Source organism: Chelon labrosus (genome assembly GCF_963514085.1).
Source record: "Chelon labrosus genome assembly, chromosome: 3".
NCBI lineage: Eukaryota > Metazoa > Chordata > Actinopteri > Mugiliformes > Mugilidae > Chelon > Chelon labrosus.
Window position 1 is genome coordinate 9,488,208 of NC_140339.1, and position 72,089 is coordinate 9,560,296.

General features: G+C 42.0%; 1 protein-coding gene across 6 annotated transcripts; it reads left to right on the plus strand.

Annotated features, from left to right (window-relative positions):
- The first annotated feature begins 10,108 nt into the window (after positions 1 to 10,108).
- Positions 10,109 to 39,861, plus strand: tle3b (TLE family member 3, transcriptional corepressor b). 6 transcript variants are annotated; one of them, XM_084541638.1, is made up of 22 exons: positions 10,109 to 10,955; positions 11,411 to 11,646; positions 12,175 to 12,275; positions 12,463 to 12,526; positions 14,622 to 14,666; positions 20,566 to 20,628; positions 21,166 to 21,270; positions 24,790 to 24,825; positions 27,625 to 27,829; positions 28,356 to 28,372; positions 31,071 to 31,193; positions 32,253 to 32,303; positions 32,720 to 32,875; positions 33,691 to 33,826; positions 34,193 to 34,365; positions 34,944 to 35,020; positions 35,108 to 35,357; positions 36,195 to 36,442; positions 36,557 to 36,704; positions 36,819 to 36,969; positions 37,897 to 37,973; positions 38,374 to 39,861. In XM_084541638.1, exons 2-22 carry the CDS (start codon positions 11,623 to 11,625, stop codon positions 38,479 to 38,481), a joined length of 2,358 nt encoding a protein of 785 aa, XP_084397764.1. In that variant the 5' UTR covers positions 10,109 to 10,955; positions 11,411 to 11,622; the 3' UTR covers positions 38,482 to 39,861. The 6 variants fall into 6 exon arrangements, with proteins under 6 accessions (XP_084397764.1, XP_084397760.1, XP_084397761.1 ...); XM_084541634.1 differs by having other exon boundaries at positions 27,625 to 27,828; positions 28,313 to 28,372; XM_084541635.1 differs by having other exon boundaries at positions 21,166 to 21,240; positions 27,625 to 27,828; positions 28,313 to 28,372.
- The last annotated feature ends 32,228 nt before the right edge of the window (positions 39,862 to 72,089 follow it).

Genomic DNA, 72,089 nt, shown 5'->3' on the forward strand with positions numbered 1-72,089 from the left:
AAACATGTTTGCATTTTATGTTGATGATTGTTGACACATTAAAGTCTGAGACTTTACCAAGATCTCCGCAACAAACTCAAATTTATGCCTGTCTGCAACTCACTGAAATCTGAAATCCACACTCTTATGATATATAATAGACATATTTACATTGTTGTAACAACCAATGACAGCATAGGCAATGACCCAGTGAGCTATGTCTGATCTAGCACATAGCAGTAGTTTAGTAACGGACAGCCGAACCAGAATCAGTTTAGTGGGGTTGTTTGACTACAGCTATAACTATAACGGATCAAGAAATAAGTGCCAGCAACTACAGAAATCCCCAAGAATCCCCTAGAATAACTGGGAAACTCATGGGAGTTTCTCCCATGTTAGTGGACACATGTTTCTTTTAAATGAAAAAACATGGGGATGCCATAGGAGTCATACTGATTCAGACAGACAAGATGTTTGTTTATTTTCATATAATTATGTCATAGTTTTCTGAACAGGGGGATTTTAAACCTGCGCTAACAGTTTTGGGCACATGAAGGCAGCCGAAACAAGATCTGCACTCAACATTGGTTTATTGGTTTACAATATAGATAGATAGATAGATAGATAGTTTCTTTATTAATCCCAAACTGGGAAATTTCTCTGTTGCAGCAGCAATGTACAGGCATTCAACCATACATAAATATAACAAAAGCTAAAATCAACAATAAAAATAAAATAAGTATACACAATATTAACAAGATTATAAGATAAGTGAATAAGTGAATATTAAAGGTGAATATTAAAAAGAAATGTTAAATTAGATTGCAATGAGGTGTACTGAATATAGGTAAGATTAAAAATTTACAGCCATTTACCCAAAACAAACATGTGCAAATATTTCTTTAACCAGAGATTCCAACTTAACTGCTTTACTTCAACGTTAAGATAAAATGGTGACGGTTCTCACTCATCCAGGTCAAAGTATATCCAAAAAACTCAAGGGCAACTGGACTTTTGGTGTTTCTTCAAGACTTTTCATCCAGGTAGCTTCTTCAGTTCTTAATGACTGGTTGGAAGTTGTGGTTAAAATAGGAACATCGTTACACACTAGACTGTCTATCTTTGTTTGGGTCTGAGTAAGTATTGTACGTCACTAGTTTAGAGCCCATTATGAGCTGTTGGTTTCTCTCTACAAGCAAACCCTTTCACATTGTGATTAACAATAAGAATGCTTAGCTGCTTTAATTGCATCCTGAAGCTTAGCAGAAATAGTAACTCAATATTGTGATGTATACCAGGACGACGTTTTATGCCATGTTGGCACCTCCAGGAAGATTGACACTTCAGAGCACGTTGCTAACACATGAGCTCTTTTCTTTGGTCGCAGAGAGAGTCTGAAAGAGTGATTGGCAGAGGGCAGCGTGCCAGCCTCAGTGATATGTAGCCCACTGCAGAGCTATGAGTGTGGAGAAACCTGATAGCAGGATGGCAGCACTCAGCATGTTAGAGGTGAGGGACAAAGGGAGGGAGAGCGTAACACTGACAACAGCATTACTTTTAAGTGGATGGCTTGGAGATATTAACACAACGTGCTGTTTGCCTGTGTGTGTGTGTGTGTGTGTGTGCGTTGTGCTTATGACACATTGAGCACAAGTGGCGCTGGGAGGAAATCTAACTAGACCAGTGAGTGAAGGTGAAACTCCATCACAAAGTCCCAGGCTTCCTTTCGCGCTACGTGAGCTTCTTTGTTTCAAATCCGGTGAAGTGTCTGTAAAAACACTAACCGCGTTTGCAACTGAAGCGGTGCATTTATGTCACAGTAATGTTCTGTTCTAAGTCCTAGTCGAGGCTGCATCTTTAAAACCACGCTTTGCTTTGATTGGTAAGACTTTAGAAACATCCTGTGGTGCTTCCTTGATCAGCCTGTTCGGCTGCTAGCTCAAACTGTCACGTTGACAAACACAGCCGGAACAGGCTTATTCCAGATCTCACATTTTATGAATGATTCAGGTGTGTTCCATTTATACATCTATTTGGTTAAATTTACAATACGTTTTCTATTTTTTCTCCTCTCAAGGTTTGCAGAAATGTTGTGTGACACTAACATTGTGGTTGTGTTTTGGTGAAGCAGTTTCTAGAGATTAGTTGAAGCAAAACGACCACAAAATGTCTCACATGGAAATGTCTGACTAAAATGTTGAGCTCAAATAACCTACAGAATTTTCAGTCAGCACAGCTCTGAGTTTCTTGAAGACGGTATGACAGGTTCTGAATTTATTGCGGTGGGTGGAGTGGAGTAATTAGAGCTATTGATCTGGCTAAATGATAGCCTTCGCCTAGTTCTGAAGGGCATGTGCTCAGCAAGCCCCGGCGTTATCTGATGACCCCTGAAATCAATGACCTGGCTGCAATCTCCCAGGTGATTTACCTCACTCCATTTATCTCACAGGGCTGAGTGAGTTCATGAAAGCGGCACACAAGGCTGTGCACAGAACTGTACACTCTACATAAGCATGCATAAATGCTACACAGTTTGCCTCTGAGGTATACACGGGTGTAAACATCTCATCTTGTCTAAAGTCCTGAGGCCCTGCCTGTAGGGGCTTGTTCCCTTGGAAACCACATTTTTCTCCGGTCCATAATGAACTCAGTTTTTCAGAAGACTGCCAAGCGACTGATGAAAAAAAACAGTCATTACATGGAGGAGATATTTGAAATGTCACTAAGATGTCAGGCTGCTCTTATATGCTTTTATTTTATTTTTTTTTTCTAATGGAAAGTTTCCAGTTCTGTAACAACAGAACACAACTTTGTTAAGTTGTTTCCATCCGTTTCATTATACGTAACCATAACGCTTATTTTTAGAAGGTGACCAAAACTGAAACAACAAACATGTTCATGAGATATAATAATGAACGGTTGGAAACACTGATGATAGGTGGGTGATACAGATGAAAACTAATATTGTAATGGATTACCTAAAGCCGGTTATGAGTCTATCTATTCATTTTCTATACTATAAAACTATACCATACTTTATAAAATCTGCAAGTAAACCACTGAAGCCATTGATATGTTGGAGGAACCTTTGAAGTTTGTTCTGTTAAAGTGTTTTCAGTGACACAAATACTCTGATTATGGGTTTTATGGCAAGTTTGATCATATTTTGTGTGTGACATTTAACATGTACATAATTAGTCTCATTCTTAATCTGCCATTCCTCTAAGTGTTAACCCTAAATTAACTTGACTCAGGCTATGACCTGACTTGTCGGGAAACCTGTAATGCTCCTACATTACATGAATCACAGCTAAAGTACCAGACATATTTAACTCATTACCAAAACACAACTCTGTATCTCCAACGCCTTGAAGGTGAAACATTCTCGCTCCTTCCATCATTTATGTTTCTTACAAATTCAGAAACCTGTCTAACATGTTCATGTGTAACAGCACAACTGAGATAAGGTCTTATCAAGGTTTTTGGAGTTGGTCCAGGATGTTCACATGTACAAATACAAAAATGTGATGCTTCAAAAACCCAATTATAACTGTGACACTCATGTTCGTGTAAACACGCTCATTGAGCTGGTAAAGTACCTCGCTGTCATCACTAGGTTCTCTTTCACTCTCCAGCTGAAGGACAGGATAAGGTCGCTGTGTTGACCTGCTTTTTACAGCAGCCACTTGGATGATAATCACAAAAAATAACACCAACCCACTAAAGAGCCTTACGCTGAGCTGGCCTGTAGACCCGGTCACAATGAGTGCCGACTAAATGAGCTTATTAATCACAGGCAGCACCAGAAGCACAGCCATTGTGAATTCATTAATGCTCAACAGAGCAGTCTGGGGAAAAAAAAAAAAAAGACTCAATCATGTTTTCGGTATCAACAACTGTGAACTTCTTTCAAATTGACACTGCATGTAAAGCAAACACTCAAATTGGTTTAACGCTTAATGTTACATTCCAGGGCAATAGGTTTGCAAAATACAACAACACTACAGCCAACCTGCATTTACTAAACTCTACAATTAACAACCCAAAGTCATTAAGGTTATTAAATAATCCTCGGTTTACGCTATTATTATAATACAGTATTATTTCTAGGGCTTTTTAAGTAATTATTGATGATTGTATGCTGCATTTTGTCTGAAAAATATGACTTGTCAACAGTGTTGGAAAGGCCATACTTTGTAAAAGACAAGAACTAAAGGAAAATAATCAAGTCACTTTGATGAGCCTCCTATTTTTTCTTCTTAACAAATTGTCCAGATAGACAGTTGAGTTTTCAAAGGCCAGACCTACTATTTACATATGTCCTTTAATTACCTATGGTCACACCCGGCAGCGTCTGGAACCAGCATTTGAGATACGATTGAAATATATCAAATAAAAACCAACATTATTTGGGGCGTAGTAGAATATAGTAACCACTGTTGTCTCTAATGGATCACTACCACTGTTAAAGAGCCACAGACAACACTGTTTGTTGTGTGTGCGCCCTGACATGGGAGCATGATACCAATTCTTGAACATAATAAGCTTTAAAGTCTCTCTCACTGACTGAAAGCACATGTTGTTTATTCATGTCCTGACGTTAGTTATTTTAGACACCCGCTCCAGTTTTAAGGTAAATAAAGACATCAGTCACTATAGATAAAAATATGTAATTTAACTCCACACGGCCACTAGCATACATAAACAATCGCTAATTAACCACATGCCGACATGTTTTTTTAATGAGCGAATTAAACATAGCCTACTCAAATTTAATTTCAGTTAATTTGTTAATTCTTGTTTGGATTTATTTATTATTTAGTTAGTTAACAGCCACAAGGACAACATATTTTCAAAAGGCTCTCATTACTAACTTACAGAACATTTAGAGGGTTTTTGTCTTTTCTAGCGAGTGCACAAACTAGTGGTTGTGTGTTTTATTCTGAAGGAATGAGGCAAAACGCACGGATCTCACTTGAGCAGGTGTTCCATTAATGTGGCCTGGACACATTGTGTGTCCACACTACTTAAAGGAATGAGGTTATGAAGTGGGACAGACAAAATATGGCCATATATTGAGTGATCTGATCTCAAATGCGTCCTCGATGCATCTTGGGTTTGTTCACACATTTGTTATCCCTCAGGACACATGTAAATACCAAATCTGAACAAGGTCAAAGGGTCACTTGTCAGGTTTTCTTTGCAGAGGATTTATTTGACTTTCGTGTTGGGAATTTTTAAAACCAGAAATTCCTCAAGATCTGCTTAATTAATGTGTCTGAATTTAAGATCTGTATAACTTAGTTTAATAAATGAAACACACTATAATAGTTTTACTCCTGTTTTCTGGCATACCTTTTAGGTTGTAATCTGGCTTTGACAAACACTACAGACCGCATGTGTTTACTTCGTCTATTTCTTGTTATATAATTCACATATACAGTAAACATGCCAACCAAAGGGACAAGCTAATGTGCAGACTTCAGTTAAAAAAAGGTTTTACCTTTGTTGTTGAGACGCTCTTGTCTGTGTTTGTCTCTTTTGATAAGGCCCTTTCATCTTGTTTGCATTGATTACAGGCTGACGAGTCACAGTGATACACTTAGGGGCCCTATTCATGTCTGCAGCCCCCGCGACACACACTGGCTCTTTTGTGGCGAGGAATGTCTCCTTTCAGGGCCTGAACCCGCCTGTGAAAGCATGTCAATAATCCCGAGTCAGTGGGTGCTTCACAATACCGCTGTGACCATCCCACCGACAAGACCACTGTGGAAATAGGCCCCAATTTTGCACCCCTCCAAGGAAAAGTGACTGGGGTGGTTGAAAGAGGGGGGGCGTTGAATGGATGAGATAATTAATCTGATGGTTGCTGATAAATATACAGCTTCACAAATGTGAGACCGCTCTCACAAGAAGACAAACACTCAAATTCACATACCATCAAATATCTTGAGAGCTGCTTTATTGCTCTGCACAGCCCTCCCTTGTTTTCACACTGCAGGCCTCCGAGAGGAGAGTGATCACGGTTTGTCCTCGCAGGAAGTATCAGGATCTTTGTGTACAGCCGAAGCAACAACCAGCATTGGTTCGCAATAGAAACTGTGGTTTTGGTACGGAGTATTTGTTTGAGCAGAGAATGTGATATCATAAGCAGAATAAATGGGATTTGAGTCTTTAGTGGCCACTAAAGCCATTAAAAATATACATCAATTCTATTTATTTTAGGGCTGGTGTGAGTTGTGGGGGTGTGCAAAGGAGGCTGAAGGAATCCATTGGCGAAGCTCTTGCAGAGATGGGAGTAGAAAGGGCCAATCATTGCTCTGTAAAGAATTAAAACCACCTCTGCAAATAGCCTCAATATTTGTGCAGTGCCTCAGAGTGGGAGTTTCGCAGCGTCTGGGTTTCCAGTGCAAATAAACAGTGCAGAGGTCTGCAAGGGTGGATGGGCCCCCCTCCCTTATCCCAGAGGTGAAGCCCGCTCCTTTGTTGCTGTTTAATCTAGGCCACTCTCTACTGAGAGGGATGAAAAGTGAATCTTTGTGTGAGTGTTTGTGTTTGTGTGTGACACATCCACAGTCCTCTGTGTGTCAGATGAAGCTGTACGATAATGTCTGTTTGTATGTGGTTCTTGAATCAGAGTCTCTGGCCTGTGGAGACCACCACTGTGTTTGCCAGTTCCCAGATAACCCACATCCTTACACTGGGCCTACACATACCAATCCCAGGATGCTTGGCGCAGAGCAAACTGACAAATATCAGCACGAATGACCAACAGTTCAACTTAAATCAACAGTACGTGCCCACTTGAGTGCAGATACGATGAATGAAGGGCGATGTTGATATGCTAGCAGTTGGTTTTGGACAGGCCTCAGCTCTGCCTGTCAGAACCACTCAGCTCCTATTCTCCATAATTATATTCAGTCTAATTAGCATCCAGTTGAACGGTTGTTTGGGGTTGTTGTATTAAAATGACGGCTATGAAAGATCGGGTCTGTCAAGGAAGAAATGTGTTTTTCATGCACAGTGGAGTGTGAATGAAATTTAGAGAAAGCTACTGCAGCTGCAGCATCTGATTACAAACACTGATCATTACACTATTTAAAGACAGACAAACACTATGAAGATTCCTGAAGAACAGTTCTGAAGCTTAGTATGGCGGCTCCGGCCGTCACCATCTTGGCGGGGGCCTGACTCTGCCTGGCTAATTCAAACATGTGCAAAGAGTCTGAATGGTGCTGATGCGAGTGGTTGAAGCCAACGCAGACAGCTAGCAACCTGTGAAGTCACCAACTTCTGACTCACTTCTCTTTCGGATCTGGTTTCTGTCTGGTTAGTGTTTTTTATGTCATGTGGACTTTGGACATGCATGGGGCAAAAATCTGGATCCATTAAAACCTCTGTGGCAATGTGTCCCACAAGTCCAGCTGCCATTGTTTCATCTTGTTTTTTGGATACTCCACTGCAGCGGCATTATGGGATGATTGAGCGTGACATTAGAGAATATCTTTTAATATTTTACAATAAAATATCACTATAGACAAGCGTGTTTATGTGCAAAATGCGATAATTCCACTTGTTGTTCAAGTATGGGGACATGGAAATGTAGTCATCACTTACAACTTATCATAAGTTTGGGGTGGAGGAAGTAGACTATAGCGTTGCTACTCTCCTTAAACGCGCGAATCCTTAAAACCATTCATTGCACAGGCCTGCAGCATGTAGAGAGCAGGCCGCCATGTTCAGATAGAGACACCTTCACAGTCATACCTACGGCCAATTAAGCTTCTAATACACCTGGCTGGCATGTGTGTGGAATGTGAGAGGAAGCTGGAGCGAGCAGTGGAAATACACACAAACAAGCTTCATACAAAAAGAGCCTGTGAGGTGGAATGACCCACTGATCCCCTGAAACTAAGTAACAAGACGCCAAAGATCACTCCTGAATTCGTGTATCTGTTCTTGTCAGGTTTAGTCTGCAGGTATGTGCGCACAGGTTCAAAGGTCAAACGTCGGCGAGGCAGAGAGGAAATTACTTCAGTGGATTTTTTTGATAATTACAATTTTTCCATAATGTGATAATGAAATTTTCATACTTTTTTAATAAAAAGCATGTTAAAGAGCGGAATACATCGATCAGCCACAACATTAAAACCATCAACTGGTGAAGGGAAACCCAGTGTTGATCTCTTTAATAAGTAATGTTCTGCTGAGAAACCGGGGTCCTGGAATTTATGTGGATTTTACTTTGACATGTACCTCCACCTGAATATCGTTGCAAACCAAGCACAGTCCCATGGCAACAACAAGGAGGTGTTGCTTGCATCCTGGTGATAATAGTTAAAAAATAAAATAAAATAAAAAAAGGACTAGCATTAGCTTTTTTTTAGCAGTTTGACCTACAGCAGTATAGTACAAAGATTTACTAAATAATTAACAGTATGTATAAGTACTGTATGTTGATGACATTTCTGGCTACGTTTCAGTTTTAGTCAGTACTGAAATTATTAAAACGGATACCACAACTTGTGTGGCTTTCATATAAAATCGCAACACAGGGAACCAGCATCATCGAATCAACATCTTAAGTTCCTTCAGGAAGCTTGACTTTGGAGACGTGCAAAGAGTTCATGCGTGATTTAAAGTCTGTTCCCACTCAGCGTCCCATGATTACAGCTACCGAGATAATTCATCATTAAGTTCTGTGTGAAAACCGCCTCTAAAGTCTCCCGGCGAGTGTGTCGCTCACTGACATGCCCTCAGTACATGAGTTATTATCCCAACTGATGTCACCACATCTGCAGGAGGGATGCATTTGTTGCTAAGCAACAGCTAAAGCTCGCAGCATGCTAGCTGCAGTTCAAATTTGGTATCTGTCTTGACTTCTGGCCGCTTTGTTGTGCTACATATAATGAAATTTCATCAATAAAGTCAATAGATGTATAAAATGATAAAGGTACATCTTACGTTATCTTAGTTTTGTCTGCATTTAAGGAATATGTTCTTTACATGGTTATTGTGCAAAAAAGGAAAGCAGGAGCTGACTTTCTTAACATGAAAATAATATTAACAAATCATTCACATTTCATATTTTCTGATTTGCTTGATGTGCTTTTGTATCGCCACAGTCTTAAATGTTGTCTTAATACGGGCTATCACTTTAAAACTATCTTGAGGTGGGTAAAATGACTACTCCTTAAGGCTAAGACATCTAAATATAAACACCTTAATAAATCAGTAGAACCATAAATGTCATGTAAGCTTCCTTAAACACTTGCAAAAATTCCCTCCTTAAATTTAATCGGAAAGGACACCCAGATTTAAAAAAAAAATTTCTAAGGAAAACGAGGGCAGAAACAGATGAGTGAAAGGAGCCAATGTTTGAGCGAGGTAAAAGCTTTGTTTTGCAGCAAATGTTTTCATGGAGGAGGGGTTGAAGAGGGGGGGAATCAAACTGATATTTAGCCCCTACTGGCTTTTTTTTTTCCTGCTTTTGTTTTATGCAGGGCTCTTTTTACCACATGGTAGTGACAGATTGTTTGAGCTGAAAGGAAAAGCCATTCGAAGCTAATTAAGCAGCCATTCCAGGCACTGTTCGCAGGCAGGAGGGAGAGTAGCACAGGCATTTGTCAGCGCCGTACCCAACGTGGGTTTAATTGACAACCCGGACTCATGACTGACAGCTTTTCCAGCGCCGAGCCAATTGCAAGCCGCGCAGGAAGACAGCCGCGCCACCATTGGATAAAACGCAGTCAAGTGGGGATGGGAGGGAGTGGAGGACCCACGTGGGGGCAGGCATAGCGAGCAACACGTGATAGGCTGAGGCGCAGACGTGTTTGTAGCCTACCTAGTGCTGCTGATAGGAAAGCTTGTAGATGCTTGAGGTCTCGTTAGAAATAGGTCGATCAATTCAAGTCACTCAGAGGACACTCTGCAGCAGATGAAGCCGTATTCACTTCTTCTGCGTGCTTCGAGTCATGAATGAATTGCTGCGAGCCCCTATTATTCTTGGCTTTGTCACAGGACACGTTTCTTTTTCTTGGCATATCTGCCTGCTTCTTCTGTTAAGAACACAAAGTGCGATCTTCCTGTTTCTAACTTGTTTTTTTGTTTTTTTTCAGGGTCACACTTGCTTACACTTGTTCACATAGCAAGCACATATTCACAGCCTTTATTATAAATGCCGCATTGTAATTTTTTGCCTTGTTATTTTCCTGTGAATGTGCGTTGTTTTTAATGATAAAAATTGCAGGCATGTATTCTGGAATAATGTGACACGCTGAAATGCACAAAGATATAAATTATTGTCTTTGTTTTGAACAAGTTGTTGAACGCACCGAATGTCACTTCAAATCCAAAATGGCGAACATGTGAGGTCACATTCCGCGGCCCAATCAGATCCGTCGTTTTCTCAAAACCCCACGTGGGGGATGGCGCGCTGTGATTGGCCGCTTGCGCCGAACTCCTCCGGAGAAGTTGATTGGCCAGCGCGCGGTCCTCTCTCGGCAGTCGGGTCCTCGTGTCAGTGCACAGTCTGTGTGTGGTACAGCGCGCGGCGGAGGAACTGGGTACCAACGGCAGGCTGGCGGTGAATTTCACAACGGCCGACATTTTTAACGAAAATACCCGATTTAGTGGGCAGATAATCATCTCCGGACTTACTGGAGGATTCACCGACGGCCGCGGGATCTAACGCGGGGTTTTGTTTGAAGTTGTCTACGGTCAACAACTCGTCCGAGTCGAGGGGTTTCCAACGTCCGACCGGACGGAGCGACGCTCTCCGCCTCGGGATCACCGGGGTTTTAAAGGACTTTCAAGGGGCCAAAGAAGAAAAAGAAGAAGTCTATGAAAAACAGAAACGGACATTTTTCGCTTTTATCAGCCTACGGTGACTCTCACGAGGATATTTAAGCCGTGTGTGGATATTATTATTTTTTTTCTACCTGTACGGCAGAAGGGAGGAATCAGTCGAGACAAAGGTAAAAAGGGCTACACGAAGAGAGCCGCTAACAAGACGGGTGGAGGTGGAGGTTGTGTGGCTTTATGGCAGCCGACTTTGAAAGCTGCAGCTCCTTGTTTTCTGATCTTCACGGACCAACAAAAACCACCGTCATTTTCCCTTTATGGAAGACAACTCGTTAGATTTAAGAGCAAAGACAAGCATCGTGTCGCTGCGGGGTTACTTAACCACAACTAAAAACTTTGAGATCTATTTTATTAAAGGGATAAAACGCTATTTTTTTTCTCGCTATAATGCAAATCCACGCGACACAAAGTGGGAAATAATAAAAAGGAGAATAAAAAACACTTTATTCTCGTTTTACGTAACGGATATAGCAGAGCAGCCCCGTTGAGTGATAAAGCTTTTAATTCGTGTTGTTTTAGGTGCCGTGGATGTGATCTCAGCTGTGCTCCGTGTTTTCTGTTTGTTTAGGTGGAAAGAAACGTCCGTGGAGGTGATAGTCTACATCCAGCGGTTCGGGGTCTGAGTGCGCGCCTCGCAGCCGAGAACAAGGCTTTTGTCCGCCGCCATCCTGCGTGTGTAGGGGAGGGGGCGGCGGTGATTTACCGCACCTTCACTGGGATTATTACCGACGGCAACGAGGAGCGAAAACACACCGATTCCCTCGTGTAAAGGACTCCGACATGTATCCACAAGGCCGGCATCCGGTAAGTAGCAGTTTCGCTCAGTATTTGTAAATTAATGCAAATGCAGCTCGCCTTTTAAAATGGGACTAATTGGCTGGACAGAGTGGAGCTGCTGATCCACACCTTACTATTTATGGTCTGGTGCTGCTGAGGAGCTCCTCCGGCAGCAACTGAGATGGTGTTTACTGGCAACAAGATCAGAGATTTTCTTTTCTCAGTAAAGGAGATCATCACCTGCTTCTGTAAACTTGTTTTAGTTGCATTTTTTGCAAGGTTAAAATGTTAATTGTTCACTGAAATCCCTCATTATCTTCTGGATGCCTTACTTTCTTCGTCCGCCTCTCACTTTACACATGTCTTTGAGTGAAAGCGGCTCCTCTCCTCTTGCCAGGCAAAGCTCAGGGGGAAATGAGAAACCATGAAGAGAAATAACACACTTTACCAAGAAAAAGGAAGAGTAGGAGGAGGTGACAGGAGAGAGAGAGAGAGAGGGGGACCTGTGATAATGTTATTTACACCTAAATGTATTTTCAACTTTACACTTTTCAGGCACCTCACCAACCAGGGCAGCCTGGCTTCAAGTTCACAGTGGCGGAGTCCTGTGATAGGATCAAAGACGAATTTCAGTTCCTGCAGGCCCAGTACCACAGGTAATGACTAGCCTACTGTAAACAGCACTGGCTGCCTGGAAACAACAGGAAGAGGAAGGTGTTTGGTTCCATTACTGTAGCTTTATGCAGCAAGTCTGTTCTAACGTAATTACATTTTTATGTCGTATATGAAGGTGGTTCAGTTTCAGCGTTACAAGTGAAACCTTCCCTTTTTCTCTTTCTGAAGTCTCAAAGTGGAGTACGACAAACTGGCCAATGAGAAGACAGAGATGCAGCGTCACTACGTCATGGTAAGAGCAACAATTGTAAAGCCGCGAATCTGATTTAACGCCACATCCTCCCTTTTGCCTCAGGTGAACAGTCACAGGTGTTGCGGGCCGGGTGTTTTTTTGCAAAGGCCATGTCAGATTGTTGACTCACGTCTGGGTGTTCATTGGATAAGACGGGGCGGGGTGGGGGGAGGGTTCGGCTGAAACTCTAGCAGGGGTCAAACGTCCAGCCATTGATTGCAGGGTGTGACGACGGGGCTCCGGGGTCCTCTTTATGGCCCATTCTCCACCCCTCCGTAACACACCCAACGTGACCCACTGGAGGTTAATGACGGGTCTGCCGGCTTTGTGAACGAATCAGAGGCTTTCCTGTGTTCTTTTTAACTTAACTCTCCCAAAGTAACCGTGGGGGTCACACCCAGGGGTCTCTCAGGCACGCAGAGACTTGGTGTGTGTTTTCTCCAGCCATAAAGATAATAGCGTTGTTACAGTACTAGCAGGAATACTTTTTATTAGACCTATAATCCAAAAGACTCACATGTATAAAACTAAGACTGATAGCATAAGAGTTAGCATTTACTTTTGTACTTTTGCTTTTTACTGACTCTAAGACATAACAATTTTCTGTTCTTTCTTCATATTTTATGATTGAACCCTAAACGCAATCTAAACATATCTATTTGGGATTTTAAGACATTTTGTAGGAAATAATAGGAATAATTAACAGATTAATTGATGATGACAATACGTTTTTACTACAAAGCCAGTAACCTATAATATTAAATGCTCTCCATATCATACCGCTAACTTTACGTTTTGCTGCCCTGTATTTTGCATGCGCTCACCTTTTTAAAGAAACCGCTTTCGAGATAAGTGTGAAATGTGAAACGGTTTGAATACCATTTGAGTTTAATGAAGACAAATAGATCTGAAGGGACAGCTCGGCTCAAAAGTTCCCTTCTGATTCAGGAAGGGCTTCATTGTGTCCGTGGAAAAAGAACAATCTTTATCTGACGAGTGATGTAACTTTTGCGCTTTTAGATTGCATGTGCTTGCTTATCTTGTTTGTACATGAAAGGAATGACTTTAACCAAACGCAGCAGTACGTTTGTTAAATATTATTTTCCCTGTGAGGAACCAGAAGGTGGTGGGAGTAGCTTTTATAAATCTAAGTTGTTTGCTGAGTGTTTGATAAACACGGCAGACAAACTTACCAGGCTTTCGTCTGTATCTGTTGGTGGGCTCTCGGGCTTTTGGCAATCAATAACAGATAGTGTTGTTTTCAGTAATAGTAGCGGCATTCTCCTTTGGAGTTTTAAAACTGTAGATGGCGTTTACGCTCAAAGACAGACAGTGCCCAGTACAAGTAAACAGGAACCAGTCGTCTGCTGCTGTGGCTGGAGCAGTGTGTCAAGTCCTCGGCCTCTTTGGTTAATGACAGTGTTTTTTTTTGTGTTTTTTTTTTATGGTTCACCGGACTTCTCTTTTATTCTTTGGGTGCTTTAGAGATCTGATAAATATCTGATACCAGTCAACCGCACTGTTGCACCAATCCTCAGCCAAGAAAAGTCAGAAGTAACTTGTAGTTTATCGTGCGCACTTAAGAAAAGGTATACATTATATCGTTAAGATTACACTAATGAAAACAAATGTATTCTAATAATTACAGTCCTGCTCTAAATCTTTGCTTCAGGACTGTTATAATGTTCAGTTTATGTTAAAAACAGTGAGGAAGAATGTTTATTATTCAACTGGTAGACAATTTTTTTTACGATGTAGTTTGTGGCGCTGGATTAAACTGGATTAAATTAAACGATAAAGCCTAGCCCACGGATTAAAGTGGGGGTGTCAAAATAACAGAAACGGTACATTACAGTTCAATAGTGCTACAAACCACAGCCCCAAAAGAAAAAGACGGTTGAATCCAAAGCCTTTTCAGTTATTTTAAATGAATGGACCATAACCTTTATGAAGATTGATAGGAATACTGCTACATTAGAATACATTTGTTTTAACTTGTGTACCTAATGAACTGGCAAGTGAGTGTATCGTCTCTTTTGATTCAGTGAACGAATGAAAAATGTCTTTCTAATGTTGTATCTCCTTTATTTTACAGTACTATGAGATGTCTTATGGGCTCAACATTGAGATGCACAAACAGGTATGTAGACATATCAGAGATGGTCTGTGTAAAGCCAAAACACTGTTGTTTTTCCCCCCTAGTGAATGAAGAGTATAAACACACACACACACACATACATGCATGCATACCTGACCTTAGTTTGTACCCTCATCCTTAAACGCCTCAAGGAAGCGTACACATACTGGCTTCCTGTGGTGAAAATGCTGACGGGCTAAACAACACGAAGGGCACGCTGCCTGATGGGGATGGTTTGATAAGATTAAAGTGAAGTATTTGGCACAAAACCGTCTTGAGAAGAAGTGTTTTTGTGTGGTTTGTCTTTCACATACATGCCTGCACTGTTCTGTATCTGCCTTGCCAGTGCCAGTCGGGCTAAAAGCTCATTAGTTCAGCTGCCACCCAGCGCAGAGCGTCACGCTGCAGTGGAAAGACTTCTATAGACGAACAGGGCAAAACACAGATACACGGCCCAATGAGACTTTTCGGTAGACTAATAGTAGAAGGAGGAAGCGGCTGCATTAGAGCCATCTCAGCCTGGAAACGTGTTTGATTCCACTTGATCTTGTGCGGAGTATTGGAGGCAGGTTGGTCTAGTGTTTGTGGAAACTGTCCCTCAATCCAGTTGCTGAATTAACTGAAAGAGGCAACGTGAGCCCAGTAGCTTCAGCAGCGCTCTGCTATTCATCTGGGTGGAAATGAAAAGGGATGGATTCGGTTGTTGTGTTTGTTTTGTCTGTTGTTAACGGCGTCTTGCAAACAGGTGTTTGGCTTCACATGGGTTCAGTCTGGGGTTGTGTTGTAGTCTCGATTATCAACCAAAAAAAGGGGACCGGTCTTTTGAACTGTTGCTTGGACAAAAGTAGCTCTTCATTTGTCATTTTACAGACTAAACAATGAAAACGTAGCTTAATCTGACAATAAGAAGAGGTATTAGCTGCCGCTCAGGGTTTGCTGATCAATTTTAGGTCAATCATTGTAGTAGTGTGTAATTTCTTTCATATCTGTGAGATGTCTGGAGGTATTTTGAGGCTCTTATCTGAAATGTTTTGCTCCACAGATTCAGGAGCTTGCATGCTGTCTGTCTGTCTGTCTGTAATCTTCTAGATATACAGCCAGATAATGCTTGGTTTTGTTAGGATAAGATATCGGCTGATCTCACACCTACTGCAGACGCACCACATTCCTAAATGCAAAGTCACCACGCCGCTCTAAAAGTCGAATTAAATCTACAAAACAGCTCAGTTTAGCTACAGGTTTGACCCGGGGCCTTCTGGTCAGCGTCACTTAAAAAGGAGAAAATAGATTAACATGATCTCCACGTGACCCTCTCTTATCTTTCTACACTTACATTTTCTCTGTCGCCTTTGCCTTTTCAATTCTCCTTTTCCACCTCCTCTCGATGCCCTTATATCTTTCCATTGCCACACTCTCCCCCCTCCACGCCACCCCGACGATTTAATGTGAATGATGGCCCTTGTGTCATTAGCTGTTTGATATGATGTATGAGACTGGGAGTCTGTCAGAGAGGGAGATGGAGGGAGTGGAGGGGTGGAGGCTTCGTGGCCCTCAGATCCAGAAGGTTAATGGCATCAGTGGGAGGGTAGCTCAGTTGGAACAGCAGCACACTGCGCAGTTCATGAGGCGTGGACGCTTTTTTTTTTGTAATCACGTGGTGTGTGTGTGTTCGCTAACTAGGTGTGTTTTCTGTTTTATCAAGGAGCTTAAACCTGTGCCCACCCCCTCTCTAGTGTTTCCTGTCAGACACTTATCACTAACAAGGAGGTTTAAGCGATGCAGGGTGGTGGGGGGGGGGGTGTAGCTGGTTGTTGTGGGTGTATTCTGGTGGCGGTGGACAAAACAAGTGTGGTGGGGGGGGGCGGTGAAGACAGGAACGGAGCGAGGGGCTTCGGGGTAAATGGGTTAATCGACTTGTCCTCTCCTGTGCATCTCCTTTGTTTATCAATAAGCCCGGTGGAGTCGCCGGAGCTCTCTGAATAATGCATGACTTCTCCCACCTCCCGTCTTCTCTCTCCCTTCTCCCATCCCTGGTGAACGAGTGTTTGTGATGACATCAGCGAGAGGTAAACAGACGGCCCTTAGCTGTCCCTGTTATTGGTACGAAGGGAGGGGAGGGGAGGGTGGCTGGATTATTGGATGGAGGCAGGCATATTACTTCGCTTGTGTTGAAGATTTATTGCACTGTGAAACGCTCACTTTGTGTTTTCATTCCTTTATTATTAAAGCAACTTGCACAAACACAGGCACATGTAAATAAATACATTCTTTACATGGAAACACAATGTATTCAAGTTCCAGCAGACGCACGTTTTTTTGTTTTTTTTTCCTCTACGCCGGTTGCTATGAAAGGGATCTGTGCGGCTGCCGGGGGGTAATTTGTTTTGACAGTGTCTCTTATGATGGCAAAGAGTGCAGGGTGGAGGTAATCACCCTCGCTTGCTGTCAATAAGTGATTTTAATTAGCGCAGCTCATTAGGCTGCCTCAGCAACGTGCCCTGCTGACTTTGTGGTGGGGGTTGCTTTGTTTTTCACTACCTCTGTTCCCTGTTGTGGTCCCTGTTTATCTCGCTTGTACGCTCGCCTACATTTTGATTTCTGCGTTGGTGAATTGAAAGCAACGCGAACGGAAAAAATATGACTCTTGGGGATTAACAGTCAACCAACATATTGATATTTTATTTGGCTGCTGTGCTTTCGGTGGCCATTTTGTGAATCTGTTGTACTTATCCATTTCCTCACTTGTTGAATGAATGATGAGGGAAGCGGAGAAAGTGCTTCATCAAGGAGAATTGTCCGTTTCCTGGAGGAAGAGGGTGAAACGGGGAGCAGAGGGAGGGAGAAAGAGCTTGTGCAGATGAATAATTTATACAGGATTCCTGGAATTGTTTGCCAAGGTGATGATGGCCGATCTGTCTCAACGCCAAAACAAACTGACTATGAGAACACACACACACACACACACACACACACACATAGACTCTCTAGGGAGGTGGACGAGGTTACCGGAGGACGAGCTTTATTTTGATGGTCAGACTGGAAGAGCTGGTACAACAGTGTTACAGAATTAGTGTGTGTGTTTGTGTGTGTTTGTACATATAAACTGCATAATTCAAACGGAAAAGTTTAAAAAAAATGAAACGAAATCGCATGTAATCTTTTGTAAAACGTCCTATTTCCATACGCTCCCCTGCAGAAAAGCGTGTCACTTCCTTTTTGTGCGTATGCGCTCAAAATAGACTGACATGCACATGCAAAATATTCTTCATGCATTTGTAATGAACGCGATACCTCTAAGTGCCTCTTTCTTCCTCTGCTCTGGCTGAGAAGATAATTCCCAAACAGCCATCTCTGCCCCCCCCAACCCCCGTCATATGCCACTTGTTTTCCTCGCCAATTGAATCCTCGTCAGAGACTCTGCTCTCCACTCGGGGGCTAATGCCTGGAGCGACAAACAGCCAAATGGCTTTCAACGCACCATTGACGGAGGGATGCGATGGAGAGAGAGCCTCTCCAAGCTCTGGTGCTACTAGACAACCCTGAGTACCTGTAATTGTGGAGCTGCGGTGAAAAGCTTCTGCTGGCTCAAAGGCTTCTGTTTTCAGTGGCTTTAAGTGACAATAAACTCTTTCCAGTGCCTGTCTTTGCAACTAAAAGCACTGTGGGAAATAGTGCCTCCGAAGTAAAGTGGGAGTCGTTATGAGTGCTGCGAGTCATTGGCTGTGTTATCAGTGTTTTTTTTTTTTCCCCCTTCAAAATGGCTGTCAAAAAGGCGCGCAAACACACCATGAGCCCATTTGTCCTCCTCAACACGTGTGAACTCTTGTCTGAACAGACTGAAGAGGCTAAATTTGAAGACGAAGGACTAGATGTACCTGATAACAGCAGTGATTCAATTGTGGAGGGGGGTTACAGTACATTCCTCAGGTTGATGTGTGAGCCCTCATATTCTCTTAAACTGTAGCTGAGAAATGACACTGCAGTAAATAGGCCACAAAAAAAAAAAAAAAATGGGTGCAAAGGAAGCCCGTTCCATTGTTTTATTTCCTGGCTAATATTTCAACTTGGGGGTAAATTTTTGAGGAAGTCATGGGTTTGGGAACGTTTATCTTAAAAATAAAAACGCTGCTCGGCGCGATCTCTGCTCTCAAGGCACCTGGTGCTCCAGTCTGCCTTTCAGAACGAATCGACGAGAGAAACCTGTGTTTTTAGCACAGTGCGCTAAACAATTCAACAAAAAAAAGGCAGAGTGCACCTGAAATCCATGAATGTTTTCGGCTTCAAATGGAGGCTCTGAAGTAGTGATTTGCTATGAACAAATGGATGCCTTTCTGTGTGAGTGATGGTTTGTAATGTAGCTGCTCTGATAGCTGAGTGTATCACCAACCACTGTTTCTACAACCCCATGTTGCTCCCCTTGCAGCCATTTCCAGGGAAGTGCTGTGATACCGAATCCCTCTTACCCTACCATGTGTCATTGTATCCAGCCCCTGCTAATGATGATGGTTTATGAGTCTCCAAAGAGCCTCCCCCGCTCTCTGTGGCAGCCCCCTCCCCACCTCCCCAATCCCAGTTATCCCTCATTAATTTCCCGTGCCGATCAGATCGACAGGCTGAAAATTCAATTTAATGACCTGCCTCTGTGCTGCGCCTAATATGATTTTACAGGCTGTTCTGGTCAGAGCCCCAGCCCAATTTACATAACGATCAGCCGTGCCAGATAGCGTTGCCCCAGCAACAGAAGAGGGGGTGATGAGAGAGGAAGAGGAAGGAGGGAGGGAGGGCACAGAGGAGAGTAGTGGAGATTAGCATGAAGGGGAGAGAGCACAGTGCGTCTGAGGTCAGACGAGGGTTGTGAGATAATTCCTGACAGGCCAGCAAAGGTCTGTCCCCTCCTCTTCGTCCCTTCCCTTCCTGTCCCCCCTCCTCTGAAATGAAAAGAGTGACAAAGAGGTTGTGCAGAAAGCTACTGGCACCTCCTGTCCCCCTTTCCCCTTTCTTTCTCCTTCCCTCGTCTCCCTCCCCCTTTCATAGTCAAACAAAGTTAAGGGAGAAAATGAGCGGAATGCAGTGGCGAGGAATAAAACGGCGGGAAGGACCTCTTCAACCCACACACACCTGCTGGGCCTCCACCCCTAATCTCTCAGAATCAATTAGTTCACCTCCCTCGGTTCAGTCAAACCACATTACCTTAGTGTCAAATCAGAGGGTTTCACTTCACCATTCATCACCCCCACACAGAACCCACCCCTTCTTTTATTCTGCTCTCTACTTTTGTCTTCCGCTCCTCATTGTCATCCTCGTCTCTCTCTCTATTTCTCTCTCTCTGTGGAAAGTGCAGATTTTAAAAAAGGAAATCAGTTTGGGCTAAATGTCCTGGGACCTTCAAGTGCGGTTGGCGGGCAGAGCAGCATCTCCATTTGTCCAAATGCTGCGCTGTAAAGTGCTCTGTGCACGTCGAACCTTGCAGTATCATCTTACTCTTGCCAGCTAATATTCTGTGGTCGATACCAAAGATGCCTCTGATAGATAGGGGCAGAGAGTTAACCTGTCTGCCTTAGCGTGCCCTACCCCCCTCTGTATGGGCTGTAATTATGAAGTATGGACCTCATTAGGCTCTCTCTAGCCAGATGGTATTAGCATATTTCAGCCTCCTAATGAAATAAGGCTTGAGCCTAATGGAGGCAAGAGAGAGGGGGAAGTAAATTTGTTCTAAGGCGGTCCCAGTTTAGTTAAGAAATACATGGTCTGCCCTGATGGATGCTGCAGACATTAGTGTTGTTTTATAGGTAATTTAACTGCTCAGTGCTTGTGCTGCTGGCGGCGTGCAGTATTAGTGAATAGTTCAAATGTTTTCTTTCTTGACAATAAATAAATCTTGAATCTTTCTCTTCTCCTGCAGACTGAGATTGCCAAACGCCTCAATGCGATTCTGGCTCAGATCATGCCGTTCTTGTCACAAGAGGTGAGTGTCAACCCAGCGAGCAGCATTTCAACAATGACAATGAGACTCATTTGTTTCGTAATGTACTGTATAATTGTACAGGAAACTGTGAGGGTGTCTGTTGTTCAGAGGCTTTGTCAATGGAATGACGAGGCATCTCGTATCATTCACTACATCTAACACTCCAGATGTTTATTAGATCTAACAATGAAAGAGTTGTCACAATTTTGAATAGTCTATTTAAAACCTATAAATGAAAACTAGAAATCTTATTTCTGAAGAGTCTGACCTTTATCACATAGGAAACTCAAATGGTTTGTCCTGTCCTTTGGTTTTCTTTCTCTCGTTTCTTAGTCTACAGTGTTGTAAAGTTATATTCTCACAGGTTAAGATGCTACAGAAACCAAGACTGATTTTAAATGTCTCAAATATACACCAGCTTTATTGGTTACTTTATTTTTGATTCCTGTAAATCGCACTGTATTGACTTGGAGTTTGATTTAATGACTATATTTGTTATTGATTTAGCGACTATAAACTGTTCATTATGTCTTGCAGCACCAACAGCAGGTGGCTCAGGCTGTTGAGCGTGCCAAGCAGGTGACGATGACCGAGCTCAATGCTATCATCGGGGTACGTGGACTTCCCAATCTGCCTCTGACTGTGTGTATACCCCCCTTTTTCTTCCTTCATTTGACATGAGGCCAGGGGCAAAACTGCACGCACAGAGGAGGACCAGCTTTCTAGACACACTTATAGGCTATTCAAGCGTGCTGCATTACATTACGCTTATGGGTTTATTTCACCTTTCTGCGTTTCAGCTGAAGTGTTGCATGCCAAGGGTAACTAGAGAAAGGGCAATAGATTCAGGAGGAAAACGAGGGTGAAAAGGGGATAGAAGTGGCTTAGGGAATTAATCTGGAACAGTTTTCCTCCTGTCTGTGGTATTTGATTTAATACAAACCAGTAACTCTGTGTCCTCCTAGCGTGTGCAGACTTGTCCCTGTCTCCAGTGGTTTATTATGTTTTTTATTTTAAGTTCACAATGTTTGCAATGTGTTTTCAACATGGCGTTCACTGCTCTAATTTCTCTGATTGTTGGTTAACCATGACCTGTCAGCGTGCAGGATGTAGCTCCTAACTGCAGCTCTGCTCGGATTTTCCTCCTCCCGGGCAGAGTCAAAAAAAAAAAAAAAAAAACATCTGATATGTAGCACACAGTCCAGACTGAGATCAGATCACTGCGTTTCTCAGGTTTCACTTTGGCTGCACTTTAATTAGATAAAAGGTTCCAGCCAACAGGCTTACCCTTACCTCTGACCCAATAGCAGGAGGAATTAGCGTGGTCGGGTCAGGACAAGCGCTGAGATTGCAACAGAGATTACTGCAGTATGAACTTAGCAGGTACTGAACATTCGCAAGGTGTAGTGGATAAAAGGTTTAGACTGCGTTCGAGCAGCTTTGGCAGAATCAAGAGAAAAGGAACATCTTCTGTTATTCCATCTTTGGAGTATTTACAAACAGTCCCTTTATGTGTATCACAGCTGTTTACATCTAGTCATTTAGCTAGCCTAACTGAGCTATTTTGTGTTGTTGTTAATAAGTAAAACCTGACACCAGCAAATGTTTCCATGTATATAGTTACTTTAATATCAGCCAAACTGAATCTATTTGCGTCAATAGTGGGTTTTATTTACACACAAAACTAAAAATACCAGTGGATTTGCAGCTGTTTTATCACCACTTTGTGTCTGCAGGCCTTTCTGCCAGGTGGGAGATAACATAGCTAATCAGAAATCAGTTGGAATTACGACTTGGAGCCTTTTTGTAAACAGTTTTGTTTTTTACTCAGTTGCTCACAAGTAACATCTGAAAACATAATGTGCGTGTGCCAGTATGTTGTCTACAATAATCTTTCTTAAGAGTTTAATTTAAAAGCATCTGCAGCGATCCAGAGTATACAGAATTCAGTAATTGGCCTTTTAATTGTTTCCACAACCCTGAACCAGTGTTCACTCTGAACAAATGGACGTTTTTAGTGATTCTGGTCCATCTGCGTTTATTTAAAAAGTGCTTTTTAATAGGCGGGTTGGACCCTGATGGATAACTGACCCTTTTGATTAGCCCTCTGTAGCAGAGGTTAGTCAGCGGTTAGCCTGTTCCAGTCGTAGGGGGTCAAGCCCAGTGAGAGGCGGATATCGAAATTCGATTAAGGTAAATGAGCAAAGAGCACAGCCCCCATTTTTTAAAGGTAATTAGTTGCCATTTCCTTTTCCTTTCTCCTTTTTCAACCAGCTCAGTGAGGCTGTCCACAACAGGACCGGCCCTGCTTTCATTAAGGGTGGGCAGGGCAAGGCTGAGCGCACACACATTAACACACACACACAGGAAAACAGACTTTAATTATTGGGGCGAAGACATGGCAGGTGATCAATCTCCATGTCCCCACAGTGTGAGTGAGGCGGTGCTGCTGTGGTGTCTTATCATTAAAGTCTCAGAGATACTCAGAGAGCATTAAGCTCAGGCAGCTTTCTGCAGCAGTTCAGATCAGAAACTAGATTTGAGTCTTTGCACACAAACACACACACATAATGAATGTTTGCACTGCAGAGACTACGTGGAGCCTCGAGTCTCAGTATATGCAGTATATTTATCTAAACATACATATACAATGTGTATTAAAACCACACATACACACATACAACGACTTTCCTAAATAAGCCAGATCTATCAACTGAAAGGGAAAATTAACTCTTTCATAACTTAATTAATTTCTTTATTCAACCATTCAAAACTAAAAGACTACACGTACTTGCCAGTTCATTAGGTACACTTGTGAATGCATTCTAATAATAATATAACAGTCTTGCATTAAATCTTAAACCAGATGAAGGTTATTGTTCGTCATCACAAGCTGTTGATTCAGCTGTGTTCTCAGTTTTGAGGCTGTGGTTTGTCGTACTATTGAGTCGTATTGTGTTGTACCGATAACACGTTTCTATTATTAGACTGTCCCATTTTAGTCAGTGGGCTAGGCTAAATAATAGACGCACGTTTGTGTTTATTTCAGTCCAGGTTAACATCACCACAAACTACACCCTCCAAAATGATCACCCAGTCGACCTTTCTTAGACGGTTTTAACATAAACTCAACATTATAACAGGAGAGAAGGACGGCAGTCATTCAGGAATGTACCTAATGAACTGGCAAGTGAGTTTATATCCAATATGACACCTTTCTTACACAGTTTCAACATAAACTGAACATTATAATTATCATGAAGGGGGATTTAGTACAGAACAGTTATATTAAGATCCAGGTCTACGCAATAACCTGCAAGTAAGTGTTTCTTTAAAATCCACCTGGAGATGGACCAAATACAAATAAACTGACGCATCTTACAGTAAACTAGTGATTAAAACTATGATTCTTTCTGTAAAGCTTTCCGTAATATTCAACAAAATCATGATTTTGAACCGTGTAAAATGGTCCTGAAGCTGAGACAAAGACACAAACTGGTCTCCTCTCTTCTCTCCGCTGCTTTGCATAAGTTCTGGCTGCAGGCGACGTACGATTGAGTTTGATTTGACAAGTGTCAGAGGTGCCATCCTCATTTCCATGCTTCCATCCTCATTTCCATGATTTCAACATCGGGGCAAGATTGTAGTTGGATAATGGTTAACAAGACTGTTAGAGATGGAGCGCTGCTTATCACGTATCCTGTAAATGGTAATCTGTGGAACACAAGATAAACTTCTGCACCGCCTGGTTTTGTTTTTCATGTCACTCTGATTCCTCTGCCAACAGTGATCTCCTCTGTTTTTGCATGTTTGTCCACAGAGTGTCCAAATTGACACACGATTAATACTATCGTCTATGAATTCTGACGCACGCAGCTTGTGTTTGAGGTTTTTGACAAAGTTTCAGCGTATTTGTTTTCACTAGTTAGCTTCATAAATGTGATGTAATTTGATGGTTTTCTTTACTTTAACTGTACATGGAATATCTTTGGGTTTTGTATGGTTGATTAGACAAAAAAAAAAGTGTTTATTTGTTGCCGAGAAGAATACTACTGCAGTTAATTTGATGGTGAAAATAACCCTCAGGTGCAGTCCCAGTGTTGTTGCTTGTTCTCTTCTCTGGCTGAATCTTTCCTCTTCCTCTCTTCTCTGACCCAACAGCAGCAGCCTCCTCATAGTGTCTACCCAGCCTTCATGGTCAGTGTTGAGAAGTGTTTTTTTTAACTTTTTGCTTGCCGTCTTTAACGTGTGTGTTTGTGAAGGGGAGATGATGCCTTTCTGAGACAAACTTGGGTGTATTTGGCTATCTCTGGCATCTTATCCTTCATGTCTTTCTCTGACGACTAACCCGATAAAAAAATGTTCTGTGTCTCGGTCTTATTCTAATACGATTGTGTTTATAATGTAGGTTTTAGTCTAGTCTTTGTCGCGGCATCTGAAGAAAATACGATGAGCTACAGAAGCGTCTGTAAAGCGCAGAATAAGTGGGTAATGTGGCGATTGCTGCCAGACTTATTAAGCCGGTCTGCCAGCTGGTTTGTGCCGGTGCTGTTGACGCTTGTTCCACCTGACAGTACTGTTCTGCAGGGAGCCAGCTTCGCCTAGTTAACTTTAATTGCCTGTTTCCTGTGGAAGTTGCCTGAGCTGCCGCGGCATTTACACATAATGAAAAAAGATAAGTGTGAAAGGAAGCCAGCTCTTTATCCATGAATATTGAATTGGAAGCAATTTATTTTCTGAAATTTTTCTCCCCTCTTTATTTTCTCTCTCTCTCTCCACCCCTCACGACTTCCTTCCCTCTCCTCTCCTCAGCCCCAGCTCGCTAATGAGGCTTCTTGATAATGATCCCTGCACGCTTTTCCTCATTAGGCACACTCAATAGGGACGTCCCTGCCTCAATCCCTCGCCCCGCTCTCTCTTTCATTCTCTTGTTATTTTCTGATTCTGCCTCTCCCTCCTCTTCTTGTTCTGGCTGCCCCTTTCTCTCTCTCTTTGCTCGCTTTTGCTTTTCAACAACAAATGGGCTGCTCGGCACACTGGTGCAATATCGATTAACAATGCCGCCCCTCAGTTGCTTATACCCATTGTAGGATTTCAGGTCCAGCTCGACTTAATGAGCGGGCTGAATAATGGCCAGCTGCTAAATAAACCCTTAAATGTGGTAAGCCACTAGATATACCCCTGTCTGGTTTCTCCATTTTGTGTAATGAATGTATGGATGAGGTTATTGAAGTTCTATCTGGCAAGCAGAATAGCAATCATGTTTTTTTTTTTTCTTTGTGGAGAGGCAGCTGATGGACGTGCTAAGTGTTATTTAACCTTGTTTTAAAGCACTTGCTTCCCTCTTGCCTGAGTGGCTATTTAACTCCTGTCTATCTACTCTCTGGCTGCCTCCCTCTCCCAGACATTCATGGCCTCTTGGGAGGAGTATGTGTGTGTGTTCTGCAGTGTGTCTGTGCTTAACAGCATTTTCCGGGAGGAGGGCATGTTGCTTGGTTTTCCAGAGTGTTGAAAGGTTTTGAGGTTTTCAAGTGTAGACCTATTGATTTATTTATTTTATGTCCCAACTATGATTGAAGTGGGTTGGTAGGGAGCAAAAACATTCTGGATCTTGTCTGATGAGCAGAGTTGAACATGTGCTACCTTCAAATGTGTTTTGTGAACTTGTACACAAAATGTTTGGCATTTAAATGGTAACACTGACAGTTAGTTAGAAAATGGCCGCTGCTTGTCGGCGCCATCAAGACCAAAAAGACTAAATACCAAAATTTTACTTATACATATTAAATTATAAACGTCAACATACTCGTCACAACTTCTAGTTACAAGGTCATGGACTTCAAGGGAAAACTGCTCGTATGGACTTTCCGCAGTAAACACAACCCCATCTGAAGGCAGAGTGACTTGTTAACTAAAGGTCATGTACCATCAGTAAGAAACAATAAGCAGTTTGTAAGGTGTAGTGTTGCTGCATGGTATGAAACGAGACCTGTACCCTGAAGAATAAACATGGAGGTGGTCTTTTCACAGACACAGTGTTGTGGCTCATGCAAACCTTTGTACAGGTCTGATTCAGTCAACTTACATTAGTCCCGAAACTGTTTAATAATCAGTGACTTGAATAATTTAATTTAAGCATCAAATAACATATTCTGTGACTGCAGCTTCTCAAATGTGATGATTCGCTGTGTTTAGTTTCTTTTACTTTTATACAGTTAGTTGAACGACCTCAACAATATAAAGACGTCATTTCTGAATAATAACGCTGAAATTAAATAATGTAACACTGTTCTTTTCTTTGTTTGCAGTCAATGTGGTAAATGAGCTAGGCTGTTTTAAGATGCCATATACTGATCAGCCACAACATTAAAACCACTGATGGGTGAAGTGCATAACGCTGATCCTCCTGTTACAGTGCAGTGTTCTGCAATGTGGTCTTGACAAAAAACAGACCAGGAACCGCTCAAAAAAAACATGAGAAATAGCCCACTGTGTTGACGTGGCCCCCAAACTCCCCAGATCAAAAACTGATCTACCAACACTACCAATGTCCTAGTGCCAGACACCATAGGACACTCTCTGACGGCCCACGACCTGACGATGAGTCTGAACTGTTGGGGACCTACACAATAATACGCTGGTGATTTTAATGTTGTGGCTGGTTGGTGTATGTGATCTGTTTTAGAACAATAATTGAGAAATATTGATAAAATCAGAGGTGTGTTTTAGAAATGTGTTCTACAGTTTCAGCCACCCACCGCTCTGAACCAGATGATCAGTGCATCTGTTGTTATTTATTTTATTTATCAGACCATGGATGAGCTGGATCAACATGTTGGCAGCCTCTGCTATTCTGCATAAACGCTTTGGCCTTGAACTAAACGTTGTCAAAGCCAGCTCTAATGCACGAGTATAGTGCGGCCATTCAACGATTCACTTCCCAGCCGACCCACTTGTCCTCTGTTTTGTCTCCCGTCCCCCTGCGTTTGTTTACAGCAGCAGCAGCTTCAGGCTCAGCACCTCTCTCACGCCGCCCACGGCCCCCCAGTCCAGCTGCCCCCTCACCCTTCAGGCCTGCAGCCGCCCGGCCTCCCCCCTGTGACAGGCGCTGGCTCCGGCCTGCTGGCTCTGGGCGCTCTTGGCAGCCAGGCCCACCTGCCTGTAAAGGATGAGAAGAACCACCATGACCTGGAGCACCGAGGTGAGGAGCACAGCCTGCCATCACACACGTACCGCCTGCAGCATTGAAGTGCTGACGGGTGACTGTAGCTGCCAAGAACAGGTTTCACCAGCCAGATATATTTATTATAGAGACCCGTTAACATGGTGTATGCTTTTAAATGTAAGTGTCTCTGTACAGATCTGCAGTGTAAGGAAATATTTAAACAAGTTTTTGCATAATTTTATTGGCTTCTCCATGATTTAGTTTGATATGAAATATGTTTCTAGAAAGAGAGCTAGTATGTAGACGTGTGAACAGCACTGTGAAGTTTTAAGTCATAAGCATTTACTGATGCTTTATAGATCTGTTATAAACTATTAATTGTATTAATTTAAGCCTATATCATCCTCAGTTGTCACTTCTGTTTTATAAACCGTCGGTACTAATTAATGCTCTCTGATGGGATGATATTGGACATGCCGTCTGCACACATACTAATTTGTATTTTGCTTTCTCTCTCCTGGACCCTCATCTTTTCACTCGCCCCTGGCCATTCCTCTGAAAGAACGCGAGTCGAGCACGGTACGTTGACTCTCCAGCTCTGCGTCTCCTGTGTGTCTCTTGACTTTGTCGGCCTCTGGCTCACCGTGTTTGGTGATTAGGTGTACTTTACACTGACTTAAGCACCGCTGTCCAGTAGAAATTTGGGCCCTCTGTGTAAGAACACACACATTTTTTTTGTACTCGGAGGGGTATAAGCTGACTGAAATCAAATAATGATGTCTGGCCAAATAAGCCAGTGCCATCTAATCCAGGTGGAAAATGACTCCAATCACTGGGCGAGGATTAGTCGTCTTCCACTCTCCTTCAGTTTCAGCACAATTAAAAGAGACTTTGACTCTCCGTCTCTACTTGTCTCACCACTTCAGAGGATTTACTGTTGCATGTGTCCCAATACCTGACTCCTTTTATCTACCTTTCTCCTTTTCTTGTGCTCATATTTTTATTTTCTGCATTCTTCTTCTTATCACAGCCATTTACTCCTTTCCACCACGTTTTCTCTCTCCTGCTCCGTGTCTCTCGCTGTCATCATCTCTCTCTTCCTTCTCATGTTAAAGTCCTTGTTTATTGGACTGGCTTAAAGCTCTCAGTTTGCTGGAGCGTAACTCGCTGTTGGATCTGCTCGGCCAGATTGAGTTCCCATTGACTGGCCATCCTGAATGGGCCCACTCATGTCTGAAAGGAACCCAAACTCTTCCCCCCTTCTCATGTGGTGATGAGCGGCTGCCAATACCACCTTACCTGATCTCCTCACCACCCTCTTCCCCCTTCGTGTCTCAGCGCGCACACACACACACACACACATGCAAAGCCTTCCTATCCCTTTGTCTCAGGTCATCTGACACCAGAGTTGGAGACAAGTGCAGGGTTATTGAGACCAAGCAGTCCTTGAAATGTCTCGGGCTCAGATACACAGACAGGCTTTAATGTCGGAATAGATTTCTGTCGGTCAGACGCCATCTTCGCACCAAGCCTGGCTAAAAACTCTTAGTGGCCTTTTCTTCCACAACAAATCTCCATATTTTGACCAGAGGCAGAAAGCTGCTGGATGAACCGAGCTTGGAAAAGTCCGACTCTTTGTCTCTTCCTGTTAATTCCAGCCAAGATGTCAGACATCTTCCTCTCTCACCTCTGTCTGTTTCCGATGAAGGCAGGGATATGTCGGGCTGCCCGGTAGTGTGGGCTGCCCTCAGGGTTTGTTTGCAGGCACTCCCCAACCTCCTCCTCCCCATCCTTTCCTGCCTTTCGGCCTGTTTGGCAGTGCCCACACCACACCAGTGCCCAGACTACAAAAGCCCTGTTTGCAGCTTCTGAGAGAGTGCCAGCCTGTCCGGGCATTCCCACTAGTGGGGAGAACTCGGTGCCACACTGCTACGCTCTCATTGCTTGCCAAGTTCCTTTCCTGTTTTGCTCTCTTGTCCCCCCCCCCCCCTCTAATTTTCTCGCTCTGCCTCTTTCATGGCTCTTTTCTCTGCTGGCAACACCATCTTTGTCTCTTCACATTGCTCTCTTGTCCAGGTTCCCTCAATGGCCTCTTTTCTTTCCTTCCTGTTTTTTAACCCAGTTGATTTTTATGAACTTTGCCGTCAGTCTGTTTTTCTGCTGTGTTGCCACTGACATGGCACCACACACACACACACACACACACACACACACACACACACACACACACACGCATTAACATGGATTTTACGAGGGATTCTGGACACTTTTGTTTTTATTTGCATGTAGTTGCACGCCACCGACAAAACATCTAGTGATAAATGCAGCCTGTGTTTGGTTTGAATTGTTAATGTTGCTCTACCCGTGCCACACTCAGAGTTACCAGGTGCCAGGTTGTGTTTATACTCACTTGCCAGTTCATTAGGTACACTAGTGGAAAAAGACTGTATTCTGATATACCAGTCCTGCACTAAATCTTAGCTTCATGAAGGTTATTAGCTGGTTAGCTGTTGATTCAACACCACAAACGACATCCTCCAAAATAATCATACAGCTGAATTATTTATTAATAACTTACTTTTTTGACACTGTTTCAACCTGAACTGAAAATTATAACAGCCTTGAAGATTTAGAGCAAGAATATGTTTGTTTTCACTAGGGTACCTAATGAACTGGCAAGTAAACGTATATTTCACATTGTGTCTCCACCTTTACTAGGTATGCATCACCTTATGTGTCAAGTGTCGGCGTCTTCCACTGGTGTTTTTTGAGTTTGCTCAGCTCTTTTCAACTTTCTCCGTTGTTTGAAGGCAGCAGCGGGACAAAGCTTTCCCAGAGTCCTCTTCTGACCTTCTGTCCTATCCCAAATTTGTCCAATTCAGTCCAGGAGTATTGTACATTTAGTTTTACAATCAATATTGTCATTGCTCTGGCAAAGGAAGATCATCTGGATGTAAACTGTTTGTGTCTGTGTTCTCTGGTTTCTGGAAAATACAAAATACAAAAACCATTATCTTGATAAAAGAGCTCACAACCTGCATTTTTACAGAATTGAGAGTTCTGTTTATTTGCCATTTGTTTATTTGAATCACACAGTGTGATTCTCCATTATCACGTTGGAGCTAGAGGAGCTTGTTTCATTTTGTTTTTTGAAGTATATTCCTACGTGGATCAGCTCATTTATACACTGAGTGACAGTTTGAGGATGCCAAGAGTCAAATGTAAAGTAGAGGAAGCTGGAAACTGATGCATTTTGTCTGCGTGTTGTCGTCGGCAGAATAACTCGGTGTCGCCATCGGACAGCCTGCGGGCAGCGAGTGAGAAGCATCGGAGCTCTTCAGACTATGGCCTCGACTCCAAGAAACGCAAAGTGGACGATAAAGACAGCATGAGCAGATATGTGAGTGTTTGTGTTTATCTGTTTACGTACTGTGTCGTGGAAAGGTGTACAGAAACTCTAGGAGGATTTACAAACCGTAAACTTAACTACAACTAAATGCTAAGCTATTTCATCCTTGAATCTTCTAATTGGCGCATCAGCACATCAGCTCAAAAATGCAAACGGTATGCTCCAGTTTAAAATATGAAGGATAAAGTTTCCTGTGATTGGGTTTATTTGAATTTACAAGACAGTTTCTTTCAGAGAAGTCACTCTGTATCAAGAAAAATAAGTCTCAGAACTGTCTCAGTTTTACTTAGAAGACCTAGTAAACTTAGAAACTTTTTGCATTTGCTAGAAAATACCTAGCCTGGGTGCCAGCCGAACTTAGTCCCGCCCACAACATTTGAGGTCTGGAAGTTCGGTCGGGCGTTGCTCCGTTGAGGCGCAATTATGCTCGAACAGGAGCTGTTCGTACCAATCAGATTCTCAGGGCGGGCTTTATACGATGATGGACAGATGATCAACAGTAACGTAATCACGTCAACAAAGATGGCTGCCGCTGGAGAACTGAGATGTGTAGATTCTGCCATCGAGTCTGTTCTAGAAGATATCGACAGCGCATTAATTTTAAAAGAGGAACAGATAAATGCGATCAAGGCATTTGTTAATCGGAAAGATGTTTTTGCCGTCCTTCCTACGGGATTCGGCAAAAGTTTAATTTATCAGCTGGCTCCGATGGTCGCTAAGAAGATGGGACACAATTAACATACGTCACACACTCCGTTGCTCTGATTGGTTATAGGTCTATCCAATTGAGTGCAGAGGCATTTTTTTTCCTGGTTCGGTTGAAACACGCCCCATAATCACAGCCCTATGGAGCGGTACCAGACTCACATTCTGACTAGAATTGAGTATGGCTACGTCAGGCTAGAAAATACCTTTAAAATGAAGCATTTAAATTCCTATGTATTTCCCGTTCTTTCATTGTAAAAAAAACTGGACTGCACTTGTTCATGCTGATTGTAATTAGTGACTGTGGTCTTCCAGTAAGCTAAGCGTGTCACGCCTTCATTTCAGGACAGTGACGGAGACAAAAGTGACGACTTGGTGGTGGATGTTTCCAATGAGGTAAGACGGCGTTTGAAGAGCTGCTCAGCCGCATTCTTCGGTTTGAAAGCTGTGCAAAAAATAAACACGGCTCCCTTTTGTCTGTAAGAGCCTCAACACCTTGCACAGTGTTGCCAAAAAGTCTGTCAAAATATTGGTTGTGAGCTATGAGTGTGTGCTTACTTTCTGTTTCTTTTGCCATTCATGCAGAAAGTAAGACAAAGAACACAAAGAGAAAAGGGTGTGACAGGTGAATGAAAAGAGCGTGCATGTGTGTGTGTGTGTGTGAGGGAGAGTACGAGCATGCATGAGTATATTTATCTGTGTTTGCACATGAGGCCCCAGTTTGTTTGACCTACATGTACATGCCAGTGGCTTTCCTCCGGTCTGTTTGCTCAGCCTTGCTGTCTGTCTGTCTGTCTTGTTTAACTCTGTAGGATCCAGCCACCCCTCGAGTCAGCCCCGCGCACTCTCCTCCCGAAAACGGCTTGGATAAATCTCGAGGCCTGAAGAAGGATGCTGCCCCCAACAGCCCTGCCTCCGTGGCCTCATCAGGCAGCACGCCGTCCTCCAAAGCAAAGGACCACACCCATGTGAGTGTGAGGATACACGGCTTGAGCTGATGAAATAAGGAGGTTAAAGGGGGGGAGGCTGAACTGACAGACTAAAGGGCATTTGTCAAGTGAAGTGGGTGTCTGTGAGAAAGACTAATACGCAGGCTTAGCAGTTGGCTGCTATGCGGGGGCTTGAGGGGGCAGAGGGTTGATGCACTCTCAGGAAATCAAACCCTATGGCTCAGTCCTCTCAATCTCCTTTATGGCTTACCCAATAAATGGTCATTTCTCCCTTGGCCCGGGGCCGTAAATAACCCAGAGACACAGCAGCAGGGGGAACTGCTGTCTTGGCCTTTTCTTGCCTCGTCTCATCTTCTTCCCTTCTGTCCCTGATTATTTTTCTTCCAACACTGAAGCACTCACTAACCAGACATCAGTTTTATTTAAACCTTTTCACAAATGATAGATTTATATTCCACCCAGCTTTCCCTCCGTCCCTCATTAGTGTCACAAGGCTAAACGAAGGAGGGGATTAATTATTGGTGTTTGGGCCACCGTCTAGTACGTCTAGCTGCTCCTAATAAGCTCAACTTCTAAGGAAAGTTTTATGCCCCTACTCCCAGCACACACTAACTAACACACACATCATGGCTGTAATGAACTGTCAGTGTTAGATTGGATTACCTCAAGCCCTCCACTCAGATTGTCGCTCTGGATTTCCCTGTCAGTGGGAGTGTGTTTGACTCACTGGGGGATTTTAAACTCTGTTCGTGTAAGATTGAGAGAAGGTGAAGTTACAACTTTCAGTAAGAGGATGCAAAACACACTGAGGTTAAAGATTGTTTCTGATTTAGAATGACAAGTCGTCCACACCGAGCCTGAAGTCCAACACTCCTACACCGAGGAATGAGGCTCCGACACCAGGAACCAGCACCACTCCAGGACTACGGCCTCTAACGATGGGCAAACCACCCGGCATGGAGGCATTAGGTAACAACCAGCAGTTATTTTCTATTACAAATTAAATGTTTTGTTTGTTTTGTTTCTAATTTTCCAGCAAATAAACAAAACAGTCTGAATATTTGTAAGTTTTGAACAAAATGTGTTTAAAATTATGGTGAGCATTTATAAACCAGCCAATTAAACCAGAGAATAATAAAACACCTGCAGAGTCACTGAATAAATAATCAGGAAATTGAAAGTTAATCTTTATCAAGACTCTTTCTGAGCTTTTGATCAACAACAAACCATCCTCAGCAGGTGGAGCTGAATAAATAGCTGAACACGCTGTCATAATATGTTTGTCTCTCTGTAGAGTTTTCATTATCACTTAATGAACTCTTTCCTCTCCTTCAGCTGCCCCGGCACTGCGTACGCCTCTGTCCATCGCAGGTTCTTACGCCTCCCCGTTTGCTATGATGGGGCATCACGAGATGAACGGGTCCCTGACCAGCCCAGGCGTCTATCCTGGTCTCATTTCTCCGCAGATGAGCGCAGCAGCTGCTGCCGCCTATGGACGCTCGCCAATTGTAAATATTCCCGCTCCTCTATTGGATTTATTTGCTAAAATCTGGATTTATTTCCCGCATTATTGTTTTCACATCCGCCAGTTTGACACAACAAGCCCTGATCCTGTATGAATTATCCATTGTTGCTGTAGGTTATGAAGTCTGTTTGCAGAATGACTTTGAGAAACTCAAGCATTCAACGTGTATTTCCATAACTCAGTGTGAATATTTCTGCTTGGCTGGCAGCAGCTTGTTGTGTGTTCATAATGAGAAAGCACCAAGACGGCCCAGCTCCTTTACTTTGATCTTAGTTAGTTAGTTAGTTAGTATTCTAAAGGCTTTAAAAAAAAAGGCTTGCCCCCAAAATGCGTCTCCCAGGCTTTCATTAGCATTAGCAAGTAGGATGTTGAAGCCTTGTGTAAAGCTTCTCTGTATGTAGCTCAGTCTGCGCCTTTCAGGGGATTTGCCTGGAAACAATAGTTCCTCTGGGCATTGGCACCCGGAGCAAGACACAGGCAGCAATTTGAATATTAGCTTAGCCTAATTTATCTTAAAGGTTAAAGATTGTTTTGCTAACTGTTCTGTTTATGTTCACGCAGGCCGGGTTTGACCCTCATCCTCACATGAGAGCTCCAGGCCTGCCAGCCAGCCTCACGTCCATTTCTGGAGGAAAACCGTGAGTGTTTGTCGTTTCACTAAAACGTCTGCATCGTCTTCATAGCTCAGACTGACTTCTGTCCTCTCTGCCCTGTGTCCTCTGCAGAGCGTATTCTTTTCACGTAAGTGCAGATGGTCAGATGCAGCCCGTGCCCTTCCCTCCAGATGCACTGATAGGCCCGGGCATCCCACGCCACGCTCGCCAGATCAACACGCTGAGCCACGGGGAAGTGGTGTGCGCTGTCACCATCAGCAACCCCACACGTCACGTCTACACCGGCGGCAAGGGCTGTGTCAAGATCTGGGACATCAGCCAACCTGGCAGCAAGAGCCCAGTGTCCCAACTCGACTGCCTGGTAACTAGTTGTTTGTTTATTACATGTCACGGGAAGAGAACATGAAACGTGTTTGCTCATGTGATTTATTTACTGCAGATGTTTCAAGGCTCCCAACCAGACCAGGGCCATAAAACATTAATAATATAATAATGTACTCGCGTGTCATGAGGTCTCTGTGAATCGTCTCCTTCATTGAGACTTTTCTTGGGCATCAGATGTAGCCTGACTCCAGATCCCAACAGACAAAGATGTGAATAATTCAGGAAAGTGTTTCACCGCTGAGCTGAAATAATCCTTGGTGAGGAAAAAAAAAAAGCCTGCTGAGTAATGATGTTCTGATTGGCCAACCCTGTCTGCCATTACCCAGCTCATTACTTCCTCTCAACTGCCTCCCGTTTCTCATTTTGATACTGTGGCTTCATGCCGTTCGACTCATATGGCCTCTAACACCCTTAAGGTGCGTTCAGAGTGCAATTGGGTCTTATAAAGCCATCAGGGTGCTGTTTTAATTCGACCAAGACCTTCCTCAGTCCTATTGATCTGTCTTCCTGCTCTCTTGGAGCCTGGCCAACAGCTGCAGCCCACTCTCTCTCTGCGTCTCTTGTTAAAGCTGACATCCACATCTTCACTGTAACCTGGAAGACTCGGCTGTAGTCTAAAAACTTCACCTGTCAAAGAAAAGCACCTGGAGTCTAAGTAGAGAGGGTTTTAAAATGAAAGCACTGAGCTGTGTTGGTTTTTAACCTCAACTCATCTTGATTCTGTCGATATTTCATACGTAGAAAAGGTTCCACATTACAAATTACATCCAGTCATTAAGATTGTGACGATAATCCGCCTTTGTTTCCGCTCCAGAACCGAGACAATTACATCCGCTCCTGCAAGCTGTTGCCTGATGGCCGCACCCTAATAGTGGGTGGCGAGGCCAGCACGCTGACCATCTGGGATTTGGCCTCACAGACGCCTCGCATAAAGGCCGAGCTCACTTCCTCTGCTCCAGCCTGTTACGCGCTGGCCATCAGTCCCGACGCCAAGGTCTGCTTCTCCTGCTGTTCTGATGGAAACATTGCTGTGTGGGACCTCCATAACCAGACCCTCGTCAGGTCAGTGCTTTAATGTTACGTCTTGATGACGAGCTTTATTTAAAACACAGCTTCATGTGTTAAAAGTTTTTCCACTGTTCTTGACCTGAGGTTTGTTGTCTTGCGTTGTTCCAGGCAGTTCCAGGGCCACACGGACGGAGCCAGCTGTATCGACATTTCCCACGACGGGACCAAACTGTGGACCGGAGGGCTCGACAACACTGTGCGCTCCTGGGATTTGAGGGAGGGCCGACAGCTCCAGCAGCACGACTTTACCTCACAGGTAGAGAGAACCTCTAAACACCAAAACCCACGTGTTCAGTCTTTCACATTCACCTCAGATGTAGCAGCTACGTCTTGAAGTTCTTGATCCAATCGTGTTGTGTCTTTGCTGCAGATCTTCTCATTGGGCTACTGTCCCACTGGAGAATGGCTGGCTGTGGGTATGGAGAGCAGCAACGTGGAGGTGCTGCACCACACCAAGCCTGACAAGTACCAGCTGCACCTGCACGAAAGCTGTGTCCTCTCACTGAAGTTCGCCTACTGTGGTAAGTCACACACAGGTTTCATTTTTAGAGGATTTTGTTTCTTATCTCGGTAGCGATGCATTTGTCTGACAGTGTACCCTACAGTCATTCATTTTAGAGGTGGTTATGTTTGTCAGTGGATGTTCTCCAGGACACTAGCACTGGGAGAGAGAAGTTTGACTCCTGACCTAATTCCTGCTCTTAAATGTGGTTGACGTAGGTTTTTCCGGTTCTTTTACTCGTGTCTTGACAAGCAGTCGGGATAGAAACCACATCGTTGCTCAATGATGGCCCAGTTTGTGAAGTCTTAACTGTAGCGTTAGTGTTTCAGCTGTGATGCTTAAATATGCAGGAGAAAACACTTTATATGAATGTTGAAATGATTGTCTGATTAGAAAGCTGTTCTTTTTTCTTCTGAACAATTTACAGCTTTGTAATTTAAAATCTTCACATACTTTACAAACACATTTACTGGTGAAATTCGTCACCAACGTTTGTTAGCTGAGAACACTGTGTTTGTTTGAGCGGATCTGTTAATAAGTGAGGTTTTACTATCGCAGCACAGTATTCATTTCACCTCTGAAGATCCCCCACAGCACCGCCTCGTTCAGACAGCACTCACAGCTTCAGAGCTCTCGCTGTCACTAATTAAATCATTAGCCATCTAGTCAGTTGGATAATTAATCGGAGGGTGGTTCAAATAATTATCCGAGAGGAAGTGGTGTGAGTCGCCTTCATTATGTGCATTTTATGATTGTTGATGTAATTCTGTTTTCCCCTGACGGGTTTTAATGACCATCGATAAGGTTATTACAGAGTCGCATGTTGGCTCGTTGTCTAAATCTCTCATGTACGCCTGGAAGACAGCAGTGACCAGATGTTTTTTGTTTTTTTTTAAGAACGCATCCCTGCAGCTTTTATCCTCAAGACGTCTGTTCATGTTTGCAGGTAAATGGTTCGTGAGCACAGGGAAGGACAACCTGCTGAATGCTTGGAGGACTCCTTATGGCGCCAGCATATTCCAGGTAACACAGACACAGTGTACCAGTTAGCATGAGAACAACACGAGCAGTTTGGAGCTGGTAACTTGTTTTTATGAGATTTAATGTTTAGGGTAAGCTGCTGTGCTTGTATTCTAATAGCACGACTAACCATGCAGATAGAGGACCAAACATGTCATTTAAATTGTCTGAACTAACTTAGTTTCTCAAAATTAATTCACTCCATTAAAGGAGTTTTGTGTTTTGTAGCTCCATCAACTCCACCGCTGCTCATATGGTCTTAAAACGCCGTCGTACAACATAACTCAGTGTAATTACTGCTGAATTAGCTTGAATGCAGCCTAATTAGGTCTCAGAGACAGCTGTGTGCCAGACCACCTCACAATCATCAGACTAAAACTTGTACCTCTGTTTTCTTCCACAGTCGAAGGAGTCGTCCTCCGTCCTGAGCTGCGACATCTCGGCAGACGACAAATACATCGTGACGGGATCCGGAGACAAGAAGGCCACCGTCTACGAGGTCATCTACTAGAGAGGGACGAGGCTCTCGCTCTGCTGCAGCACTTCTACTGAGATGACTTTTACTTTTTCCTCCCTGACCAACCATCTGTGGACTACGACGGCTCGAGGCGAACTTCTCAGACTTTATTCGTGGGAATCGGAAGCGCTGTTGGCCGAAGGATGCTTGTACTGGAAAGAAGTTCACTTTTTTTTTTTATCCTTTTGTTGTGGAGGGTTTATTTCCGAGTTGCACATTTTTTTTTTTTTTGTGACTTCTTTGAGAAAATTTGGGTGTAACCTGGTGGAGCAGAGCTTCATTCTGAGAAACCCCAGACAACATGTGCAAAGTGTACATACTGGATTAAATAAAAGACATTTTATATATATTATAAAAATATATATATTTTCATGTCCTGGGTGTACTTGTGATGATTCTTTTTTTTTTTCCCGGCCCATGATATGAGCGGGAGATCAGAACATAGATTAGAAAGTTTTAACAATTTTACTCTTTGATTTTCTTAAAGCACAGACTGAGGCTGATCTTTTCAGACGTGTGTGTGAACTCAAAACATTTTGTGGAGATTTTTTTTTTTTTTAAAAACAAAAAAAGCCTTTTGTCGCACCGCTCTTACCGGACGAGGAACACGTGGTTCGATCCCTCTGACGGAGCCTCGACTGGTTCGGACCACTGTGGCATCACACGGGACTCTATGATTCAGGAAAAGAGATGGATGTAAATTTAATTCCTATATATAAAAACTTTTTTTTTAAGTGTACTCAGTGTACTGGTCTGTCTGTGCTATCTTTCTCCCTGTTTGTTTTACCTTGTTAGATTTTGGGAGACGGGGACGTTGAAGCTTAGCTAACCCTTGGACCTCAGCTGGCAGCAGAAGCACAAACTGAACGAGTGCTTTTTGCTTACTTGACGTAATACTTTTTTTTTTCTTGCTACAGACTAAACTCAAACATCTATTGGAAACCTCTCTTCCCTTTGTATCTTATCACTATTCCTGGAATATGTTTGATTGACTGGGAGGCAGACAGACATTGATCCGATTGACTCCACAGTCCGTCTCCAGAGAAATGTTCAGTGCCTGTCGATGCTCGCTCGCGAGGAAGGAAGGAAGGAAGGCACGGCGCGTAAATATAAACGGATATATTGGAGATGGCAAATAAATCAAGATGTCTGAATAATTCTGGTTCTTACACTGTGCTACTGTCGGCATTTCTCACGAGAAAATAAAAGGGGCGAATCGCAGCAGTCCCTCTGAATCACACCAAAGTATGTAGCAAATGCTGTCAGCACTGAAAAAGAAATGTACAGTTGTTAATACATCAATAAAACCGTTTTTCTAGACTGGCCCGTTTCCTTGTGATTGATCCGACAATGTTTCATCGAGTGTTGATCTACAAATAGACACTTATGTGCCCAACTATTAAAGGAGTAGTTCAATATATAAGATCATCATTTATAAAGCTAGCTCAGCTTCTCTTAGCGTTAAGACTAGAAAAGGAAAAAGAACAGATTAGCTGTGTTCAAGGTATCTAAATCTGGCAGTAAACCCTGGAATTATGTTGTCAGTTCATAAAGAATCCAGCTAAGAAATAATCCTCCTATGTTGTTTTCAGTTTTCTTCATATCTTATTTTCTGAAATGTTTAATTATTCCTTTAACAGAATTGACATAGGCAGTTGTTTTATGAACCCATTCCAGTATTTTTAGATTAAATTTGGGTTCTTTAGTCCGTCAGAATAACAAATAAATAAAGCTTCAGGATTTCTCCACCACATTATTTTTGCCATAGTGGAGGTTTAACAGCATTTCGACCAGGATGTTAGGGAATAAATTCACAGAAGTCAACATTTACACCAACATTTGCACTGAAGAACTTATTAACCTCTAAAGATCTGAACATATGCTTCCTAAAAAAATTGTTTTGTGCGTCATAAAACAACCTGGAAACTTTCGTAGAGATTGCCGGTTGTGATTGATTGTACAAATCTCCAGTTGCATGATGAGCTAATCTTTTCTTCTGTATTGACTGAAACACGCCTCATAAGGAAATCCAAATGGCTACGCCAGGAATAATATGTGGAATACCAGTGTAACCCGGCCGTTAGCTGGCTAACCCTTAGCCTCTGTGGCTTCTAGACACCAACAGTTCCCCAGCAGCAGACTTCTCATGACTTTCAGCTGATTGTTACCACAACAAGTATTTTGTGTACACAGCTTCACATGTGCTAACCACAATTTCCCGAGCTCCCTGACATGATTCATCCTGTAACATCAGCACATCTCTCTGGCATCCTAAAACGGTTCGGCAGTGTCTGAGTGAGGAACTAGTTTTGACTCACCTCAGTAGTATGTCCTTCGCCCGTCCTGGCACGTATCTGCGTGAAGGTCACATCGCAGCCATCGAGGTGAAGCTTTGTTGATCTCTGTTTGAAGAGTAAAACACACAAAGTAGTACAGATATGAGTGTTGAAGATGGATGGATGTTTTTGTTAAATTCAGTCAAAACAAACATCTTGTAATAAATGATCTACTGCTGCAACTTAATAAAGAATCAGAGACAGATAACGTGCTTTCTCCATTTATCTTTGACTGTAACAACACCAGGTTGCTGTGCTCATCAAGCTTTAGATGGGATGGTTATGGGAAAAAAAATCAGGAACCAAACTGCACTTTTTGACAGAGACGCGTTATCAAAGGAGTAATTTTTTGGTAATGGGAACAGTTAAAGGTCGTTTGTGACACAGACTTCTAATATATTTGTCAGCGCGCACGACTGATGTGGAACAAGTGAAGTGTGACAGAGAGAGGAGGTCTAAGCTGAAGTAAAGGGTGGAAGAGACAGAGACGGTTGTTATGACTTAATGGCTTTGTTTCCAGACAGGATGGTTTGTGGTTTCGGGCCTGCTGACAGGAGTAATGGTGGGAGGGATGAGACACGCAGCTCTGGATCAGTGTGGCTCGCCAAACCTCACACACACACACACACAAACACAAACCTCGCACACAAACAGCAAGTGACGACTCTGTTGCTTCACAGAACCAGCACAGACACATTCAGTCACACTCACATTTCACACACTCCCACACACACCTAAGAAAAAGACAAGCTACTTTGGGAATTTGTGGCTTTGTGCCGATATCAGGGAAGATTGTGAAACAGTCTCTGTAGATAAAATGTCTCACAAAAGTGTATCATGCAAATACCAGCCGCTATACGACAACGTACCTCCAACCAGGAGCTTATCCTGACATGTATTCTGTCCAGCACAGACGAGTAAAGACGTGTAGTATTCACGTCGTTAATATGCATCCTGTTGGACCGACTCACTGCCACCAACAGTTGCCATGTCTTTTCCTCCTCTCCTCTCTCTCTCTCTTCCTCTCCCACTCTCTTGTTCTGCTCCCACCACAGGTGGTGAGTACATTCATTTTCACTTTTGTGGGGGTGCTGGCTGCGAGGCTGTGATTTCTGACTGTGCAAGTGAGAGAGGGGGAGTCGTGGTGCTTAGGGGAGGCAATATGGGGTGGTTTCAGCAACGAATGTGGGCTGAGCTATACATGTATGGACCGACATGTTTTGTTCAGATACCTTTGTGTCAGTTAGCAGCTTGAGGGGCAGAGGTTGACATTTGCGGGAAATTATGCTGTTAATATGTTTTTGAGGAAATATTACTGCTGTGGGGATTTTATTCACTATCCATATGTTGTCCAGAACATAAATTACTCTGTTTTTACTTTATATTGGACACAAGGAGTGGGGAGGTAGTCAGGGTGGAGCAGGACTTTGACTCCAGTGATTTGTTGTCCAGTTAAAGCAACTAGTAAGTGATTTTTCTACAGCAGGGTTTGCAGCACCAACCAACAGCCCCTTATATTTTCTCTATAACTTCGTCACAATTAAATGATCCAACTGGTTCACATGAGGAAAATGTTTTTATAAGAACAGAAATGGTTTGGATCAGAAGTAAATGAGGCTGATATCCAACATGGGATCAAACCAATGAAGACATGGTCATGCGTCTGGAACGATCCTTTGTCCTTGTTGCTGTTAACCAACTAAATAATAAACATCTAATCTAATCATCTAATAAATACATCCAAACAAAAGAAAAAATGAACGGCAACGTGTAATTCCCTACTAAACAAAAAACTTAGCGACGTGGCTGATTAGCAATGTGTTCATGCTGATGTGAAAGTAGCCCTGTGGAGTTGTGTCTTTTTTTCTGTGGGTCTCTACAATACGTAACATCTGAACGTGTGTGTTTTCAGCGAGTGACATTGTGGAGGTTTGTGGTTCTGAAACAGCAGTAGGTAGAGAATCACTGTTCTGAGACGGCAGCTGTTTGCACAGAAATGGTGTCGGCGTTTATTTGCACACAGAGCATGAAACTGAGATCAGATCTGGAGTGGTGGCTCCAGACGCATTTTAATATGTTTAAGATGTGAACACACGTACTTGGCCAAGACGAATGTTAGCAACCAGCTCTGAACCGGGTTTAAGAGACAGCATTTTCTCAAGTCTTCAGCACAGACAAACACGGGTTAGTTAACAGTGAATACTCACAGTCGAGAGGGGGAACCTGTCACAGGACCACAGCAGCAGCAGCACCGGGCGGATGTCTCCTCCTGTGTAGGCTGCAAAAGAAACACAACATGACTCGGCTTGCCACACTGTGGCTAAAGTTGACCAATCTGAGGCGTGGAGAAACTCTGTAAACTACTTGAGAAAGACTGTGGTTTGGTTAAATATGAACAAATACTGCGACACTCAGCGTAAGTAAACCCACCCAAGTATTACAGTTGCTTTTTTTTTTTCAATATTTAACCAAGATAATGTGGGAAAACCGGTTCCAGACCGGTGGACGTACAGTAGGAATCCTGCTTAACAATGTCACGTTCAGCTCAAGTAAATTTATTAACAGATGTATGTAGTGAAGGATGTTATACAATATTATGATAAAGTTGAAGTTTGGGATAAAATGTCATCACTTTACATTTGTCAGTAAAGATTCTCAGTCGTCCAGGTCATGGTACATAAAAAAACCCAAAAAAAACAAAGCTGAAACAAAGACAACTTGTAGAGTTTCTTGAAGACGTTTCACCAGTGGTCCATGTAGTTTCTCCACTCCTAAAGACTGGTGGGGAGTTGGGGTTTAAATGAATGAACGGTACTCTAATGACCCAGCGACTCCACTGAGACATCCACAGAGTCTCTGGCTGATTAGACTACTGTTCATTAGGAAGGCAAACTGAATAAAACGTTCAACTACAGGTCAGTATTTGGTCGTTAACAGACTCTAGTCATACAAGTTTCTAAGAGACAACCAGTCACTTTCAGAACTAAAGAAACTACTCAGTCTTGGTGAAACGTCTTCAAGAAACTCCACAAGTCCAGCTGCCTTTGTTTCAGGTCATTCTTTTGGATATCCCTTCACACTTGTGTGAGATTTTACAGCACAGTCTTAACATACGTCCCTAAGAAGTTTCACCCCTCGTTGACACCTTGAGACTGGAGCCTCTGGCACATAATGGGTCGTCAGAGCACCATTCAAGAAGAAGACAGGTTCAAAATCAACAACTAGAGGTAAGTATGTGATCGTTAACAGACACCAGTCATGCAAACTTCTGCAACACCTACAGATGTTCTCCCCACCAGTCTTATAGAACTGAAGAAGCTACCTGGATGACACGTCTACAAGTCCAGCTGTCCTTGTCTTCAGCTTCTTCTTCTTCTTTTTTTTTTTTTTTTGGACACATGAATCACTGGATGACTGAGAACGTTCACAGACACAAGTGTGAGAGTACTACACAGCTGAAGATCAACAAGATGCCTCAATATGGAATGAAGGAAAGAAATCCAACACAATTAAAATGTGCGATTCCATAGTCTAAATACAACAGCAGGTCATATGTTCATCTTAAAGGAATCAACTTGGACTTGTGGTGAAAACCTCTGAGAACCTATATTTTCCTCCAAGTCCTTAAAATAAATAGTAACGGTAATTTTGAGGATTGATGGAGTGTATATTGGATATACACTGGATGTTGAGTTTTCTTTGTGTTTTACTGTTTGGTATAACTTTAGATGTTACAAAAAAGAACCTCCCATTTAAGAGCCATTTCACTCAATTCATTTAAAAAAAAAAAATCTTTCCCCCCGTCCGTCCTAAAAGCTGACTGTGCTCCAGTTCAGGCTTCTAACCACTTTGAAGGGCTCTGCCTGTAAAGTCCTGATGCAAGGTGTTTTTGTTCTCTTGACAGCCGAGAGCTTTTCCCCGTGAAGGAGAACTGATGCAGGTCGCCCTGCCTCTCTCCTCTCCATTTCTCTTCAGTCCATTTCAGCGGGGAAGCAAAGGTTTTACTCCCCTTTTACCCGACAGCCGCCTGATTTCATCTCTCTTTTATAGCACAGGGAGATGAAATGGAGAGCAAAACGATGAGTCTCTTTTCTTCTCTTTTTCCCCCATCTCTCTTTTCTCATGAGACAGCCTTTTATGTTTTCTTCCTCATCCCATCTTTTGCAGTTACATCCTTTTCTGTGTCTTTGCGTCTATTCGTCTGTGGTGGCAGCTCCAACGAGCACATCGATTGGGCTGAACCAAGTGGCCTGAAGAAAAACCCAGAGTGTGTATGAAAGAACGGATGAAAAACAAGAAGCTCCCTCCTCAGTCTCCCTTCTCTCTCGCTCGCTGGATAACCAAGTGCTTGTAGAGAGCAGAGGCAGATTAAAGGGAGGCAGAGAGCGCTGGTGCTTCAGCTCGCACAGGTCATTTGAGTCCCTTTGAAAGCATTCAGACCTCGCTCCATCTTCTGACCTGTCCTTAAGATGAGAAGCTTTCATCAGTCTCTGCAGGACACAAGAGCCCACTCAGGATCAGCGCCTCAAATTAGAGAAGGGCTTTGTGTGTCTCTGTGTGTAGAGTTTTCATATTGTTATGTATAATTCAATGCTTTTACCGTTATAAAAGCCTTTTCCCTCGATCTTTGATCACACAGACTAGCGAGAGCAAACTTAAACTGGATTTTCTAAGTTTTCTTTTTTTTTTTTTTGTCAATGAGTTGCTGGAGAAGGATTTGAAAGCTTTTCGGGTAAAAAGAAAACAGACCCATGGAGGAGGTCGTCCGGCATCAGGCTAACAGCACCCTGACTCTATACTGAATATCGAGTGTGCAGCATCGACTGGATCTAGAGGTGTGGGCCAGAATAAAAGAAATCTTGCAGTATAATCGAATTCAATAGATCTGTGATAGCTACAATCTTCTTCTTCGATCACTATCTTTCATGGAGGGGTGTTGATGCAGCTCTCTTGTGATTTTTTCACTCCAAATCTATAAAAACATTTACGTTTCACAATGGACACAGTGATGTTGTAGAGAAATCCTATTAAAATCAAAAGCTTTCTTAGTATCCAACCATCTATCATCTACAACCGTTTATCCAGTAGATGTTCATGGGGGTTGGAGTCTATCTCAGCTCACACTGGGCAACAACTTTCTGATTAACTTTTTAACATTCAGTCAGGCTGTTGATGCTGGTTTCAGTTTCTGATTGTGAACTTGCTTTCTTTATAGTGACAGGGCTCTGTCAAGTTTAACATTTTCCACCAGTTTAACTCTAATATCCACCTATAAGTTCATTAATACCCTTTTTTTTTGTATTGTAGCTGTAATTTTTTTTTTATTTATTCCTTTAATTTCTAGAAAGATTATTAAGTTTGAAAGTAGAAAGCATAAAGCACATAAACCAAACCCTGACTTTAGATTAGAGGATCAGTCAGCTCCTCTATTACCCACCCTCTCTGAGGAGGTGGTGAAACAATGAGGATGAACATGTTTTATGTTATTCTTTGTTTTGCCCAATGAACCAGAGAGAAACACAGAAGATACAGGTTGCATCATCATAAGGCTATTTGGAAACTTCAGCTCTTCTGTCAAGCTCCTGTGATTTCTGTGTATTAATATATATGTGAGTATATGTAACAAATGAACCATTGTCTGCTGTTAGAGGCTAATAATCATATTTTATATGACACTTTACTTGTTATTAGTTAAAGGTTTGATTAGACTGTTCATATCTGATGTAATGTACAATTTATTTTGTTAGCTTGCTGTATTACTTGCTAATTACTGGTTACTACTGGCTTCTTTGGGGTTTTGATTATTGGGATCACTGTGTTTAAGATGGAGCTGAAGCCCAAAAGCAAGAAATAGTTGCTAAGCTAGGTAATCAGCTGTGTGAAATCCTCACAATCCTCTCTCAGTAGCTCAAATGCTTCATATATTTCCACACAATCCATACCTTGCTACACAATCCATGTTATTCTAAAGTTTTCCTGTAGAACAGTTTTGAAGCTCAGCGTTGTGGCTCGGGTCGTTGCCATCTTGGTAGTGCTTAAAACTGACCAGCTGTGAGCCCATCCAAAAATGGCCAAAGAGATGAAGCCTGAGTGGAGTTAAAGAAGGTGGGTGACGTTTATACAGACAGGTAGTAACCATCGAAGGCACCCATCTAACACTCAGAGTGGCCTTGACATTAACTTTTATGTTTTTGTTTTTTTACTGATGGCGTTTTCCTGTATAAGGGAATATGCTACCTTAGTCGAATCAGAGCTAAAACTGGTGTCTCAACACACAAACGACTGAAACACGTCATTGAGTAATGAAGTATGGAGGCCACAGATATACTTTGTGTGTGTTTTGTATATATAGTAAGTAATGTGGCAACAGGCAGCAGAAAAGAAAAGTGTTTCACTGACAACAAAAAAAAAAAAAAAACAGCTTTTCATTTCACGAGACCTGTAAAAGAGAAACTGTGAAACACTGCTCACAGCAATTGCGCTAACTGCCAAGGTGAACGCTGGGGTTAACAAGCTCAGCAAAGCAAATAATTGGTACAAATAAGTCATTAGCACAGTGGAAGGGCTCAGATAAAATGTGAAGGAGCACTAATTGAACATGATTATAAACTTCCTTCCTTCCTCCTCCATCAACTGGAGCTGTAATAAGGAGGTCCTCAGAGATAATTAGGATCACAGGGCAAAAGTGCTACTTAGGAGAAACTCAGAGTGAGACTGCTTAGTACGGCACGTACACTTTACCAAAAATAACTGTTAATTTCACATCGTCGTGAGCAATATTTTATCACATTTGATCAAATTACGGTGTATTTTGAGAAAGTGTTTCCGAGAAATCAATTGACTATTAATACACACGTGTGCAGCCTCGTGTCGCTTTTTAAACCATCGTGCAGCTCTGACTGAAGGTTTGAGCCAAACACAAACACTGACGAGTAAAAAAAGTGTCAGACAAAGATATTTTTTTAAAGGAGCTGGAGGAGAAAACAGAACTAAATGGAGAATGCAGCGTGTCACATCCATTAGTGAGGGGCACGTGTTTTTGTGAGTCTGTCTAAACATTAACTCATCAATTTGACCGTTATTTTGAACGTTTGAACTATAAAAGGTCAGAAATTAAATTTTCCACAGGCCAATTAAACAACAAATATGAGATGATCCACACATTTTTAGTTGAAAACAAACACCACCAATTATTAGAATAGTTGCATATTCAGTTTCTGTCAACCCTATTTGTTTAAAGAAACTATTAAGAGGTAATGCAGCTAAAATATTACATATTGCATGTAAATTACATGAATTTACACTAAACAAATCACTACTAAACGCTAGCTCCTGGGTAAGTATCTATTTACTCTTTGGTCTTTATCATTATAGATTTATTTGTCTCAATGTCATATGAATGAGACTAGGTTACAGCTTTAAAATCAGAGTCTTGCATTGGACTGAACTAAATGCATACTTCGATTAAAACATGACTAATACATTTTAAGTACTGAGAAAGCTAAACAGAGTAGTTAAAAGAAAACAAGGTGCGTCTTACTCAAACTTGAACTATGCCTCTCAGTAATCAACGATCCATTTTACGACCAAGTGTGTCTGAAGATGTTTCCATTGGGCGTCTGGAGGAGGCAGGTGTTACTAGCGTGTGTCCAAGGAGCTTGAAGATTACGATAGCAGCTTTAATGACTTCAATTATGTGCGGAACACAAGATGTGTGCCTGGGGTTTTTCACTCGATGACAACCGAGACGGTAGAAGATATGACAGATAGGCAGCCGCCACCGCGTGAACACCTTGACCAGTTTCTAATCACTACAATTAATCACTACGGCTGTGTGTTTGTGTGTGTGTGTGTGTGTGTGTGTGGGTGTGAGGGAGCGCTGCAGCTATCTGTCCTGAGTGTTTACTTGGCCTCTGTGACCACTGATACGTCAAAAAACCAGACCTTTACACACAACAGACACACATCGCACCCCAAGCAAATAAACCAGACAGAGTGAACACACACAAGCTTTCTCAGTCTGCTCTGCACCTGCACTCGACATTTCTTCAAACACTGGCAGCTGCTGGATGAACCGTCACCCACACATTAAGCCCATTAAGCCCAGCGTTACCTGTATCACCTGGAAGCTGGTAAATGAGTATTTCATCCTTATGCATCCTGTGGTTTAGCTATAACTAAAGATAACGTCGACTTATATTTGTAAATGTAAACGGTGGATAATGCCTTTAAATATATGTTATACTCTTTGGTTTTTATCATTATAGAGTCACACCAATCAGGCATAACATTATGACCACCTTCCTAATATTGTGTGGGTCTCCCTTGTGCCTCTAAAACAGTTGTGACTTATCAGAGAATGGACATGGGCCTTTTGAGGGTGTCCTGTGGTGTCTGGCAACACAGTGTTGTTAGATCCTATGAGTTGAGGGGAGCGGCCTCTGTGGATCATCCCACAGATACTTGACCAGTTTGGGATCTAGTGAATTTGGAGGTTTTGAATTGTTCCTAAACCGTTTTTGTGTGTGTTTCAGGCTGCATCCTGCTGGGGATGGCTGCTGCCAGCAAGGAGTGTCACTGCTATGAGGTGGGGGAGCCTGGTCATTTACTTCTCCTCTCAGTGGTTTTAATGTTGTGGCTGATCGTCGTATATATATGCATTTGACAGATATGAGTCTCCTTTTCAGTTATATATTAAGCCTGTACTATTACAGTTTTTTTCTTTTTAATAAAACTTGTATTAAACATCATTATTTTGTTCCTCATTGGGTCCTGGAGCAGCTTAACAGAAAACCTACTAAAAAGAGGAGGAAGAGAAGGTTAGAGGAGGTTAGGAGAGAAGTGAAATGGGGCCGGAAGGCTGACAGAAAAGGAGGCGGCTTTGTGCTGTATGAACAGGTCATTTGTTTGGGTGGGTCACAGCGGTTAAAGGGCCAGAGGAAAGTGAGGTGCCAAGTTAATGTGACAGGCAAATGAGTGTGAGCCTGTTCCTGGGATTTCTATGGGCTTTATGCAAAGTGAGAAGCGAACGGGGAAACTGCCCATTCAGTGTGGATGTCAGTGTGTCAGCAGAGCGGAGGAGGGAGACCTCCAACTAACAGGAACTGAAAGTAGCGGACGACGGACCACACTGGATGTAATGGTGCTTTGAAAACTCGATTTAGCCCCTGAAATTAACCCAATAATCAGCCAGCTCTGTCACCGGTGACTGAATGAATGCTTAGTAACAATCATTACTAAAACACTGACACACGTTAGTTGCGAGTGAAAAGCCCTGAAAGTGAGGTTTTAGTTAAAACAGTGTCTGTATCATGGTTTTAACTAATGCCTCAGTTTCAGGTGGGCAGCAGCCATAAAATAAATGTTTCAAATAAAAACCGAAAGTCCACGCCTGTCATTTAAACCTGAAGAAAACACTTGAATGAGTGTGGAAATGCTTTTACTCAAGCAGGTCCATTTGCCTTTGCGTCAGCTATGTTTTAGATAATCAGTTTAGTGCCTTTATTTTCACCTTTGTACCTAATAAAATGTCAAGTGAGTGTATATATATGAGTCTCTTTATGGGTGAGCCGACCGTAGATATGATGCAAACGAAGCAGAGCTGTCACTCTTTTACTGACCGTCCAGGTTACAACCACAGGTGATGGTGATGTGAGTATTGCCTTCAAGGGTCACGTGCACGTTAACCACAACAGTCCAGTATCGTGTCACCATGACTGTTAACAAGAGTCAACTCCATCTCTGATCCAACCAAATGCCACCAACGCACAGAAGCAGTCACTGTCCTTGCTGTTCATTCATCTCATTTGTTTAATACCAGGGTTTCACACCTTCAGTCATTTGAATAAATATGATAAAAATGTGTTTGGCTACCTTATTTATATTTTTGGTGGATTAATCTAACTACTGAAGCTTATGTTAGAGAGGTCATGCTCTATATAGGGAAGCAACATCAGTGTAATGTCTTGCGGTGAGACTGTGAAAGGGAAAAATCTCCATAATAAAGTATTTTCACTTGAACAAACTGATAAAAGTACTAACAATAAAATAAGAACATAAGAACAACAGCTGTGATGGAGCTCAGGACTCAACAAGGCAGCTGCAATGATTTGAATGTTAAACTGCGGCTCTGTGTGTGAAGTAAAGGCTACACAGTGTCATTTTTCATTAGTCCACTGAGGATAACTTAGAGCTGTCAGAAGGTTAATTAATGAAGTTATCGCTGTTTAGCCAAGCGCATACACGGGCGCAACTCGGCTCATCTGGATTTTGCTGCCGTTTGATGTTGCAGGTATTTAACGAACTCAGACTTCAAGTGAGTTACTGGTAAATCTCATTAATCTGCTCATTAATACATCTGTGAAGGTTCTCAGTCATCCGGGTTATGATATATCAAAAAAGTTAGAAAAATGCAACTGAACTTGCTCATTAATACGTTTTTTTTTTTTCAGTGATTAACATGCAAGTCTAGACTATATGTGAAATTACAGAACAAAATGAGAGTGTAAGAGGTATTTCATGACTTTTGGAGAGGGCTGTGTTCACTTCAGACATTGTGCCACATCTTAAGTCTTTATTTATCCTTTCAAAACAAAAGTGCCATGAACTGTGTCTTTTTTTGGTCTCTGTGATGTGTAGGAACCGATATGTGAGTCACAATGTGTTTCTTATGTTCTCTCTTTATTTAGCAAAGAGTATTGACAGTCAGTCATTCTCAAGAGTACTGAGAATGACTGACCTCTAATGGCTTGTGACAGTTGTAATTAGAAATGCAACTGCATTATTTCTCTCTCCACTTACTGCACAGTGTGTTTAAATGCACTGGAAAGCAGCCTTGCAATACTAGGAATTAGCATCTTTGTTGAGTTCTAGTCTGAAAAACAATAGATAAGGACATAACCACCACTCTCAGGCACAGACCCAATACCTCCTTGTTGTATTGTGATGGGAAAGCCAGCAGGTCTTACTCTGGTGGGGGCTTCAAGCATAGCGGCTCAGTTTTGGGAAAGCGTTCAACTTATTAAGCCTCCGTTTAAAGAATTCCCACATGACAGAGTTTGGATATTTTCTGTGATTCCTGTATGTGGGATGGGGATGGACGTAAACAGTACGATGCAATTTGTCCTATTTAAGTAACTGACATCATCAATGATGAGTTGTTGCAGCCCTATAGTGATATAGTGTGCATTCGTAAATACATATGTAAACAATAAGAGACACAATAATACTTCAGAGTAAAATAAAACAGCTAAACTGGAAATTTCTAGAATTGCCAAAACACTTCCTCTCTGCACTGACTACACTGTTTCTCTGTCACACACACACACACACACACACACACATTCCCTCTCCCTCTCTCGACCTGTCTCACACACCATTACCCCTCTGAGGCGAGGAGACAACCCTAGCCAGGGGGGAGGGGGAGGAGGGGCAGCATCATGGGTAATGTCAGTAGACACATGTCAAAAGTACAGCCCGTGTCCTGAAAAAGCTGTGTGTGGTGTGACAGCAGTCCGCCTGCCACTGGCCCTGCAAACCCCCAACCCCCCCACCACCACCACCAACGCCACCTCCGACTCCGTCCAGCCGACACAAAAGCTTCCTGTGTTTGCCCCAGGGGGAGAAAGAGAGCAGGAGAAGAGCCAGCAGGGAGGGTCATCAGCACTACTCCGCTAGGATAAATGCTTTTCCTCTTGCAGTCTCACCTCACTGCACAGCTATTGTCCTCAGGAAGAGTGAAAAGGGGTTTTGTGCGTCTGAGTGTGTCACAGAGAAGCAAAGCGTGAGAGAGCAGTTGTGTGTGTTTGTGTGTGTTTGTGTGTGTGCGTGACAGAGGACAGCAAAGACAGCGATTGTGTGTCTGTGTGTGTTCAAAACGCAAAAATCACTCGACAAACCTCTCAACCCCGCGACGTTTCTCTGTGAGTTCCACAGCTATGAATTGAATAATTGGCTCGATAATGAGTTTTTCCATTGTCCACACGCTTCCAAGACTAGCCATGATAATTCACTCATCCCCACATGACGTGTCCAAAAGTATATGGACACCAAGACACTGGGCTTGCTTCTATAACAAGCTTTTGGAACCAGGCTGCAGAGATTTCCAACCATTCAGCCAATAGATCATCACTGAGGTCAGGCACTGATGTGAGGCGATAAGTGCCTGGCTCACTGACGATGATCCAGCTCATCAATGTATGAGGTGGCCAAGAACAAGACTCTGAGCAAGACGGTTATTACCCACCAAACCCTGAAAATATTTCTTTATGTTTGACCATAGTGGTTTATTCTTGACTCTAATGCCCAGAGTCAAGAATAAACAGATTTAAGTAAAATCCCAACACGACTGGAATTACATTTGACTGTGAATATTTTATTTATTTTTTTAGAAGAAAAGTATCTACTGAATGTCATCGCATGTCAACGTGTATTTAGCTCCGAGTCCCGTTTAATTCACTCAAAATGCAAATGAATTCAAATCTGCCACACAGCTCTAATTAAGAGGCAGTATGAGAAATAGCAACAAACTGAGAGGTTTTAATGGTTTTGTGCTTCTGGTGTTACAGTAATGATTCTCGAAGTGAGAGCACAGCGATCACACATTGTCACACATTTACAGGAGACAGAATTGAGAGTAGTGATTCTAATTACTACTCATATGCGCAGAGGAAATTATTCTTAACTACAGCGAATTATGATGCTACTAGAATATAGTCTGACATGTTCTCATTTTATACTGCACTATATTTACTGTGCAGAACACCATGAGCGCACACTCACTCGCCAAAACATGAGGTACATAAGTAAAAATTAATGCCTTATAATATAACAGTGCTGCACTAAATCCTAGCTCGATGAAAGTTATAGTATTCAGTTTATGGTGTAAGAAAAATAGAAGATGTAGTTTGTGGCACTGTTGAACTGTATTAAATTAAATGTTTCTGTTCTTCATCCTAGCCCACCGACTACAATGGGGTTGCCAAAATAATAGGAACATTGAATTGAATAGTACTACAAACCGCAGCCTCTAAAATGCAAACACAGTTGAATCAACAACTCTCTGTTATTTTAGACAAATGCTGAACACCATAACCTTCATGAAGCTAAGATTTAGTGCAGGACTGTTCTATTAGAATGCAATGCAATGTGTTCATAATGTACTGTCAAATAAGCGTACATTAGCCTTAAAAGTATATATATTTATATCACATTATTATGACTTATTGATGCAGTTACAACATTTTGAAGAAGTGGTTTGCTCACATATTGTTTCCCGTATGTACCTCCACGTCAGGGCGTTAGAGTTATTTTGCTACACATAACGTTTATACGTACTACACACACAGTGGCATGACAGTGACTACTAGACACATCTATAAGTCAACATGTACACAAAGTAAGACCCTGAGAAAGCTTCCGACACAGCTTAAGAAAGCCTGTTACAAAGAGACGGAAACATCTGTGTTAAATCCTTAGCTTTGCGTCACCTTGACCTCTATTAATCTGCCACGGCCAAACAAAAAGACTGTTTCATGTCTTGATGGAGTGTAGATGTACTTAAGTAACCCTTCATATTTTCCTTTCAGCCTCTCCACAGCGAGATTACAGAAGACGGAGAGCATTATAAGAGGCACAGGTAATTGCCCTCATTTCTGCTGCAGACAAAAGCCAATGTTCTGACTGCTCTTATGTAAACTGCTGAGTGTCACTCAAGGAGTCTTCAAGGCTGCAGAAAATTGCATGGCTCTCTTTTTTCCATGACAACTTCCAGTGTGAGGATATTATGAGTTTTACCATTTAAAAACCCACACTGACAGACTGATATTTTTTATAAGTAACTATAGAACAGATGTTATTTTGTTCTCTTTCGGAGAACTGAAGACGTGGCTTCGTTTTCAATGTTCACAATGCTGTTAGTCTTTTGTCGGAACTGAAACAAGAAGAGATTTTTTTCATCTTGTTGACTCGTGGCCAGGACGTTTATGAAAATGCTGGTATGGATGGAAGTCAAAATCATAAAGTAAACTGTGTTTTCAGATTGATCCACATTTTGTATTTACACTTGTGTGTGTGTGTGTGTGTGTGTAAATGTCCACTGGCTTTTAACATCCCACCAAAGTCACCACAGATTGTGTGCCTGTGCTCCGAGGACATAACCCATTTAGGGAATAGAGAAGGTATTAGTTGGTGATTTAGGTCCTAATGAATGGGTTGCCACGGCACACACACACAAATGTGCCCTCGTCAAACACACTCTCACACACTAATCCTTCAGTGGACTGTAACTAAGCATTACTCTCACCACAAACCCTTCTTCCTGCCATGCTAAACACCAGTTCAAGGGACACCATCTGGTCTCCTCCTTTCAAAAAAAAAAATGCGATCTTGTCAAACCAGCGTGAATAAGCACACAATGCTGAAATCTGAAAGGACAATCAAAGACTCAAAAAGCTAACTGAAGAGGAGAAAAACTAATACTGGCCCATTACTCATCTCCTGATCCCAAATTTGATGTCCATTATAGCACATCGACCACTGGGGTAGAACCAATCCTAACTCAGTTATTTTTTTGCATATGAAAGGCTCCAGCCTCCGAGTATAGCATCCAGAGAGGTGGCTCTGGCTCTGATTTCAAGGGATATTTAGCCCCCTATTCAGCCATCAACAAAGAACGGGCATTCAGACAGGAGAGGAGGGAGGCAGTGCTTGCTGAGCCGTCACAGAGCTCATTTGTTCTCTTCTGTTTACTTTAGCCTCCCCCTCTTTTTCTTCTTCTTTTTTTCCTTCTTCCCTCCAGAGGCTTCAAGCATGGATGGGTGGGTTGACTGGGAACCCTCCTTCAATCGCTCCATCCCAGTGGGAGAGATAAACAGCAATTTAAATTGTAGCCAGAAAAAGCGTTTTGATTTGCATGCATTTATCGGTCAATCAGCGCTGCCGACAATCATCATCAAACTGTCAGTGCGCCGCTGAGCAAAATTATTTATTTAGTTTAACTCGTTCTTCATCCTGTGTCTAGTTGTTCCCATTCTTTGTCTATCTACCTGGGAGAAAAAAAAAGTACTTTGGTGTATGTGTGTGAATGTCTCGAAGTACGCACAAGCCTCTGTATGGCCTCAACTTGATGAGCCGAGAGGAATCTTAATCTGATTTCTGCCACCACCCACCTACAGTCTCCTGTGTATTTGCTGAGAGGAAGGGTATTTGTAATTATATAGGCGGATTAAGGGGTAGAGTCGAGGCCAAATGGACTGGCTTTGTCGTCTCGGGGAAGTATGGGAGGTCGAGTTGTACTGCACGTCCCTCAGGTATTAGGCAAGGTGATGTTGGAACGAGGCCTGGAGAGAATGAAGCAGTCGGCTCCAGATTAGCTGGGTGTAGTGTGGCATGGTAGGAGATGAAGAAGTGAAGAGAGGGAGGCTGGTATGTAACAATGCCAAGACAAGAGTCCCATTTTGAAATGTATACAGAGGATTGTGGTAAAGGTAAACTCAGACAGAGGGGAGTAAATATATGGGGTATTTAGACCACCTGAAACAATAAAAGATCCCATCTAATTATACCAGAGAAATTAGATCTTAGACGTTTACTTAGTTCAGCTTGCAAGATTTATTATTACAATAAAACAATGTCGCCAACCTATCTGCGATTTACAATATACACTGCCTGGCCAAAAAAAAAGTCACCACCTGGATTTAACTAAGCAAATATGTACGAGCCTCCTATTGGATAACTACTGCATGGGCGATTATCTTATAGCTGTCAATGAATAATTGAATCCCAACTGATGCAATGAGTAGCTTCTCATTTCTTAAACAACCATGTCGAAAGACACATCCCGTGGTCGTGGAAAAGATGTTAGTCTGTTTGAGAAGGGTCAAATCATTGGCGTGCATCAAGCAGAGAAAACATCTAAGGAGATTGACGAAACTATTAAAACTGGGTTAAGAACTGTCCAACGCGTTATTAAAAACTGGAAGGATAGTGGGGAACCATCGTCTTCCAGGAAGAAATGTGGTTGGAAAAAATCCAGATTGTGATCAGCGATAACTTAAACGTTTGGTGAAATCAAATTGAAGAAAAGCAACAGTAGGAACTCAGGGCTATGTTAATAGTGGAAGTAAGAGGATTTCCAGCTCACTTCTTGGATCCGACCACAACAGCCAGTGTTTGTTCCCTACGTGCATCAATGAGTTTAAGCCGACCATGACCCTGTCGCTGGTTCACCACTTTTCCTTCCTTGGATCACTGACCACTGTTGACTAGAAATACTCAACAAGAGTTGTAGTTTTAGAGGTGTTCTGACTCCGTCATCTATCCATGACAATATAGCCCTCTTCAAAGTCGTCAAATCAAAACCTTCCACTTGCCCATTTTTCCTGCTTCTAACTCATTTAGCTTTGGAGACAAAATGGTGACTGGGTGCTAATACATCCTACCTGCTGACAGGTGCCATGATAAGGAGATAATCAGTGTTATTCACTTGACCAGTCAGTCATAATAATATGTTTGACTGGTGTATATGACAGCTACACACGCACAAAAATCTAAATTCTCCCATTTGCGTCACAGACATTGTGACAGCTGCTGCAGCTGAAAATACAAGCTCCATAGTAATTAAGAACATTTAGACTTGTGAAAATATAATAACTTGCTGCAACTTTCCTCAGATGCCCACATGCAGTATCTCATCTTAAACAGTGATATATCTGTAGCTGCTGACTCTTACTCTTTTTGTGGAACACAAATGCTTTGATATAAACGCTCAGCTAAATTCAGATGGAGTGTGTTTTTCTTTATTGGTCTCTGAGGCTTCTGTAAATGTACATCAATTAATTAAACTTCTCTAAGCTGCTCAGACAGAATCGTTTTCTTCATCCTCTTCACTGCCACAGAAACACCAGCAAGAAGAAAACAGACTGTTCTCTCTGCATTTTACTTTTGATTTGTCTCATCATCACTCACATCTATTTTCAGAATTACCTGAAAGCTCTGTGGCAATATTACTGCTTGAGAAGAAAATTGTGAATTAAATCCTATCAGACCAGCTGAATTCATTTTCATGCATGGGTGAATGTTGAGGAGGTGAACAGAGATTTATATCTCACTAAAGGATTGTAAGTGCGTATGTGTTGATTAGTCAGAAATCTCAATTAAAACTGATCTATGGAGCAACTTTATAAAAACGATGAATTAGTCTATAAGCAAATTTTCTTCCACAATTATCATTGTCTCATTTTATTAAAGTCAATGTCACTTTATTGAAACACTGATGTTGGTTTGTGTCCGACCTCCACGCTTGGTTTACAAAGAAAGGAAATGGTATATCCAAGTGTACAGTAACTTAACTCTGGTTCTCAGCACCAAATCAAGTTAGTAATCAACTTCTCAGGGCAGAAAATTAGCATTGTTCCTTTCTCTAATGACTAAAACATTAAAGCTTGTTGCACCTTTGGCCAAACCCCTGTTAGGCAGCAGGCAGAATCATCTTCTTACATATTGATTATTCTTGGTCAGACATGCTACGTGCACAAAAGAAACATAGTTAGGGTGAATAGGGGGATAAATGCATAGTTTCAAACTCAATTGCAGAAACTTATAGTTTTATACAAAATGGTCAGAAGAAACTGGGGACTGTCCAAGGTGCTGAACGAGTTCCTTCTGCTGAAGAAATACCTTCAGCAATATTAGCATTTTGCTTGCCAGAGACCACATACATAATGCTTGTGTGGAATGATGTCTCTGAAGCTAAGAATGATTAAATGAGTCCAAAAAGCTCCAAAAGAATGTCTTCATTAATACCCAGGTTGTTCATTGAGTGTCAGCATCAGTGGAAAGAACAAAATCTGTGTAACGTGAGGTCTTTGAGTTATAGATTTGATGCTGACCCAGATGCTGAGCTGCCCTGTTCACCCTAACAGTAAAAAAATCCAGCATTAACATGTTTTTAGGAAAGTTCATGGTTAAAAGGGGGAATAGTATTCTCTTTATTCTCAGCAGGGGTCTAACGGTCTGAATAACTCTATAACAGTAACACACTTTTATGCCACTGTATTCAAACCGAGGGCAAACCTTGTGGCAAAGAGTAGATGGTTTGTAGTCAAGCCTCTTGTCTCTGTGCCTCAATCTCTTTATCCCTGGACTGAGCTGGACCTGGCCCTGGGCCCGTTCCCAGGCTGTGTGTGCGTATCTTTATCCTCCCAGCAGGGAGTAATCTGGGGGTAAAAGGCTCACTACTGTTTTTACATAAACAAAGACTTTGGGATGAAACAGAGAGTGCGCCATGGCCAAATCCATGTGCCTGGCTGTCGGCCACAGCTCCATGCTACTTTCACCTTGTGGACACCACGCTGGTCCTGGTAATTAAGCAGCACAGACGGGCACCGTGATTGAACTAAGTGACACCGGAGGCCGAGGTGGGGCCACCACACAGGGTACTGGTTAGAGCCGTCACTGGAGTGTTTTCATTTGATCAGACTCTACCTCAAACAGCAGGTTACATATAAGTAACTGGACAATGTGGCGTCTCTATACCTCACCTGGGTGAGCAAGCACCCCATTAAATGAAGCTATAGTCCTCACCCATTACTTCCCGTCTCACTCTACTGGCAAACTAGCCCACAAAGACCATAAAGAGCAAAAAACATCATTAATTAATATAAATATAAACCTTACACCAAGTTAGCAGCAATGTAGGTAGTACATGACAGTGAAGAAGATAGCTTGCTCATTAAGAACAATTTGCTGTTCAGTGTCTTGCTCAGGGACAAGAACAAGAAAAGCTGGGTGTTAATCCAGCAACTAATAAAAGACCACTTCCGCCACCTGACCACACCCGGCGGTACTCTTGTGTCTAAGGTCATGCAACAAAGCCCTCAAGTGGGCATGGTGAGTATGACAGGAGCTGAAAGCAGCAAGACAGCTGAAGATACTGCAGAGCAACAAAGTGCAGAGAGGACGACGAGGTGAATGGATGGGTCAGCCACACAACTAAACTATTCAAGTGTCTTGATACTGTGGCATCAAGGTTAATATCTCACATATACTGTATTCTACATTTCTTTCACCACAATGATGGATGTTAGATGAGTTCAAAGGTCAATTCTTTGCAGACTTTCCCTGCGGATACATTATTTTTTAGAGTCCCAGGTATAGAGAACGCACGGCTATGAATGTTGAAGGCTATATTTGAAAAACAATCATTTAGCCCTATTCTTCTTCTTCTGCGTAAAAAGGTTGCTGAACAGAATGAGACAGGCGGTTTGTTGAAATCGAATAATTATGAAGAGGAAATATCAAAATTTATAAACTAAAAAGCGGAATATCACTCTTGGTTGTCATTTTAAAATGTGGTAATCTCAACTTTGATTACTTTAAAACGACTTCTGTTACAATTACCCGCTTGACCAACATCCACAGATAAACTTATTCTATAAAAACGGAATGCTCTCTCTCACATACACAGTTACCTAGAGCAGATCACGCTGATCTACTAGTCAATTTATGTGAAGCAGCTAAGCGTTAATTCCCTTGCATATGGGCTGCCAAACAAAGGATCAAACTAGCAACCTTTGAGTCACAACTTCAGCTTCTCTAAAGTTTTCCTACAATGCACTCTCTGATATATGCAATTTTTTTCCATACATGGTTTGCCCCAGATTTTACTTTAAGTAACTATAATTCTTCAAATTACTTCTTAAATTCAATCATGAATGTACTATTGAACCCACAATATCATCCTGATTTCATGATGAGAGGAGTCAGTACCACTTTGTACCTCGTCCATATATTTTATCACCATTTACAAAATGATCCACTAAAAAAAATGAAAGCCTGGAGAGTATGTCACAGGAGTTATATCCTTCACAAGTAGTTAAAAACAACAGCACACATACATTACTGATGCTCCGACACCATTCAAATCTACACGCACACACAAATCATCCACCCACCACTCGGAAGAACAAATGATTTACTATTTAGCAACACCTGATCCAACATGATTATTTCTCAGAGATATATATATTTAAGCATGAAACTATGCGAACACTACTCTGATGTGAGCTGGTTTTAAATTGTGGTACAATAGAAATGCCAAGAGAATAGCCTGAGCACAGGGTGACATGACATGTTTGGTCCCTTCTAACAAAAACTATGTCTTCTAATTCATGTTTTTTGTGAATATAATTAGCAAAAACATTTCCTTATTAATAATGTAGTGTGTTATTTAATCCACCCACAACCTGTCCACTATTAATCAGCATGTTAGATCTTATGACCAAACGAGCCTGATGGTTATAATGGTTTGATTTACAATCCAGTAGTCTATGACATGTGCTATGTACAGTACACACAGACTGGTCACAGTATTTTGCCTCCATCAATTCCCTAACACACACACACACACACACACACACACACGCACACCTACACACACACACACCCCCATCTGTTAGAGAGTCGTTGTGCCAGCTAGTTCCCACCGAGGAAATTGTATGCGATTGACAAGCTTCTGTGGGAGCCATGGAAACCAGAGACGTAAAATTGAACCAATAACAAAAATGGCTGACATGAATGACTGTTAGTGGGGTTATTGTGCGATCTGTACACCCGGTGAACAACGCCGCACTTCTCAGTGTGCTTTCGAAGCCTGGGGTTCCTACTGTTTGCTCGTGTCTGTGTGTGTGTGAGCATGTAGCTGTGAAATGTTTATTTGCAATACACTCCGTCTGTTCCTGTAACAGTGTCAGCTATATCCCGCTGTATTTAGTGGCCGTTTATGTGAAAATCTACTAGCAGCCATCTGTCATCTGCTATCTATGCAAATACGAGGCCAGCAGCACCTTTTTCATTTTGCATTCAAAGCACTTTGTTTGCATTTGGCCTGTCAGTGATCAAACACGCATGACATCATAACCGAACATCCCGTTTGACAGGGGTCTGCAAAACAACAGCCTTGAATTAAACTGCGCACACACACTCGCATTGTTGGATTGAGATAAGCATGTTGGAGTTCCTCTTATAGAAACAGATAGAGGCAAACCGCAACAGATAATTTAGTAGGCAAGACTGTGCATGTTGGCGAGGGGGTGGGGCGTGAGTACATATATATACACAAGAGTGACTGTTTAACCCGTTGTAACTGCCGGTGTTAACATAGAGGATGCAAATGATGTTTGGAAGAATTCTGAAAATAGTGTGCCCTATAGTGTGCCCTATAATTAATTAATTAATTACAAATATCAAACCGATAGAGTGCCCTGAATTCCAACACAATAGTCTTGAGGTAAATCTGTGTTTGTAGCGTTTGGAAACTTTAGTTATTTACACTGTGTTAAACGGCCATCATAACAAAACTACTGGACAGCATTAATGTGAAAGTATAAATAAATAAATAAAAAAGATTGGAGCGTGAGGAGGATGAGTATTGGAAGAAAGTGTCAATCAATTGAAGATTAAGTGTGTGTGTGTGTGCATATATACTAGGGGCAGTGTGGGCGTGGTACGATGTGTTCTTGGAAACAGCCCTGTGATGATAAGATAAGCTAAGACAGAACAGTATCTTTATAACCCACAATGATTTTCCTAACAGCAGGTGAAAATAGGGAAGGAGTTAGACTAGATTTGAATAGAATATTTGCTAGTCCACCGTTTTATTACTGGTCTACTCCTCCTAATACCAATAAATTGTCTTTTTTCTATTTTCTGTTTCGATCAGCAGCTGCACATCTTAATTATTTGTTTTTCCTCCTGACATAAAACCACTACATGTCATTTGCCTATTTGGCGGTTTATGGGAGCAAACAAAACTGGTGTAGACAGTTCACTGGTGTGTACTAAAGATAGAAATATTACTACTGTACACTGTATCCTTTCAGCATTTGCCTGTTGTGTGTTCACACGGAAGTTTTACAAATAAACAAAGAGCTGACATGTTCACAGTCATTTAATTTCCATCCTCCAATGTCACCTTCATGGACCAACGTAGGGAAACATAACTGAGTTTACTATGTTTTTTATCTATTTAAACACTTAAAAAATGAAGTGATTATGAGCATCCATATCTGACTCGACTGAATTCATCCTAACAGGAACCAACAGGTAGAAACAGAATAATGAAGAAGCAGCTTGGCTGAAAGCTTTTGCGTAGTCGTTACATTTCACCAGCTTTATGTATAAAGAACTACTGGTAACAGTTACCACAAAGTTCTTGCAGCATCGTAATCAGGTGTAGTCTGGGAATATCCAAAAATCAGAATGTGCCTGCTTCACCAACAAGGCATCCGTGCTTCAACCTCAGAAATGTCACTGACACAGATCTCAACAAAAATACTAACATATAGTATATTTGTACATAAACAGTGACCCACACTGCAGTTTTAACTCAGTTTCACTTTCTGATGTATGAAGAAAAGTAGCAGCTCTAAGTTGTCAGCGTGCATACATCTCACCAGGTGTTACGACCCGGCTGGAGGACCGCAACATAAAAAGGAAAACCAGGCATCAGAGGCACATAAGTAAATGTATATTTTGCTAACTAACAAACAAGAAGGGGTGTGCTTCAGTGGGAAAGAGAGTGGGTGACTCTTCAGGGCTTTCCAGCCATGCCTTTTATCAACACCTTTTTTAGCTGTAGATAATTAGGATAATTAAGTCCATGCACCAGGTACTAGCGCTACCGCTGCAAGGCCAGCGGGCAGTAGAGGGATTAACACCAAGGTCACCAGAGTAGCTTCCTAATCAGCAGCTGATTTCATAGTTTTTGAACTTACGTCCAATCATTATGTTTCATTATTTCGTTCATTATTTCTCTGCTGTCGTTTACAGCAGACATGATAGTCGGATCAAAACATCTTGCTTCTCTGGCAGACATTTTTGTTGTCAACATGACTATGCTGGTATTACTCTTCTGTCTATCACCACATACAGCCCACCCAAATGATTTAATTGACCTGATCTTCGCCAGGTATAATGAATTCAGAACGGAGCAAATCTACACAAACTATCATTTTCTGTGTTTGGGGGAGATCTGGCTGGCTCCCAGGGTAAAAACTCATATTTACACCATGAACAAACCGACTGTTTTTTGGTTAAATTCAATTCAGTAACATTAACATAGCTTTAATAGCAATCCAAACTGTCCCTATAGATGCTTTATGAAACCCAGAACCTGAAAAACCCCAGAGCAAGACCTAAGGCAACTTGTCACGCAAGGAAGGAACCTTGAGTAGCTCATATGGGGTGAACCTTAGTCTGCATCAGTTTGACTAAAATAATTTCCGCCAGTCTAAACAAACCACAGTAAAAGATAAAAAAACAAACAAAAAACAAACATTTGTTCAACCCCAAACAAAAGAGTAACACTTTGTGAATGGAGCTGTGTATTTAACTGACAAGGAGGGAGCTCTTTGTCTGGGTTATTTTGGCATTTCTCTGGGGTTTGGTTGAGGTTATTCTGCTGTGTGCATGACTTACTTTTCAAGATGACAATGACATCCCAAAACCACTTCCTTTAAAGACAGAAAAATACAGCCTCTCTTCACGTCTCATGGCTCAGGTATACAAAAAGATCACATTCAATTTGACTTTCATTTATCAGGCTGTATTACTCTAGTCTTGGGTCAGAAATCACACTCTTCCTCTAATTCCCTTTTGGCATCTTCAAAAATCCAGACGACGATTTTCTTTTCCCCCTCCCTTCAGTGATCTCGTTAAATTAGGTATGATGGCTCGGGGGAAAGGAAAAAGGAAAAGAATTGAACTGTCACTCATTTTCACCTCTCTGCAGCAGAGTGTGTGTGTGTCTGCATGTGAGCATGCAGGTTCATAAATGTGTGGTCAATGGTGAACAGTGAATGAGCAAGAATCCCCAAATAGTGACCAGCTGACCTGACGTCCTGTAAACAATGGCTAGATTTGGGAGAGTACACACACAGAAGACCCGACACTATGCAGCTAAAGTAAATCCCCTCAGCAGCTAATCGCTCACAGACAGACTGCATGTCTGTAGGCGCTCTCATCCACATTGTAGGACGCGACTGACAAGCGGTTAACTGGGAACAAAGAGGAGAGCTGGACGTGTACAGCACAGTTGTTGTCCAGACACTGGACAGAGAACATCCAACAATTTGATGAGAACACTTTCTGTTTTTTTTGTTTTGTTGTTTTTTTAAAATTTATTTAACTCCTCTGTGTTTTTTCAATCTCTTGCCGTCTCCTCTTGTCTACAAAGTGAGAGACATAGTGAATCATCCAGGGGATTACATCCCTCTCCACAGAGTGCCAAAAATATCTCCTCTGGCTTGCAGTCACTCTCTTTCACTCTTTTGTATGCTGCATCATTCATGTAACGGTGACGCCGTCGCTGTCTGGGAACAATCTCACATCTGCAAAGTTTTCAGAGGCAGAAAGGAGCAGCTTTATGTTTTTTTTATTTTAGCTTCACACGAAACATTGCTTCAGTTTATCCAGTGGGGGTGTAAATGGTCGTGTAGCAGGAAAATGACTTAATTACTGACTCCCAACCAATGGATAACCATGGATGGTTTCATTCCACTGAGGTGAAAATTGAAATCTCTGTGAACTGTAATGATGATGTGTTAACATTTCAAAGGACGGTATTTTAGTCATGAAAATGACTAAATACATACATTCCCTCAAATGCAATACAAATATATATTTTTTGGAAAGTTTTTTACACATTCATAAGCAATTAACCCATTTTTATTTGTGAATCATTGAATCTGAATCTTGCTGAAAGTATCCTTGAACAAGTATCCTGGTTCTGAAACAATTAAAACGCCTGTATTTGTATTTTTGAGGGATCTTTTTCCCTTTCTTCGAGTCATTTCAGTATTAAATTTTGAACTGGTGACATTTTGAGTATTTAACATCTTTCTCAAGGGTGTTTGGCCTCCGTCTTACCAGTGATTTAAACACAGAACTTAAGTGCTCTTAACCATGGCTATGTGAGAGACCTGCTCTTTGTTGAAAGCGTAAGGTGGAACTTTGTAATGTAATGTCTTTGCCTCACCCAGAGCCAAATTACTGACTAGTAAAATACAGTGAAACAGTCTGGTGAGCCAGTCTGCTTGTGTGTAAAAAAAAAAAAAAAAAAAACTAGTGTGTATCTCACATTTCTTCCGGAACGTAGAGAAGTTGTATCATGGAGATATTAAAGGGATCAGCACTCTAAATGACCTCAGATACACCAACAACAACAATCTGTCCGCTTTTCCAAATGTGCATATCCCAGCCCTCGTCAGCCAAGACACGAGAAGATTTGGCTTGCATCAAAGCTTAATCTGGGGGCAAAATAATCTGTCTCAGAATGTAATAATTCACATGGTATGTCTTTTGATTTGGATTAGTGGCCTGCAATCCTCTTAGCCCAATAGCTCAGTAGAACTTCTCAGTGACAAGTTCACGAGTCCACATAGCTTGCATAGAGTCTCTCTCTTGGCCATTAACTCTCACAGCTTATAGGATAGGTAATCTCCTTATATCGGGCTCTGACAGTTTTTACGTACATCTCGGAGTGATACTGTAAACACGTCCACAGTGATGCTCACACAGTGAATGACTAAGGTCAATATTGTGTTGTTTTACCAGTTTATATGGATCTGCACTCACTGCGTCTCATGCTCATGCTCGTTGCGTTTTCTAAATTCAATTTTTCTTATGTCACCTTTTAAAAGTTGTCACAGGGATCACTGACACTGAGGATTACTAGCATGTGGGAAACACTTTAGACTTTAATACCCAAGAATCAAAGCCCAGTCAGAGCCGAGTCCGTGCTTAATGCAGGTTTGTACTTAGAGAGGAGAGAGAGCTGTGTTTGTAAAAACAAAGTCTGCCACAGCTCTAGCCTGCTGCCATCTTTAAACATGATCCGGTGCTATCAAATAACTCGCACTAAGACAGGAGGGGAAAAAAATAACCCTGAATCATTTAAATCCACGACTCAATATTCTTTATCTTTATCCTTTAAGGTTCTTTATAATTTAATAAACAGGATTAAAGTCATTGGGTAGAACAGAGCTAAGCGAGGCTCGTTCCACATTTTCTGTTTTAGCCTGCACTCCGCATACTGAGTCTTATTAAGCCCTTGCAAGATTACAGGGCCTTAATCTCTGGGAACACATGTTGTGAAGAATAAAAGCAATTTTATTTGGGAAACCAGAGTCCAAGTTTAGCAGGAAATGAGCTTTCTCCATAATCTCATCTTTTTGCTTTTTTTTCCCAGAGTAAATGAAAAGTCCCCTGTTACAGAACTGAGCTCTCACTCTCTCTCCGAGTGTGTGTTGAGGAATTAACTGTGTATTGTGTGCAGTATGAATCTGTATTCCCTTTCTCTGACTCTCTTACACACTCACTCACTGTGCTCAGTAGTTCATAAATACCACAGCAGTAGACCAGGTCCTACCCACCGAGACAGCTTTGATTTCTGAGGAATGTAAATCCACCTGTTTCTGAACAGACGGGTTTTCAGATGAATGTATTTATTGTCACTGTTCTCCCCCAACACCACAACCACCTCCTCTCCCCTCCCCTCCTCCCACCCCATCATTCCCTGTAAATTCTATGCAGATTGCTCGGCCCATGCTTACTGCACTTTGCGGAGAAAGCTTCATAAAGATGACGATAAGCTAAAGCTCTAAATCCCAGACTTAGCTTTCTTATCGAGAGCTGCAGGAGCGAATGGAGCGCTTTAATAGAAGACGTGTGCAGTTGCCGTGTGTATGCGAGTGTGTGTCGTCTGGGTTGTAAATGCAAATGTATTAAGGCTTCTTTTTCCTCCACACCAGCACAATTTCATAAGCACTGCACAGGCCTCGGTAAGCTTAAACCATTTGACAGAGAATTAAGACACTCAGCTCTAATAAATTTGATTGACGATGCACCGTCATCCAGCTGCCAGAGGTGTTTTTTTTTTTCTGAACATGATAATCCATCATACAGAAATTTACATTTGAATTGTTTATCATATACGATTTTGAACTAAGCAGTGCTGTATCCTTTGTAATGTCCCGACCAAGAAGTCACGTCAGTTCTTCAGCTGAGCATTAAATGAAAAAGACGTGGAGGGGATTCAGCTCACCCTGAGAGATTAAAGTTTACACCTTTGAGAGACTGTTCTCACCAAGAAAACAACTGCAGATTACCCATACTGGCGTGTTTGTTCTTAAAGAGCAACCAACAGTCCTCTTTTTGATCGTCTCTATCGGTTATATGGGTGGTTTTGCAAAGCAGTGATGAACTATTTGTCAGTATAGTACAAGGAATCCCTGTCTTTTCTGAAAATGTGTGATGGTGAATAATAAAGGTTGGAAAGAGCAGATATCTTGCATCTTTGCACATAAATCTTATCACTGATGATTTATTTTACAAGCTTCACGGTGCGGTTGAGAAGGCGGTCAGAACAGGCTGGGCCGACAAACTGCACGCCATGTGAGTCAGGTGACCTTTTCATGGGAAACAACATTTTATTTTTAAGCCAGATTTGATTAAAATAATTACATACAACCTGCAGCATACACACATCACAAACAAACCAGATGATCTTTAAATGTTACTGTTGGTTTTAATCCATAAACTTTAATTTCAAAACATTAAAAAAGTCTGCACTTAGTGTCCAAACTAAGTTAGTTAACAGTTCTTCCCCTCTAGATTAATGAGCTCCTCCTTTATGTTTAGGCTTTCTTATAGAGACATTATGTTAAAGACCCTCTACAGATTTTTTAATTATGTTCAGCTGGTGTTTTATGTAGTAGTTGACTGTGCACTTTAAAGTCTGTTTTGGATCATTATCTTGTTGTAGAAAAGAAAGTCTCTGGTTCAGGTGCAGTTTTGCTGTGTCACGTAACTCCAAACCAGAATATTTTACTCATGCTTAACAGTTAACAGGTTTTCTTTTCATCTTACGTTGCTCCTTTTTCTTCCTTCACAATATAACTTTGCTCCAGCACAGTTTTATCTGAAGGTTTTCTTGGTCTTCCACAGTTCATTTTAACTGCCATTTTAGACAGTGGAAATTGTAAGCTGAGAGCACTGTGATATCTTTTTATAGCCTTCCTCTTCTCTATAGCCATCAATTAGCTTCCATCTGAGCTCCTCAGTCAGCTGCTTAGTGGAGTCTGTGGTTGTTGAGCGCTACCACAAGGTTTGAAGAGTTAGAGAATTCATCTGCTCTGGAAATGACATCGGCTGACAATCATAACAGCTCTGGTCCTTACATGTCCTACGCAATCGATTAAGGCATAACGAGTCAGTGAAGTTTTGAGACTGAGGCAAACTTCTGCATGCAATACGGTTAGCATTTATTATTTAATATTTGTGGGTTTACGGCACATTACTATTTGAAGAAAGCCTTGTTTTAGTATGTGTCTTCTGCAGGGGAAATTCGCCCCAAAGTTTCCATTTGACAAACACTGCTTCTCAGATGTTTTGAAGTTCCAGTTATCTGATCGTCACGGCTTTGTTCACTGCTATCCTCTTAATCTAGTTTCTTTTTTTTTCTTTTTTTTTTAAGATCAGTTTACCAACAGGTCAACAGGAAATGCAACATTTCCAGTTGAACTTTATGTATGGCCTTCACCAAATCACAAGTCAAACCACTTCAAACGGTTTGATACAATTAGGGGAGAATTTAAAATCAAAACGAAACATTGAATTTTGAGAATTATTTTTTTCCAAAGTTCAAGCAGTTACTTTATCTTCAATGAAAAATTAATGAAGGACACAGACATGAGGTTCTGATTTGAAATAATTCAAAATCAGAACAAGACGAAGTAAACATGAAATTCCAAATGAGCTTCAAGGTCCAATAAATCTTTTAGTGATTGTTACCAGACCGAATTCAGCATCAAAAAGATTCTCAGGTTAAACTCTGCCAAACAAACTGCTTATGCAGACTTGCATTAAGCTCTAGGTATTTAGGGAGAGGGAGAGCTGTCTCTTAACAGCTGTGCATTGATGTATATTTAGTATTTCTCCAGCGCGACTGCATATATCAGTGTGTTTTTTAAATATACTTGATTCACAGTAGAAAAGGGTTTAGTGAGATTTTTAGTCGGTAGGAAACCTGCTAATGTCACACACTAAACTGATAAAATCATGTTAAGTTAAAAGGGAGAATAACTATCTAATAAATAATGTGGGAATGTGGACAAGTTTAATAAAGTTGAGGCTCAAGTACAAGTTGACATTATCAATAAACAAGACACCAACACAAACAGTGGCAGAACAGAAGAAAAAGCACATTGCTAATAATTGCCAGTTTAACCCGTCAGTGCCAAAGTTGGTGCATTACAATATTAAATCTGAATTTCTCAAGACCTTGAATTTTTACAGAACACGCCACTTTTCTTAATAGAAGCCATTAACGGAGTGTCTTTATCTAAAGACTTTCAATAGGTCGTGCCAGTTCCTGAACAGGGACAAAAAGACTGTCAGACAGCTCCAGGTTAATACTTGGCACATGTAGGTCTCTTAGCTGGCAGCATCTCAGGGGTCAAAGCTTGTTGCACTGCCAGCCAGCCAGTTAGAGAGGCAGCCAGACAGCACTGTTGTCTGCCTCCCTGCTATCTGTACTGGCACACATGCCACCCTCCTGTGCCCCCACTCCCCCACCTGGGTCCCTGATGCCTGTCCTGTGCACTCAGGTGCACGCACATCAGCATAATGAACTCCAAGGTAGACTTTACCACTTCACTGGCTCCTTACAAGACAAAATGCCAAAACAAATCTTGTCATAATTAGGCATAATCCAGCTCATTACCGTCTGCTTAATTATCCTATTAATAACACTTCCTAGGAGAGCTTGTTTGCGGCAGCAGCAGTGCGCTCGGGCAAATGTTTGTTCCTAAATGAGCAAACACAGAGAAGACAACAGCACTGTTCAAACACGGGAGCTTTGACAATAGGAAAAAAAAAAACAGGGCCAGGATTAATAGCATAGCATGGAGCTCATCTTCCCTCTGAGGCCTAGCTTCACCACCAGGCAATGGAGGTAGTAATAGGCAAGTATTTATGGATATGGATTTTATATAATGTGCAACTGATTTAATATGATGCAGAGGAACTTTTTAACTAAATTCCAAATGTTACCTAAACCTTCCTATAAAGCACAGAGAATAAAATTTGCTATTAAGTGTCACTGAACCCATAATATGCTCTTTTTGTATGGAGAGCATTTTTATTCTCATAATAAAGTCAGAGTAGAAGAGATTTTCAGGCAGTGTGAGGCGAAGTGATTTCAGGTCACTGACTTCATGTTTTCTCTGAGGCGCCGAGGCATAACTCATGCACTTAGTTTTTCAGATGGAATGGGTTAATGGCTTTTTTCCAATCATTTCTTTTCAGCTCAGATAAACAAATGCTTGTGAGAGCAAATAAGAAGTATAATGATATCATTAAGATGGCATTATGCTCGGTTTGCTCTGTTCCTACAGTTGGCTACATGCTCACATTTTTACCTTTCCTTATTTCAAGCCCACAGTGTGATTTGTGAAGTCTCTAAAATGTGTGAGAAACCCTGCTGTTTTATTTCCAAAGTCTTTCGTCTCTTCTTGCGTTCTTTTAGATTTTATGCATTTATGTGTTTTCCCTCCAGCAGCAGTAGGAAAAGATATGGCCCAGACTGTTAGTATTTTTTTGTCTTCCAACTGTTAGTGTCTCAAGTTCTTAGTGTGTTTAGATCCCAAATACGTGGTCAGTTTGTCAAAATCCAGAGGTCTCGCAGCCCCTCACCAGCAAGTCAACCTTCAAGAAGGACACTTCTTATTGCAGAAAACCCTTAGGAAATTTATCTGCACAGGGTTGGTGGAGGCTAGAGCCTATCCCAGCTGAAACTGGGCAAGAGGCTGGGTAATCCCAGGTCGGCAGTTGCGTCTGGGGACCAAAGACTCAATAATGTATTGAAATAAAGGACTAAACTTTGATATCACGGCTAAATCTGACAACTGAAAGAGACACCAAGGTGGAAAGGTGCACATTTTTAAGTACATAAGTGGAGTAGATGGCTATGTTTATATGAAATTACAAGAGCTTTTCTAAAGTGGTAACATCTGCTCCAGTTGCATACTGAACGTACTCAATCTGCCTGTTCTCAAAACGTTGAACTCCAAAAGACACAAGTTTGAACTATATGAGAAATAATGGTCAGCTTTTGGGTTTGTCTTGTTATTTTCCCTCCTGTTTTCTTCACAAAACACATTCTACTGACGAAAAACCATCAATCAACTCAAGCCATCAAAGAGCCAACTT

What these genes read in the sequence shown, in the direction of transcription:
- tle3b (XM_084541634.1), top strand. Translation starts at nt 11,623, where the DNA reads ATGTATCCACAAGGCCGGCATCCG. An exon ending in ACATTGAGATGCACAAACAG is followed by an intron (nt 14,667 to 20,565) that starts GTATGTAGACAT and finishes CTTCTCCTGCAG; the next exon opens with ACTGAGATTGCCAAACGCCT. An exon ending in CCTATGGACGCTCGCCAATT is followed by an intron (nt 34,366 to 34,943) that starts GTAAATATTCCC and finishes ATGTTCACGCAG; the next exon opens with GCCGGGTTTGACCCTCATCC.